Source organism: Eumetopias jubatus, unplaced genomic scaffold, assembly GCF_037043125.1.
Source record: "Eumetopias jubatus isolate StellerSeaLion01/CBP00866 unplaced genomic scaffold, mEumJub1_p1.0 scaffold_6, whole genome shotgun sequence".
Taxonomy (NCBI): Eukaryota; Metazoa; Chordata; class Mammalia; order Carnivora; family Otariidae; genus Eumetopias; species Eumetopias jubatus.
In genome coordinates this window covers 60,286,289-60,358,377 of record NW_028274812.1, presented here as the reverse complement: position 1 = coordinate 60,358,377, position 72,089 = coordinate 60,286,289, and the positions used below count along the sequence as shown (strand labels likewise).

General features: G+C 38.6%; 1 protein-coding gene and 1 pseudogene across 1 annotated transcript; one reads left to right on the top strand and one right to left on the bottom strand.

Annotated features, from left to right (window-relative positions):
* Positions 1-17,675: 17,675 nt before the first annotated feature.
* LOC114210050 (small nucleolar RNA U3) lies at positions 17,676-17,758 on the top strand (annotated as a pseudogene).
* A 2,404-nt stretch (positions 17,759-20,162) lies between these two features.
* Positions 20,163-44,562, bottom strand: MCHR2 (melanin concentrating hormone receptor 2). Its single transcript, XM_028104289.2, has 5 exons — positions 44,381-44,562; positions 36,172-36,381; positions 32,008-32,202; positions 29,382-29,501; positions 20,163-20,478 (listed from the first exon to the last, which is right to left on the bottom strand). The coding sequence occupies exons 1-5, from the start codon at positions 44,560-44,562 to the stop codon at positions 20,163-20,165; spliced, it is 1,023 nt and encodes a 340-aa protein (XP_027960090.2).
* Between the last annotated feature and the right edge of the window lie 27,527 nt (positions 44,563-72,089).

Below are 72,089 nucleotides of genomic sequence, written 5' to 3'. Positions count from 1 at the left end.
AACATTTCATGCTCAACTCCAAACACGTTTAGACTTGGTTTCAGTAGTTTCGGGGCCCACATGTGTCTCAGAGATAATTTAATACCATATTTCATTTAATGTTCACTTATATGGTCTGTTTTTGCCACACTTTGTTCTAAATTGATTCAGAAGAGTTAATCTTCAAACACTCTTATCTTCTTCTGCCGGCTGGTCTCATTGTAGGTTCTTTAGACGATATTGGACTGGTAAAAATATTATTTTGTTGAGTGGCTATTCTATCATCAGAAGATCAAAACAGACTCTAGTCCATTTTCAGACCAATCAGTTAAATCTTCTTGTGTATAAATGGGCAATGTGATAGCTATCTGAGAGTTCTAAAACTCAGGAATAATTTATTTGGTTAAAGTTTCCTTACCTGTAAAAAGTCAAGTATTTATAAGTACCTAGCATATTTATAGCATTTAATTTTATAGTATTTGTAAATTAATAAAATATAAGGAGTAAGTGGAGAAACATGGGCAATGAAGGTAAATATGGTCTCTATTAGTGAGGATTCAGTCAGGAAAATAGAAAGCACTAAATATTTCAAGCAGAGAGGAATCAATGCAGAGAGTTGGTTGATAATTTGTTGAAAGGATGGAGGAGCAAATCAGAAAAGAGTATGTTACCCAGACATCAGCTGCCACCCCTGGTACTGTCACTGCCATGCTGCTGTTGGAGCTGCTTCTTCCAGAAGTTCTTACTCTAATAGGAGGTAAAAAGAGGTGAGATGTTTGCATTGAGCAGCTAGAGATCCAGAGGTGAGATGTGTGTCGAGAGGGCTAGAAGAATACTCTGAAGATGGACTGGGGAATGATGGCTCTGTATTTCTTGTAAATGAGAAGTAATGAAGGAGGTACACTCAAGGATAACTGAGACATAATACATTTTTACATAAAACTGTTGAATCAAGGACATTGTAGCCTACCTCAAGAATTTGGGGAATTAATTTATTTTGATACTATAATCAGGATGGATGTTCTGTTTCACCAGCATTGGGCAGTTATATTTCCTTTAGTTACAAAATGCAAGCTGTCTCACATGCCCAAGGTCTAAACTTTTCTTGGAGTTTCTCTTTGTAATTCAAAGCATAACTTACTGGGTTATGAATTAGTCCTTGTTATTTAACTGCTACAAGTATTCAGGAAAGAAGGAACATTCTTGGAGACCATTACATCCTTGAAGTCCACACACCTAATGGGCAGTTCTGTCTGTTGGGCCCTTCTGCCTTCGGTACTTGTTTTCTGGAAATCCTTCCTTCTCGGACTATTCTTTTTCTGTTTTATCTTATGTATTGGTCCTGAAAAATGGGTGGTTCACAAACATCCCTGTTCTCACTATGGTAGAACTGAACCTAATACACTGACATAGAAATAAATGCTATGAAATTGAATCCTGGTTTTCTTATTTTGGGGGCTGGTGGCTGGGAATGGATCTATGTAGAATGAAGGAATCAACCATTTAAACTAGTTTGATTAATTAGTTATGCCAAATACTTATGCATTTTCACTAAATTGACCAGATGTTTGACAGAACAGAGTGATTAATTAAATAAAAATGGCTATTTTAGCACTTCATTCTACCTCTGTTTGTTATTTGAAATGTATTTTTATTACAACCAGTGAATTACTGAATACTGGTTTGGAAATAATTTGCTTTGTATGACAAGATAACCACTACAGCTTAATATATTTCCAAAGATTCATCCAAGATATAAGGCTTGAAATGCAGTCATCGACATTTATAATTTTCTTTATACCCTTCCCTTAATCAGTCACTTCTTACCAACTCCTCTAAGTCCAATCTTTTCCCAGTATTTGTCCCTCATAATGTCTCTGTCTTTCCCCTACTTTTGCTTGGCTCTACTTTTGCTTCAGTAGGGTGATTGCAGTGCCTATCTGTGAATACCTAGATCTGTTCTGCATCATTTTGTTGGTGGAGGAACAGAATATAGGGCTTACCATTATAGAAAATAAGAAGTATCTTATTCTCATGACTCCCAATTAAGAGCTCTTTCTTTTGTACAGTTAGTGGGGTTGGATGTAACCTTGAAGGTCTATTGCAATTGAAGGAAAAATAGAAGAATGCTGAGTGTGTTTAATTCTGTTCAATAAACATACCACCTTACAGTAAATGATCACAATATTTTCCCCCCAGTAAGTCTCTCAGGAATTGCGAGAGTGTCTGAATGATCTGAGGAAAAATTCCAGCTGCATTTGGACGAGTAAACAAGATGGAGTTTACTATAGCTGATGCATCTCACAGGTTAGTCTGTGAAGTTTGTAATTTACCATGAGATTCCAAATCAAATGCATGGCCATGAGGCACTGGAATTTATTGTTGAGAAATGGTGTGATATAAACAAAGAATATAATCAAGAAAGGGGTTGCAGAGTTTGGCAGAAATCTCCTTACTAGGGATGGACAGGCAGAGGTAGAGTGGGAAGCGGGTTTGGCTAATATCAGAGACTCAATCAGGCGAGTCTGGGATGGTGATCTAGGAGCTTGAATTCCCAGCAGTGCTTTAGGCAAGCATTTGGCACCTTGTGTCTAAGCCAAAGAGGCAAGAGGAACATGCCAATGAGAATATATTGTGCATGCCCTCATTTTATCTGTGAGAGTTTTACATGAATAATTCACACTGTAGATAGTCCATTTCTAGATAACTGGGACTTGGCTGTTGAGAGAAGAAAGTTAAGAAGGCATGCTGTATAGATGAAATTTTATGCTTCCTGAGTCTGTGCTTTGACCTGATCTAAACTGTTGTCATCAGAAATAAATTACAATTGACAGTTCATTCTTAGTCACAATTCAGAAATCTTATTCCATGTTCTTGAAAAATCTTTGGTTTGGCAAATAAAAATTGGCAGCCACTATCTATAGAAATCCATTCCCTTAAGGTGAAGTTGACAGCACCATTTAATTAAATCCATTTTTTTCCACACAGGAGATGAATGAAGTCATTTAAAAACATTTCTTTGATAGCATATGGTAGAAAAAACTTTTAAGAAAAATATTATTATGTCTAGGTTTTGGTGACAGGGACATTTTTTCTTAAATAAATGGGAATCTATCATTTATTGATCTCTATTCTCTAATCTGTAAAAGAATATCTTTCAAATATACTTGATTTTGACCTAGAATATGAAATACATTTTATATCACATATGGTGCATGTATATGGATACACAACACATGCATATATACACAAACTCTATATGTTCTATTAATTAAGTGGGGGGAGAGGAAAAACAGCTGGTTGAGAGCCACTAACCTGGTCTCATGGCTCTCTGGTTGTGATCTGCACCTTGAAAAACACTATTAGTAATATTTTATATAAACAGATAAGCATTGAAAAAGCCATATGCCAAAACCCTTTATAGTAATAATTTAAAGCAGAGCATAAACTCAAAAAAGTGTTTAGAGCAGGATTCTTTTCTTTAGGGATCTAGAGGTAGTGATGAGTCTATAACATGTTACCTTTGAGTTCATCCTAACTGAGCCCTGTCTTTCCCATGGGTTTCTGAACTTTCTTTATTGCTGTGGGTGATGTACAAATTAACAGGCTAATTCCCATATCTAGTCTATATGCTATTTTTGATAAATAATTAGATTATTTAAAAAATAATTAAAGATATTAAAGTTATTTCACAAGTGTTTTTGCATCCATATGCACATTTTTTCCTAGAAAACAACTACATACTCAGTTCTACACCGCCCCTTCCATTGTTATAGGAATCTAGATGGCAGGTTGGAGAGTCCCCAGAGACATTTGCCCATGTTGGCATTGGAACATTTCTCCAAGTCAAAATCAATAATATGTCTGCTCATTTGCTTAGCTTTGTCAAAGTGGCCAGTTTTGTGGAAATACTTTATACTTTAATGATTGTCTACACAGAAACTTTATACTTTAATGTATGACTTTATACTTTATACTTTGACTTTATACTTTATGCTTTAATGATTGTCTACACAGAAATTAACTACCATCTCTGTTTCCCCAGATTAGAAGGTCTAAACACCAGTATAGCTTATACTTTACTATAAGCTTTTTATTTTTATTTTTTTAAGATTTTATTTATTTATTTGACAGAGAGAGACACAGCGAGAGGGGGAACACAAGCAAGGGAAGTGGGAGAGGGAGAAGCAGGCTTCCCACTGAGCAGGGAGCCCAATGCGGGGCTCAATCCCAGGACCCTGGGATCATGACCTGAGCCGAAGGCAGACACTTAACGACTGAGCCACCCAGGTGCCCCTACTATATGCTTTTCAAAACTTAAATTCTGCCTTCATTTTTAAGGAGCACTCTGTATTCAAAATCTCACAATGTTTCAGCAAGAAATCTGTATAGAGCAGTGACATGCTGTTTTGATTATGTCTCAGCTCATCCATTTAAGAAGGCTGGAAAGTTGTTTCAGCAGATTTCCTGCAGGTGTGCCTGATTACCTGGGCTCCACTGTTTCAGAAAGATAAATGGAAAACTTAGATCTTCATGAAATAGGGGCTGGAGGGAGAAATTCTGCAGTGAACTGTCTTAAAAAGCAAAGAGCTTCCTATCCCTAGAAATCTTTAATCATAGATTTGGTGACTGCTGTTGGAGATATTTTGGAGAGGATGGTGATATGGGATTGTAAGGCTCATAGGCTTATATAGTCATATCCAATTGGGAGATTTTATGAGTTTTAAATTATGTGAAAAGATTGACACACTAGGACTTAGGATCTATTGAATTTTCAGTGACAAACACATGGGTTGGTGCCCAGGTAAGGCTGGCACCCAGTGTTCTAAGTTATCACCGCCCAAGTTTGGGTTCAGCATGACAGCATCTTCAGAAAAGCTTATGCTAAATTTATTCTTCGACTTAAAAACATCAGTCACTATTCTTTCAGCCTATTCTTCTTTGTGGGATGTCAAACTCTGGATTTGAAGAAAGGTTGTTAAAGTTTAAAGACTGGGGGATCCAGATAGTGTCAAATGTGAAAAATCCTTGAAGAACTCATGATTCTTAAGAAAATGTATTTCTTATTCTAGGTCAAAATCAAGTATATTTGAAAGACATTCTTTTATAGATTAGAGAATAGATAGAGACCAATAAATGATAGATTCCCATTTATTTAAGAAAAAAATGTAATCTCATAATCTTAACTTGATTTTGGAATCACAGGTCTTTCAGAATCTATCCAGAAAAGTGCACATTGAATTTTATAGGCTCAGAGGACTCACCCCAGATTAAGAATACTTGTAAGGAAAAATATACGTTCTAAAGTCTCATATTTTCACTTCTTAGGGATTGCCAGAACACACCAATTACTCCTCAAGTTATTCTCATGAGGCACTGAGTCCTTTTCTGAAAATTAAATATCTTAACAGAAGTAATAAATACCCTCTCCCACCCAACAGTAACTGTGAGTTATGTTTACACTAAAAGTCATCTCAGAATTGAAGAGGAGTTCATCAAGCCCTAAAAGCAACCTAAGAAATCCAAAGTAAAAAGGCTAATGGACAACTATATAAAATGAAAGACTGTTCATCAAAGAAAACTATAAACAAGATTAAAAGGAAAATGAGAAGTTGGCGGGAAAATAATTATAATAAATATCTAGTATATAAAACGGCTTTTAGAAATCAAAAAGAAAAATGTTAAAAACCAAATGGTCAGAATGTGTAAAAATACGATTCCTTTTTACAGCAGTTATTGAGTGATTACAGTGTGGCAGAAAAACACCCCTATCCTCAAGGGGCTTAATTCACAGTAAATGAAATACAAATGACCAATTAACCTGTGAAAAATGCCTAACTTCACTTCATAATTGAAGAAGTGTGCAAAATTATTAAGAAACAACCTTGGCCTGTCATAATAGCAGAGACAAAAATAATACTGAGTATTATTGAGGAGATGGGAAATAGATGCTCTTATCTTTTTTTTTTAAAGATTTTATTTATTTGACAGAGAGAGACACAGCGAGAGAGGGAACACAAGCAGGGGGAGTGGGAGAGGGAGAAGCAGTCTTCCCGCCCGATGCGGGGCTGGATCCCAGTACCCTGGGATCATGACCTGAGCTGAAGGCAGACACTTAACAACTGAGCCACCCAGGCGCCCCTAGATGCTCTTATCTATTGCAGGTAGGAAGTTCCATAGTGGCAACTTTTTGGAGAGTATCTTTGCAACATGTATTAAGAGTTTTAAAAACTAGGTACTCTTGATCTATTTATTTCTCTTCTATAAATCTGTTCTAAAGAAGTAGTTAAAAACTCAAATACCTACATACAAAGTCCACTGCAGTATTAGTTATAACCTCAAAAAAAAAAAAAAAAAACCTCTGGGAGTAACTTAAATTCTATTTAAAAATATATACCATGGTCCAATATGTGTTAAAACAACATATATACTGAGGAAAAACTAACCTAGAAAACACTGTGATTTTCATTTTATTTTTTGATTTTGTATTTCTAAGTTTTCTATCTATGTTCTTTTTCTTTTTAAAAAATTATTTATTTTAGAGAGAGAGCATGCAGGAGGGTAGGTGGAGGGAAAGGGAGAGAGAGAATCTCAAGCAGACGCCTGGCTAAGCACAGAGCCTGACATGGGACTCGATCTCACAACCCTGAGATCATGACCTGAGCAGAAATCAAGAGTTGGACACTTAACCAGCGGAGCCACCCAGGCGCCCCTCTATATTATTTTTCTAATTAAATATTATTATAATAAAATATTAGCAATAATTATCTTGGGCTGCTGAATTTGGGATGATTTTTATTTTCTTCTAAAGAAAATCACTTATTTGCTTCCCAAATTCCCTATAGTGAGCATTTTTATATCTTTTATAAATTCAGAGAAGAAATAAGCATGTTTAAAAACATATCTTGACAGCAAGAATATATTCAAATGCCCATCAAATTATAATAATTCTGTGGAAGCAAGAAAGAACTTATTCATATAGAGAAAACACTTGGTAGAACCAACCATCTTTAGAACCTGTAGTTATTTGCTTGATAACATTTATGGGATTTTGATTTACTGAAAAAGAAGACAGAATTGAGTATTTTCTGTTTGATACCTGATGTAACTATATAATTTTGAAAAGGTTATTCTTTGAAGTTTCAAATGTTCTTAAATGTACTAGGCATTTTTGAAGTTTAGAAATTGGTTTACAGAGGTCCAAGCTTTAAGTTAAGCACTCGCAACATTTATCAAATATTGTTCTCGTAGATTCACAGTAAGGCATTTGAAACCACATTAAATCCTTTTATCTCATTTACTTATATTTTTTCACATTAAATCTTAAGAAGTACAAATCAGATGCCTTTAGAAAACCCTAGGTAAAACCTAACTAAGGCAAAATGTCTGCAAGCATTTTAATACACAAGTGATATACCAGTGCTTTATTGCTACATTCAAAATAAAAAATGAAACGAAGTTTAAAGAGATTTGTAACATATTTCAATCACAAAAGTCTTTTCATAGTTTATATGAGAAATTTTCCTATATGTTAACATTTAGATATGTATTTTTCCATGCCCACATAATGACTATGGATACACACACACACACACACACACACAACACACACAGACACCCCAACATCTCTTCAGGTATTCTTTGTCTCCTTTCCTGATTTATTTACTCCATCAATTGAGTGTTTCCTGGGCACTTGTTATGTGATAGATACCTAAGTATAACCAGTACCAAGATGAGTTAGATATGTTTTGGTTTGAGGAGTTTACAAATACAGTGGGTAAGACAAGTACATAATGCTATTACTGATTATACTATACATAATAGAGGACACCACAGAGTAGTATGTAAATAACAACAAGGAAATGATTAATTTGGCTTGCTTTGGGAGTGGAAGTGTAAAGAAATAACAATTACATTGGGTCCGAAGAGCAGGAGTTATGTGGAGAGGAAAAGAGTATTCTAGGGAGCAGGAATGGCACATAAAAAAGAATGGATTTGTGAATGTATACTCTATGTATATGACTGACCAAATTGTAGGGTGAGTAGAGGGGAATGGCCCTTAGGGTTCAATTGTGAAGGGCTTTGTAGACCAGGCTATATTTAAGTCTCAGTCACAGTGACCTGGGACATGACCATTATCAAGCTCTTCAAGGCTAAGGGTCATCTTCTCCCCTGCCTGATCTAATATCCCAGAGGGTTCTGTTTGGGAATGCAAATAAGGCTTCCTTGGTGCAGAAAGCAATCCTCCATTCCTGCTGAGGAAGTGCTTTGCCTAAGCCCATTTGTTTCTTCAGGTGTACCTTCTTCAGAGTCAAATAGTAAACAATCCCCAGAGTGCTTTCACAAGACCTTCTCATTTGCAATGACCCAAGAAACCCAGCTTTGTTAATAAGCAGTGAACACCTACTCAGGCTGGCAACTGGGTCAAAATGTTAATTACTCTTCAATAGCCACATTTTTTTTCTCTCTTCATTTGCTTTTTCACCTCCTCAGAGACTTTAATCAAGTTTGAATTTTCCTTACTGCTGAGACTAGTGTAGTGTTAAAAATAAGTTAGCCCTTTGCCTGTCTCCTGGGCACCTATAATCTCAGGCGTCATTAGCTTCTCTCCCTTTCCAAGTTAATTATATTCAGTGTGAGCTTGAATTTTCAAATCCATCTGCTTTCTCTCTCTGGAGATAGTTTATTTATATCTACTATTTTAAATAGAAAAGAGATGGAACAAGAGTTTCCTCATACTTTAAATGTTTTGAGTTTGATGTAATAGCCATTTCTTTTAAAATAAAATCAGTGGGAGAGAATTTATTTCACAGCATCTCTGTGTCTAAGCACTGACAAAAAACTGTCCAGTACAACTAAGGTATGTCTCTGTTATTCTCTCCTCTAGGCACTTACCACAATTTATAATTATATATGTATTTCGTTGTTCATGTTAACTGGACCGTAAGCTCTGTAAGGGCAGGAAAATGTTTTGTTCATCAATTTATATCTGAAGCTTAGTATATTATCTGGAATATGCTAGATGCCCAATAAATCTTCATAGAATGAAGGAAGAAAGGAAGGAATCAAGGTTTATAATAATTGTAATACTTTAGAGACTCACAATTTTTTTTTATCACCAAGGGCCATTTTATTAATTTTTACTTTCATGGATGCTATTTTGGTTACCTATTGCTGTGGGACAAATTGCCCCAAAGCTATGACTTAAACAACAACAGTTTATTATTTTTCATAATTCTGTGGATTCATTGGGTGGTTCCTCTGTGGCTTTCATTTGGGTCACTCCTATGACTGTGAATGCTGGACGGTCAGCTGAACTGTAAGGTCCAAGATGGTCTCACTCACATCTGGGAGCTGGTATTGGCTACCAGCTTGGGTGCCTCAGTTCTCCTTCCCATGGCCTCTGATCCTCCAGTAGGCTAGACTGGCTTTTTATATGGTGTCTCAGCGCAGGATTCTAAGAGGGCACGGATAGTAGCTGCAAGCTCTCTTGAGGCCTACACTTTGGAATTGACACAACATCACTTCTGCCACAATCTATTGGTCAAAGGAAGTCACCAGGTCAGCGTAGCTTCAAGGCATGGGGAAAAAGACTACTTCTCAATAGGAGGCTTTGTAAAATATTGTTCATACATTTTTCAATTTGTCGAGTATTTTGAAGTGATGATGATAATGAAGATGATGAAGGTGATGATGATACTAAAAGTACTAAGTATTTACAATAAGCAGTGTTCTAAGTGCTCTAAGTGTTTACAACGCACAAAAGAAGTATGAATTGGGGGATATCATCATCCTCAATTTATAGACGGGGAACTGAGGGTTAGAACAGTTAAAGAATTTGCTCAAAGCATTACACAAATTTAGGGATGCAAACACAAGATGACTAATTTTATGGCCTATAGTTTTCCCCTCCTTCCCTTTCTCTGTACTCTTTATGAAGTAATTAATCCCTGCTATCTGTGGTATGTCTTTCCACGTCACCATCAATCCTGATTTAAGTAACCAGAGATTATTGTTGTGGCTGGGTTGCTAATAAACAATAGAGTTGAATAAATAAATTGATGATTATGCATTGTTAACTACTACTGATTTTGATAACTTCTAAGAGAGTGGGTTCAGTCCTTTATAGTTATTTTTTTATCTTTATTATTATTATGAATGTTATTTAGCCATTTTAAAAAAAGTAATTTAAGGGGCACCTGGGTGGCTCAGTCAGTTAAGCATCCAACTCTTGATTTTGGCTCAGGTTATGATCTCAGGGTCATAAGAATGAGCCCCGTGTCGGGCTCCACACTCAGTGGGGAGTCTGCTAGAGATTCTTTCCATCTGCCCCTACCCTACTCATGTGCTTTCTGTCTCTCTCAGATAAATAAATAAGTCTTTAAAAAATAGTAATAAAATTGATTTAAGAACAGACAGGCAGAAATTATTTAATGAATACCGATTGCAGCTGGTCCTCCTTTTGGGTTACTATTTCAATTGGTAACTTTCCCATAGGCTAGAAATCTCAAAACAAGTTTCTCTCTCTAGTCTTCTTCAGTCTGCATAACCATCTTTGTTTTTTTGGAAGGTTTCTCCTGTCTGTCTCCTCTTCTGCACTTCCTTTGGACATAACTCCTTGCAGCTCAAAATCTGGTCTATGGACCAGAAATATTGGCATCAACTGGGAACTTGTTTGATATGCAGAATCTCAGACTGCACCTAGAACTGCTAAATCAGAACCTGCATTTAAAAAGAAAGAGAGAAGACAAATAAAATTAGAAATGAAAGAGGAAACATTACAACTGATACCACAAAAATACAAAGAATCATAAGAACAATGAAGATGAACAGTCATATGCCAACAAATTATATAACCTAAAAGAAAGAGATAAATTCCTAGAAACATACAACCTTTCAAGATTGAGTCAAGAAGAAATAGAAAGCCTGAACAGGCTAATAATGAGTAAAGAGACTGAGTCAGTAAAACAACAACAACAACAAACTCCTAACAAAGAAAAGCCCAGAACCGAATGGTTTTACTGGTGAATTCCACCAGTAAACTCTTCCAAAAACTTTCTTAAACTCTTCCAAAAACATAAGAGGAGAGAACACTTCCAAACTATTTAATGAGCCTAGTATCCCCATATACCAAAGATACAGCAAGAAAACTACAGGCAGAGATGCCTGGGTGGCTCATTCCATTAAGTGTCTGTCATCAGCTGAGGTCATGATCCCAGGGTCCCGGGATTGAGCCCCACATCAGGCTCCCAGCTCAGCCGCTTCTCTTGCTTGTTCTCCCCCACCCCGCTCTGTCAAATAAATAAATAAAATCTTAAAAAAATATAGGCCAATATTTCTAATAAATTTAGATGCAAAAGTCTTCAATAAAATGCTAACAAACAATTCAACAGTACATTAAGAGGGTTGGACACCACAATTCAGTGGGATTTATCCCTGGGATGCAAGGATGGTTCAACATACACAAACTGCTACATTAACAGAACGAAAGATAAAAACCACATGATCATCTCAATAGATATAGAAAAAGCATTTGACAATATTCAACATCCACTCGAAATAAAAATTTTCAACAAAATAGGTTTAGAAGGATCTTACCACAACACAATGAAATCCATATATGAAAGGCTGGCAGCTAACTTCATACTTAATGGTGAATAACTAAAAGCTTTTCCTTTAAGATTTAGTAAGAGGCAAGGATGCCCACTCTTGCCACCTCTATTCAACACAGTACTTAAAGTCCTAGCCAGAGCAATTAGGCAAGAAAAAGAAATAAAAAACACCAAATTGGAAAAAAAGAGGTCAAATTATCACTATTTGCAGATGACATGATCATATATGTAGAAAATCCTGAAGACTCCGCAAAAACTGTTAGAACTAATAAGTAAATTTAATAAAGTTGCAAGATACAAAATCAACATACAGAAATCAGTGGCATTGCTATACACTAACGACAAACTATCTGAAAAGAAAATTAAGAAAATGATCTCATTTACAATACCAACTAAAAGAATAAAATAGGAATAAACTTAACCAAAGAGGTGGAGAGCTTATCTACTGAAAATATCAAATATTGATGAAGGATATTAAAGAAAACACAGATAAATAGAAATACATCCTTTGTACATGGATTGGAAATAATATTGCCAAAATGTCCATACTACCCAGACTGATCTATACATTCAGTGCAATCCCTATCAAAATCCCAATGGCATTCTTTTCAGAAATAGAAAAAACAATTCTAAAATTCATATGGAAATACAAATGCCCCCAAATAGCCAAGGCAATGTTGAGCAAGAAGAACAAAGCTGGAGGGCATCATACTTCCTGATTTCAAAATATATTTTAAAAACTACAGTAATTAAAATAGTATGGTACTTGTATAAAGATGGACATGTAAACCAATGAAATAGGATAGAAAACCCAGAAACAAATCCATGCATTTATGGCCAACTGATCTCTGACAAGGGTGCCATAAACACACAATGGAGAAAGAATAGTCTCTTTAATATAGTGTTGAGAAAACTGGATATCCACATGCAGAAGGAAATTGGACTCATACCATGTAGAAATGTGAGATAATTGATACAAAATCAACTCAATATGGATTAAAGACTTAAATGTAAGACCTGCAATATAAAACTACAAGAGGAAAACATAGGGAAAAATCTTTTGACATTGGTCTTGGCATTGATTTCATGCATATGACACCAAATGCATAGGTAACTAAAGCAAAAATAAACAGGGCGCCTGGGTGGCTCAGTCTTTAAGCGTCTGCCTTTGGCTCAGGTCATGATCCCAGGGCCCTGGGATCGAGTCCCACATCAGGCTCCCTGCTCTGAGGGAAGCTTGCTTCTCCCTCTCCCACTGCCCCCTGCTTGTGTTGCCTGTCTGTGTCTCTCTCTGTCAAATAAATAAATAAAATCTTTAAAAAAAAAAAGGAAAAATAAACAAATAGTATTGTATCAAAGTAAAATGCAGCTGCTCAGCAAAGGAAACAATAAACAGAGTGAAGAAACAACTTATAGAATGGGAGAAAATATTTTCAAACCATAAATCTTGTAAGGGGTTAAAATCCAAAAAATATAGGGAACTCAAACAGCTCAATAGGAAGAAAACAACCCAATTAAAAAGTGGGCAAAGGATCTAAATAGATTTCTCCAGAGAAGACATACAAATGTCCAACAGATAGAGGAAAAGTTGCTCAACTTCACTAGTCATCAGGGAAATGCAAATTGAAACCACATTGAGATATCACCTCACACCTGTTAGAATAGCTATTATCCCAAAGACGAAAGATAAGTGTTGGCAAGGATGTGGAGAAAAAAGGGAAACCTTTGTACACTGTTAGTGGGAATGTAAGTTGGTACAGCCATTATGGAAAATGGTATAGTGGTTCTTCAAAAAATTAAAAACAGAGCAGCCATGTGATTTAACAATCCCACTTCTGAGTATATATCCAAAATAAATGAAATCTGGAAGAGATATCTGCACTTCCATGTTTTTGCAGCATTATTCCCAATAGTCAAGATATGGAAACAACCTAAAGGTCCATCAGTAGATGTATGGATAAAGAAAATATGATACACACAGATGACACACACACACACACACACACACATATACACATACACACAGGAATATTATTCAGCTTTTAAAAAGAAGGAAACCCTGGGCACCTGGGTGGTTCAGTTGGTTAAGCAACTGCCTTCGGCTCAGGTCATGATCCTGGAGTCCCAGGATCTAGTCCCGCATTGGTCTCCCTGCTCAGCAGGGAGTCTGCTTCTCCCTCTGACCCTCCCCCCTCTCATGTGCTCTCTCTTTCTCATTCTCTCTCTCAAATAAATAAATTTTATTTTTAAAAAAGAAGGAAATCCTGCCATTTGTGACTGCATGGATGAACTTGGAGGACATTATGGCAACTGAAGCAAGCAAGACACAGAAGGATAAATACTGCATGATCTCACTTATGTGGAATCTAAAATAGTCAAATGCATAGAAGCAATGAGTGACATTGTGGTTGCCAAGGGCCAGGAGGTGGGGTGCATGGGGGAGATGTTGATCAGACTACAAAATTTCAGTTCTACAACATGAGTAAATTCTGGAGATCTAATGTACAGTATGCTGGTTATAGTTAACAATACTGTATTGTATACTTGAAGTTTGCTAAGTGGGTAGATCTTAAATGATGGGTATGGATGTTAATTAACTTGATTGTGGTAATCATTTCACAATCGATACATATATCAAAACATCAAGTTGTATACCTTAAAAATAGTATACCTATTTGTCAATTACACTTTAATATATCTGGAAAAAATCCTCTGTTAAAACTTGGGGAAAAAAAGGAATCTGTATTTTAACAGTATCCCCAAGTGATATGTGTGCATTGTAAATTTTGAGAAGCAATGGCATAGTGAATGGATAAGAGCATCAGATCTGGGTTTGAATTCTGAGTGCCCCTTGCTAACTATGTAATCTGAGGCTAGCTACCTCAAGGTCTGAGTTCCTCATCTATAAAACGGTGACAATAACACAATAACAGGATGTAGCTTTGAGGGTTGGTGTGAGGATTATATAAGATTATGCTCAATATCTGGCACATCTAGTGTACTCAACAAATGTTAGTTAAGCATACACAACTATTGTCATTGTCTAGTTGGCAGCATTTTTTTTTTTCTCCCAATGGACCATTGTGGTAATTTCCTGCCTGCTTTTCTAGTTTTAGGCTCTTCCCATTCATTCTATCCTATACTCCAGTGCCAGTTATTTCCACCAGCAAAGATTTGATTGTGATACTGCTCTCCTCAAAAAACTTCAGGGCCTCCCACTGCATTTATTAGCATTTTACTGCATTTGTGAGCCAAACTTCTTTGCATGAAATTTACCGCCTCCTACTGTCGGAGTGCAGCCCAGAGAGTATACACTGGAAACAGGGAAGGTGCTTCAAAATTTTGCCCTTGTTTTAACAAGTAAAAGCTGTTTGACTTTGTCTACCCCTCTTTGGGCTCCAATTTTTCTAATTCATACAATTAAGTAGTTTGGTTAATAATTTTTACCAAAGGTCTTTTATATCTAGTGACTGATGAGGCTGGAACTGAAACCAACTCTACTGCACATTAGGAATTCCAGAGCTTTTGCACAACACTGAAAACTGAGGAGAAGGACCCCATTCCTTATTTCTTATTCCTGGAAATAAGTTTGTCAGCTGTTTGAAAATGTTAAAAAGAAAACCACATGTCCAAAAGAGTGTCACTTAGACCAGGTTCCCAAACCACGGCTTATTACCTAACCTCATTACAGTTTCAACCTTCCCCAGAAACATCGTCTTAACTAGTTGGTCAGAAATGTTTTGATCAGTGCCAACACGTCTGTTGCATGGGCCCTCTCCATCCCCCAAAGGAAGATGAGGTCATCTGCCTGGTAAGACCTCTTGCCTTTACCCCTAAGAGAAAGCGGTCTTGCCTGGAATAAACCCTTTCTTTCGTTAGTAACTTTCTTGCCCCACGCTCCTTCTGTAAGGACCTTCCATTTTGTACAACTCCTTGAGAGCCCTTCTGTTTGCTAGATGGGATACTACCTGGTTCATGAATCCTTTAATAAAGTCAATTAAATCTTTAAAATTTACTCGCTTGAATTTTTGTTACTTAACAGGAACAAATCTACATATGATATTTTAGAAAACTGTTATTTTTTAAAAAGATTTTATTCATTTATTTGTCAGAGGGAGAGGTAGAGAGAGGGAGAGCACAAGCTGGGGGAGCGGCGGGCAGAGGGAGAAGCAGGCTCCCCGCTGAGCAAGAAGCCTGATGCGGTGCTGGATCCCAGGACCCTGTGATCATGTGATCATGACTGGTGCTGAAGGCAGATGCTTAACCAACTGAGCCACCCAGGAATCCCTAGAGAGCTGTTATTAAAAAGTGCCTACTATTACTTAAATCTTTTAGTGAAAGAGATACTTGTCTTGAATTTTTTTTTCAGAGAAATAGCAAGTGTATTATATTAAATTAAGAAGAACAACACATTTTATTATATGTGTTAGAGAAACAACTGTATTCTCAGTAAAAATCATGCATTTTAGAAATGTTTTTTGCTTTTGATTAGGACACGACTTCATACTTCTGAATAGGTTTCTTTCTTTTTTTTTTAAAGATTTTATTTATTTGACAGAGAGAGAGAGACAGCGAGAGAGGGAACACAAGCAGGGAGAGTGTGAGAGGGAGAAGCAGGCTCCCCGATGTGGGGCTTGATCCCAGGACCCTGGGATCATGACCTGAGTGGAAGGCAGACGCTTAACGACTGAGCCACCCAGGCGCCCCCGAGTAGGTTTCTGATATAAGAGTATACCTTTGAGGCAGTCTCCCAGAATTACATTCCCAGTAAGGAGTAATGGAGCCCAAGTTAAGTTTTTATTCTCAAGAAACTTCAAGTTTTATTTTCAGGGTGCCATGTTAAGTTTTTCAGTGGTTAAGGTAGCAAGTACTTGTGGCTTTGTTGCTATAGAAATAAAATTTATTTCAAAATTATTTACATTTCTTTCTCAATCCTGTGCCTGAAAAAAAGTAAAACATTTTGTGAGGTGTTTAATTAATTAAGATTCTTTTATATGATTCTTTTATGTATTTGGGTTTAGGTATCATTAGTAGGGAGGAAATCAGTTGGTAGAGAATTGTTTCATTGAATGATAGAGAAGAGTACATTTAATCTTAGAAGAAAATGCAACGATGAATTGTCAATATATTTTTTTTCTCAATTCAGTGATGTGCACTTTACCCACATGCTAGTGTTTTTGAAATTAGGGTATGTCTTACTATTAATGTGAATGTTTAATGTTGTATTTTTATTTCCCAAAGGCAGTTATTAAATTAATGGTGCATTTTACACATGAATTGTATTTTAGAATTGAGAAATCACTGGAGATGTTTTCTGCATCACCCAAGTACGTAGAATTGATCTATAGGAAACAGGAGACACTGGATTTTTAATTCTTGAGATTGTGTAATGTTTTAGGCCTTAATTCCCCCCCCCCCCCGTGGAGCCCAGCATAGTGTCCTGGAGGCAAATTGTTATGTAGATACCTGTTGAATAATGAATATACAAACACCAAAAATCAGGATACAAATTTAGCATAATCTTTTGGATGGACATTGCTGTATCTGAGCTAATGGCTGAAAGGGCAAATAAAATAATTTAATACTATCCTTCCTAGGGTGAAGTCATAAAGGAGTCATAGCAGTAGGGCTGTTCCTAGCCTTAGGCAAGGGAGGAGGCTACCTGTAGAACGAACTAACTTTTTGGTATAGAGAGGTGTCAACAAAGAAACTGGGGATGGTAAAAGAAAATATTGTTACTTTTTATATTTTGCTTTGGGCTCATTCTATACAACTCTGTGAAATAAATGGAAAATTAATCTCTGCCATCCTGACAGGAAGCCCAAGCAAATTATGAAGAATCAGTTTTTTTTTCTAATTATACAACTTTTAATACATACTTACACAATCTTGATTTACTCACTGAACTCTCAGGAATTTGTTACAGTCATTAAGTGTTAACTTTAATGTTCTTGTTAGTTGTTTCTCACTGTCCCAAAAGGGACAGGAAAGTTTGGTGGAAAGAACTCAGGGCTGGTTTCTAGGTGCCCATTAGGGGTGGGTCTCTGGACACACACTAGACTGCGTTAAAAATAACTCTATCTTAAAACTATACTTTCAGGGATCATTTCTATAGTTTGTCACTAGAGAAGTTTCTCTGAATGTGCAAAAATAACGATCTTTCTGGGTATTATTTTTCTCATCTGTAGCATCTGATAATCTCTAAAGTATCTTTCAAGTCCAAGATTCCATGACCCCTGTGATACCATAACCCATGAAAAGCAGTAATTTCTAGGACTTCAGGTATAATACAAGTGCCTGAGAATCTGGTGTGATACTGTCATTTGACTATTAGCTATATTTAGGACACATTTTACTAATTCTGAACTCTTTATGCTTTGCTAAGGAGAAACTATGTTAAGGAAATATGAAATCCTTTATATAAGAAAGCCTTAAGAATACAAGCTACAAGCCAGAAGTAAATAAATATACAAGCATTATTCACTGATTTATATTAATTGGTCAACATTTAAATGAGGTACCTAAAATTGAATAAGCATATAGTTATGATTGTAAGTAATGACAAATAGCCAAGTATTAATTAGATATGGGAAACTGATCATCAACTTGTCTTGAAAGTAAACATGTACACATATCATGGGCAAAAATGCAAAACAGAGAATCTCTATCAGACCACTTCAGCAAATTTGCATCTGTGTGTGTGTGTGTATACACTTATGTATAGAAAAACTGTATAAAGGCACAGAAATGAATTTAATAGCCACCCTTTTTATTTTGTACTTTGATTAAATGCTAAAGTTCTTTACAACTCTTAATACATATAAATTAAAACAAATCACTGACCAATTTACATATTGGAATTATTTGAGGCCTTTTGGTAATGCTATTAGAAAAATGTCTGTGGGTTTAAAATCATTTATATCTTTAAATTCATAATATTTTCTGTATTAAAAAAGACAATGGAGGTAAACTCTTCAACTGTTTTTCAATTACCAAGTGACAACATCTGTGTATGACCCATCCTGTTGGGTCTTCAGATGTCAGGGTTACTCACTGAACCCTGACTATTGCACCTTAGGGAAGTGAGAAGGAATGTCGCTGGACTGTAGCCATGACGCAGCTTCTTCTGACATTGTAAAGGAGCACCTAAGCTCTGGGGTAGCTCTGTAGAACTCAGTTACAGAACTAAAATATCTCAGATGTGACCTACATCAGTCTCATGTTGTTTACATGACCTTTAACCCCAATATGTGTTTATATATTACCTTGTTTCAAAATGGTCTTTAGAAGATCTAGAACCAAATACATTGGGTTAAAAGTCATGTGTCTTGACAATTGAGATATAAAAAAAAATGGACATTAGGTTGTTAAAAAAGCTGGTCTCTGTGACTCTTTTCTGTAAAGGGTAGATTAAAAATCAGTTTAAGACATCCATGGAGCAAGTGATTTTATGATTTATATGAAGGAAGTGGGTTTATAGATTTCATCCACAAACAAAATAACAGTGTTTACCTTTGTTGAAAATACAGGCTTTAGAAGGATTTCTTTCTTGTCTTTCTATACAAAGTGCATGTTTTATATAAACCCAAAGAGGAAGAGATAGATATAATGAACATCTACCAATTTAAGGGGTATTACTTTTGTACCCTGGAACAAACACATACTGTACCTAAAGAGAATGTATCTGAGTGTATGCTTAACATCCTGAAGAATACTATTATTAAAATGCAGATGCTGGTTTCTACAATTGATAAGCATGAGAACAAAGCTAATGCAAAATATTTTTAAACCATCAACTAATTTCTTACAGATAATAGTTATTTCCTTATGGGGCTGTAGAAGAAAGCAAAGCCCCCCACATTGTTGACTCTCTCCAGAATGATAGTTACAGGTTGCCAAGGTGGTGCTTTCAAAGGACAGAAACAGGCAGACCTGGATATTAGCCCAGCTCTTATGTAGCTGTGCAGCATCAAGCCATCACTTAACCTTTCTGAGGCTAAGTAAATTAAGGTAATATGTACCTCATAGGTTTGTTACATGTGATCTTACATATTGCATATGTTCAATACATGGTAACTGTTATGTTAACAGGTGGAGCTGATCATTGAAGGCATTAGATTGGACCATATGAAATTTTATAGATAAAAAATGGACAAATTTCAGACCTCATTGTAAGGTGTTCCCCTCCTAGGAACCTTAAGAGCACTGTTGCAGTGAGCAAAGTATGGATGGCAAGGCCAGATTCCTTGGTGCGTTTTCAGTTAATAGTCATGGATGGCCTTTTTATCAGAGACTCGTTTATAATATGCTGAAATAACATCCACAACCATGGAGCTCAGTTATCTTAGACTATTCAGTTCCTTACTTCCAATGCAGACAAATATTTTACATCTTACTAAAGTTACCATATTAAACTCATTGCATTTGAATGGTTACACTTCCGTTCCATGCTACTAAGAGTCACAAGTACACAGGAAGGATGGACACAGACATGCTGTTTAACCTGCGCTTTCTAATAATACCAATAACATAGACAAGCCTATCTAGACTTTTGGTGATTCATGTACTCTCCTAAAAGCTTGATTTCAAGGTATTTTCTATATTGTTGATTTCCCTGTCAGTCACTCTCCTTTGCACTTGAGGCAGGCGTTTCCGGAAATTCCCACTCAGCACAATATAGAGAAAAGGGTTAATGCTGCTGCTGGCATAGCTGAAGCAGATGGAGAGATAATAGCCTACATGGAAGGCCAGCGTGGGCTGCTCCATCTGTAAGTTCACCAGTTGTATCACGTGATAGGGGGCAGCACTTAGGATAAAGACCGCCACCAGTACAAGCACCATCTTCGTCAGCTTCATCACTCTCTCTTTTGGAACACTGGGGTTGTAACTACAAAGGAAACATTAGGATAGACAGAACATAAATAACCATAGAAATTTTGGGCAATGATTTCCTAGAACTTTCATCAACAGAGATGTAATGCAGTTACCTTGTGCCCCCTGATATGTTGTGATGAGAAGAACTGATTTTCCTCCAAAACACGTAACTACAGTCTAATTGTGATACAATATCAGACAAATCCAGATTGGGAACATTCTATAGGATACCTGACCAGTACTCCTTAATACCCTTGAGGTCATGAAAAATAAGGAAAGAATGGGAAACTGTCATAGACCAGAGGAGACTGGGGAGACATGACAACTAAATACAATATGATATTCTGCATTGAATCCTAGACCAGAAAGGGGGGTTTAATGGAAAAACTGGAGAAATCCAATAAGGAATAGAGTTTAGTTAGTAGTAATGTACTAATGCCATTTTCTTTGCTTTGACAAATGCATCATGGTAAGGTAGGATATTAATGGAGAAACAATGTGAGGAGTATATAGGAACTCTCCCTACTGTTTCTGCAACTTTTCTATTAATTTAAAATTATTCCAAAATAAAATATATTTTAAAATCCCCAAGTTTTATCATGTTATATTATATTTAGACATTTAATAGAAATGTCCCAGGGACATAGTTGAAGCAGATGAATAAGCCTGAGGAATAATATAAAAAAAGCATGGCAACTGAAAGTCATTGTAAGGTAAAGATTCCTCTGCAGTTTATCTGCAGTAGGCACCATCATTCTTCTAACTTCTTCCATTTTGAGGGATAACTGGCAGTATGAGTTCTGTTTCATAAGATGCTCTTTGCATGTCTGAGAAAAGTGCTGGGAACAAAGTGATCTTCTTTGGAGAACTGTCTTAAAAGGGCTCAAGCATCCTCTCCAGCTGTCAGTGTCTTAATATTCCATGTGATTCCATTTCAACTGTCTCACTAGCTCAGCTGCCTGTGACACATTTATTTTAGAGGCTAAGTTATTTTTCTATAACTGTGGCTGCTTCCCTTTCCCATTCTAAACAGACCACCCTTTAAGAATGCAGTATTGCCAAAGAATTTCAAGAAGCTAAGTAAGAAAAAATGTAATGGGTCAATAGAACACCTAAAATTTTGGTACCAGAGTTTGCCATGAATTTTGACTCATAGTCAAATTGATCACCCATTTGACTTCTAGGGAAGATGGTGGGTTATAAACTCACCGTGTCCCATGGATACACCTACATAACACCCACATCAGTGTAAATAGCCTAGAAAATGACCCAAAGCCTGGCAGAACAGACTCTCCATGGTTAATCGTAGAGAAGAGTGTATATCAAAAATGGTTGGAAGGACAAAGAAGAACCAAACTGACATGTGAGACTGTCTTCAGGAGGGCAGAAAGCTGCATGCATGAATAAGGCAGAGGAGCAGACCCTACACCAGGTACCCCAGGCAGGGGGGACTTGAACTCAGAAGATGATTCTCCACATTTGGCTTTAAACCAGAGGGGCTTAACTTTACAAATTTTTATAATCAGTGAGGCTTAACACCTGGAACTTAAAAATTAACAAGCTCAGCTCTGGGAGAGCCAAAAGGTGGTAGGAACTGAGTTCCCACGCTTAAGGAGACAGGCAAACAACAGTTTCTTGGAGATATAGAATAGAAGCAGCAGTTTGAAAAATGCATGGGGCTTACTGGAAGATTTATTTACTAATCTCAGAACATTTGCTGGAGGAGCAGAGATCATTAAGAGACTTCTCCAAGAATAAAAGAGCTGGTGGTGCCATTTCCCTCTCCTGCCCTCCAGCCTAGATAAATGGACACCTAGGGAACCAACATGAACACTCTCTACCTGGTATGCTAACAGCGTGCTCCACCCCCTGCTCTCCTCAGAACTGACCTCTCCAACCAGCCCTTGGCAGTCCTCAAAAGTGGCTACAGGTCCTCTCCCAGAGCAGAACTATGCAAATTTTGCTAACCCTGCGTGCCCCAACCCCACATTCTGCGGATCTGCCTTCTCCAATATGCTTTTCGCTGGAGCCCATTCAAAACACTGCCACAAGCTTGGCAGTGTGCAAACAGTCCTGACAGTGGCCAGCAGCACTCCAAAGTGACTCCTGCCCTGGGAAGAGGGGAAGATAACCACATACACAAGTTCCACTGTGGCCCCAGCAGTGGGCTAGGGGCAGACATCTGCTCTGACTGCAGGCCCACCCACCAATGAAAGCTTCTCAGGGGACAACACAGGGAGAGTGCCCTCCAGTTCAATGTGACTGCAACTCTGGCAGATGCCTGGTTTGACCCAACTCAAGCCCAGGGCAGCCACATACTGATCCATTAACAACACAGGAACCAAATCCTGCCCACAGCAGGCAGAGAGAGCCATTGCAGATGACTGGACTGAAAGCAAATGCAGTTCAGCCATAATAGTAAGGCACATGCAACACATATAGGAGACACCCCCGGAAGTGCCAGGTTCTGGTGAATAGGGAACATTGCATTGCAGAGCACTATAGGACCTCTTTTTCATAAGGCCACTATTTTCAAGAGCAGAAGTTGTAGCTAACTTTCCTAACACATAGAAACAGACACAGAGTTAGATAAGATGAGGATCAGAGGAATGGGCCCCACATGAAAGAACAGGACAAAATCACAGCAAGAGAGCCAATGAAATGGAGATAAGCAATATGCCTGATAGAGAATTTAAAGTAATGGTCATAAAGATACTCACTGGACTTGAGAAATTACTGAAAGTAAAAATACACTAGGGGGAATTAATAGTAGAATAGAGGTATGTGTGCTGGCAAAGTGAACACAAAGTAGTAAAATAGAGGAAGCAGAAGGATGGATCAGCGACCTAGAAGACAGAATAATGGAAAGCAATCAAGCTGAACAGGAGAGAAAAAAAAAATTTAAAAATGAGAAAAGATTAAAAGTACTCAGCAACGCAATCAAGCATAATAATATTTGCATCACAGGGATTCCAGAAGGAGAAGAGAGAGAAAAGGGGGCAGAAAATTTATTTGAAGAAATAATAGCTGAAAACTTCCCTAATTGGAGAAAGGCAAAAGACTTCCAGATCCAGGAGGCACAGAGAGCTTCTAATAAAACCAGCCCAAGGAGATACACAGCAAGACACATAATAATTAGAATGGCAAAAAACAGTGATAAAGAGAGAATTTTAAAAGCAGCAAGAGAAAAGAAAACCTTTACATATAAGGGAAACCCCATAAGGCTTTGAGTTGATTTTGCAGGCAAGAAGGGAGTGTCACGATATAGTCAAAATGCTGAAAGAAAAAAAAAAAACCAACCCTGCAACCAAGAATGCTCTATTAAGCAAGACTATCATTCAGAATAGAAGGAGAGATAAAGAGTTCCTTAGACAAATAAAAGTTAAAGAAATTCATCACCTCTAAACCAACCTCACAAGAAATATTAAAGGGGATTCTCTGAGTGGAAAGGAAAGACCATAAGCAGGAGTAAGAAAAGTAGAAAGCACAAAAGAAGCAAAAATAAGTATATCTATAAAAATCAGCCCGGGGATTCACAAAATAAAAGGATGTAAAGGTTAACACCATGTACCTAAAATATTGGGGGTAGGGAAGTAAAAATTTAGTGCTTTTAGATCTAGGGTTCAAACTTAAGAGATCATCAACTTAATACAGACTGCTGTATGCATAAAATGTTATATATAACATAATGATAACCACAAATCAAAAACCAGTAATAGATATGCAAAATATAAAGAGAAAGGAATCCAGGTATATCACCAAAGAAAGCCATCAAACCATGAGAGAAGAGGGTAAGAGAAGAAAGGAACAAAGAAGAACTATAAAAACAACCATAAAATAATTTAAAAAATGACAGTAAGTACATACCTATCAATTATTACTTTTAATGTAAATGGACTAAATGCTCCAAAGATAGGGTGACTGAATGGATAAACAAGTAAGACCCATCTATATGTTGCATACCAGAGACTCATTTCATTCCTAAAGACACATGCAATTTGAAAGTGAAGGGATAGAAAACATTTATCATGCAAATGGAAGTAAAGAAAAAGCTGGAGTAGCATTACTTATATTGGACAAAACAGACTTAAAAAAAGAGACCATACAAGAGACAAAGGATACTACATAGTCATAAAGGGAACAATCCAACAAGAACATATTACAATTGTAAATATTTATGGAACCAGTATGGGAACACCCCAATATATAAAACCACTATAAACAAAAATGAAGGAAGTAATTGATGGTAATACACTAATAGTAGGGGACTTTAACACTCCACTTATATCAATGGATAGATCAGATAGAAAATCAACATGGAAACAGTAGCTTTGAATGATACATTGGACCAGATAGACCCAACAGATATATTCAGAACATTCCATTTCAAAAGAGTGGAATACACATTCTTTCAAGTGCTCATGGAACATTCTCCAGAATAGATCACATGTTAGGCCACAAAACAAGTCTTAACAGATTAAAGAAAATCAAAGTCATATCATGCATGCTTTTCTGACCATATGCAATGAAACTAGAAATCAACCACAAGAAAAAAATCTAGAAAGCACACAAATACATGGACGTTAAATAACATACTACTAAATAATGAGTGAGTCAATCAAGAAATCAAGGAGGAAATAAAAAAATATGGACACAAATAAAAATGATAACATAATGGTCCCAAATCCTTGTGATGCAGTAAAAGCTGTTCTCTGAGGGAAGTTTATAGCAATGCAGGCTTACCTCAATAAGCAAAAAAAAAAAAAAAAATCTCAAATAAACATCCTACTTTTATACATGAAGAGCTAAAACAAGAACAAACAAAACCCAAAATCAATAGAAGGAAAGAAATAGTAAATATTAGAGCAGAATAAATGAAACAGAAACAAAAAACCACAATAGAACAGATCAATGAAACCAGGACAGTTCCTCGTTTCATTGGAGATCAACAAAATTGATAAAATGTTAGCTAGATTCATTTTTTAAAAAAAGGACTCAAATAAAATCAGAAAGAGAAGAAATAACAACCAACACTACAGAAATGGAAAAGATCATAAGAAAATATTATGAAAAATTATATGCCAACAAATTAGACAATCTAGAAGAAATGAATAAATTCCTAGAAACATATAATTTCTCAAAACTTAATCAGGAAGAAATAGAAAATTTGAATGGACTGATTACCAGCAATGAAATTGAATTAGTATCAAAAAACTCCCAACAAACAAAAGTCCAGACCAGATGGCTTCACAGGTGAATTGTGCCAAACATTTAAAGAAGAGTTAATACCTATTCTCAACCTATTCCAAAAGATAGAAGAGGAATGAAAGCTTCCAGATTCATTCTCTGAGGTCATCATTACCCTGATACCAAAACCAGATAAAGACACTACAAAAAAAAGAGAACTATAGGTCAATATCTCTGATTAACATAGATGTGAAAATCCTCAACAAAAATTAGCAAACTGACTCCGACAATACATTAAAATCATTCACCACAACTAAGTGGGATTATTCCTGGGATGCAAGGTGGTTCAATATTCACAAACCAATCAATATGATACATCATATTAACAAGAGAAAGGATAAAAACCATATGACTATTTCAGAAGATGCAGGAAAAGCATTTTGCAAAGTACAACACCCATTCATGATAAAAACCCTCAACCAAATAGGTTTAGAGGGAGGGTCCCTCAACATCATAAAGGCCATATATGAAAAACCCAAAGCTAACATGATACTCAGTGAGGAAAGAAAACTGAGAACTTCCCCACTAAGATCAGGAACATGGCAAGGATGTTCTCTTTCACTACTTTTATTCAACATAGTACGGGAATTCTTAGCCACAGCAATCAGACAGCAAAGAGAAATAAAAGACATCTAAATTGAAAAGAAGCAAAACTTTCACTATTATGCAGATTCATGATACTATATTTAGAAAACCCTGAAGACTCCACTAAAAATATCTACTAGAACTGATAAGTGAATTTAGTAAGTTCGTGGGATACAAATAAATATACAGAAATCTGTTGTGTCGGTATACGCTAGTAATAAGTAGCTAGAAAGAGAAATTAAGGTACCAATCCCATTTACAACTGCAGCAAAATTAACAAAATGCCTAGGAATAAACTTAACCAAGGAGGTAAAAGACCTGTACTCTGAAAACAGTAAAACACTGATGAAAGAAATTGAAAATACAACAAACAGATGGAAAGATATTTCATGCTCATGGAATGGGAGAACAAATATTGTTAAAATGTCCATACTACCAAAGCAATCTACAGATTTAATGCAGTCCCTATCAAGATACCAACAGTATTTTTTTTCACAAAACTAGGACAAATAATCCTAAAATTTTATGGAAACACAAAAGGCCCTGAATAGCCAAAGCAATCTTAGAAAAAGGAGAACAACCCTGGAGCTATGACAATTCCAGATTTCAAGACATACTACAGAGATGTAGTAATCCAAACAGTCTGGTACTGGCACAAAAAATAGACACATACATCAATGGAACAGAATAGAGCGCCCAAAAATAAACCCACAATTATATATATGGTCAATTAATCTTTGACAAAAGAGGCAAGAATGTGCAATGGGAAAAAGACATTCTCTTCAACAAATGGTGTTGGGAAACTGGACAACTACATGCAAAAGAATGAATCTGGGCCACTCTCTCACACCATGAACAAAAATAAACTCAGAATGGATGAAGGACCTAAATGTGAGACCTGAAACCATAAAAATCCCAGAAGAGAGTACAGGCAGTAATTTCTCTGACATCAGCCATGGCAACATTTTTCTAGACAGGTCTTCTGAGGCAGGGGAAACAAAAGCAAAAATAAACCATTGGGACTACATCAAAATAAAAAGCTTCTTCACAACAAAGGAAACTATCAACAAAACAAAAAGACAACCTATTAAATGGGAGAAGGTATTTGCAAATGACATACTTGATAAAGGGTTAGTACCCAAAATATATAAAGAACTTACACAACTCACCACCAAAAAACCAAATACTCCAGTTCAAAAATGGGCAGAAGATAGGCACAGATATTTCTCCCCAGAAGACATACAGATGGTCAACAGACATGAAAAGATCCTCAACATCACTCATCATCAGGGAAGTGTATTCTTCCCTGATGTATTCTCATACATATCAGAATGGCTAAAATTAAAAAAAAGAAAAAAACAGGTGTTGGTGAGGATGTGAAGAAACAGGAACACTCTTGCACTGTTGGAGGGAATGCAAACTGGTGCAGCCACTGTGGAAAGAGTATGGAGGTTCCTTAAAAAATTAAAAATAGAATTACCATATGATCTAATATTGCACCACTGGGTATTTACCCCCCAAAATACAAAAACACTTATTTGAAAAAGCTATATGTAACCGTGTGTTTATTGCAGCATTATTTACAATAGCCAAGATATGGAAGCAACTGCAGTGTCCATTGATAGACAACGATAAAGAATGTGTGATATATACATATGATGGAATATTACTCAGCCATAAAAAAGAATAAAATCTTGCCATTTGCAACAACATGGATTGAGCCAGAGAGTATAACGCTGAGGGAATTAAGTTAGTCAGAGAAAGACAAGTACCATATGATTTCACGTATATGTGGAAGAAACAAAACAAATGAAGAAAGCAAAAAAAAAAAAAGAGAGACAAATAAAAAAAATAGACTCTTAAAAATAGAGAAGAAACTAGTGGTTGGCAGAGGGGATGTGGGTGGGGGGATGGCTGAACCAGGTGAAGGGGGTTAATTAAGAGGGGGTTGTGTGTGGGAAATCTAGTGATCTTGTCTGTCCAAAACAAATACAGTAATCTATTCTAAGGACAAATTTTAATAATATTTTTAAAATCCAACATATGTATTCACTGACTCACTCACTTGAACAACTTGGCATAGATAATTTCAAGTAGAAAATAATTTTTTTATTTTTTATTTTTAAAGATTTTATTTATTTGACAGAGAGACACAGCGAGAGAGGGAACTCAAGCAGGGGGAGTGGCAGAGGGAGAAGCAGGCTTCCCGCTGAGCAGGAGCCTGATGCGGGGCTCGATCCCAGGACCCTGGGATCATGACCTGAGCCGAAGGCAGAGGCTTAACCACTCAGCCACCCAGGCGCCCCTAGAAAATAATTTTTTAAAAAGATTTATTTATGTGTAGAGAGAAAGAGGACGCGCGCACAGGAGGGAGGGACAGAGGGAGAGGGAGGGAATCCGCAGCAGACCCTTCCCAACCCCCCACCCCTCAACTGAGTGTGGAGCATAGGCGGGGTTCCATCTCAGGACCCTGAGACCATGAGCTGAGCCAACGTCAAGAGTCGGATGCTTAACCGATTTAGCCACCAAGGCCCCCCCTAGAAAATAATTTAGATTTATTCATAGAGTTTTAGAGACAAATATCTTTAAAGGTTCTTCCCAAGTCTATTGTCTTAGGGTAAGTCTCTGGTTTTATTTAGTCCTAATTAATCTTGTCCTAATTATTCAAATATTAATGAGATCCCTATCCTCCAAATTAACAATTCAAAACACAAAAATTAGAAAGTTATACATGGCATCTAAGATATTTACATATGTACACAACTCTGCAAAGTGTACCAAAAAAACATTTAAATAACATTATTGATGACAAATACAAAAGTATTCTTTAAATAGTATCTTGAGTTCTGTTTACATTTTTATGAAACCATTACATCAGCGATTGCAACATTTATCACTGAGAGATCCTCAAATAGCTGCTTCAGAACATGTCCTGTTTTCAGAAATTGCTCATGTAGACATTAATGCCCATATGTCTAAATGTGGTATGTTTCAAGTGATTGTTGTTTAAAATTCTGTTGTAGATGTCTTAGGATCTCTGAATTGTTCTTTCAACAAATAAAGCAAAATAGGGTAAACACTTACCATCTGGCATCCTTATTCTGTTGATACATCTCCCACGTATAGCATAAAATTAAAATATAGCACACCAAAATCAAAGGCAAAGGGAAAAAAAAAGTTGTTATTGTCAAATAAAGTGTGTACCTGTAAAATGAGAGAGAGAGAGAGAGAAGACATGACTATCATATTCACAATGCCAGGAACTTTTACAGTTTAGGAGGCATGATTCTCTAATTTTTCAGGGCCCAGGATAAAAGTCCTTGGGGGAAAAGTTAAGGATCTTTGCTGCTTTGACATAGAGAAAAATAAAATAAGATAAAAACAGAGAGGGGGGCAAACCATAAGAGACTCTTAACTATAGGGAACAAACTGAGGGTTGCTGGAGGGGAGGTGGGTGGAGGGAGGGAGTAACTGGGTGATGGGCATTAAGGAGGGCACTTGATATAATGAACACTGGGTGTTATTATGCAAGTAATGAATCACTAAATTCTAGCCCTGAAACTAATACTACACTATATGTTAACTAACTTAAATTTAAATAAAATCTTGAAGGAAAAAATAAAAGAAACTGCAAAAAAAAAGTCTTTCTCTTCATTGTTTGCTAGCAACAGTGCTTATCTCTTCTCTAGCCAAGCCTAAGGCTACTGAGTACGAACAGGTGAGATATGTATTACCATTATCTTTTAGTGTTATTAACAACAATACAGAGTAGCAGGTAGCATTTATTATATAATAAGCACTGATCTGAGTACTTTACATACTTCAGTCCACTGAATCTCTGTAATCCCATGAGTACAATTGCCATTAATATTCTCATGTTACAGAAGAACAAACTAAGGCACAGTGGGGTTAAGTGGCTTGCCCAAGGTTATCCAGCTAGTAATGGGCAGAAGTGGGATTTGAACCCAGACAGACAGTTTAGCTGCACAACGCACACTTGTAATCGATGCTCCAGATGGCCTTTCAAAGGGCTTGTTGTGAAATGAGCCTGTCTTTTCCTTGGTGCTCCCCCAGGGGAAATGCTCAGGTAAGCCAGCTCCATTTCTGCACAGATGCCAGGTGTCTTCCTTCCTGGAAGAACCTTGGCGTTGGTGGAAGACGGCAGCCCACGTTGCATGGGTGTGGACAGGGTGGCAGGAAGAGAGAGCACCTGGGACTAGAGGGGCTCCGAAAGCCACACAGTGGTTCCAGTCTCAGTTCCCCATGAGAACTTAATTCTGGGAAGATCAACAGAGGCTAGAACCTCAGAATATCCTTTATGATAACCAACCAAAAATAGCAGAAGCAGATGCTGGTGCAAAACAGTGAAGCCTTGTTATTTCTTTGACACAGGCTGAAGTCCTACAGTCATCTCAGGTTGTGCTCCTCTTTAAGATACACTGCGGTCCATATTAATGTATGGGCCACCAGTGATTAAATATCATTTCACCTTTAGATTGGCAGATGGTTTTTATCTGTGAGTGCAGCCAGTGCTGGTGGGAGAAATAATGAATAAACAATTAATCCTACTGATGTTGCGGTCCTCTGGAGCTTTTCATTACTGGATTTGTAGCCTTGCAAGGGCCTCTATCTCCATCCCTCTTGGGCTGTGACTACATGATGCAGGAATGACTCATCTATTTAACAAGTGGTGGATGGGAAAAAGGGATCTTCCAGATTGACTTGAGATAATGTATGCAAAAAGCACCTAGCACAATACATGGCCCTTAGTAGGCCATCAAAAAATTTTAGTCATAGACTCCAATGCTGTGTTCAAAATTTCAAATAAAATTTTTGACTTAATTTTTCCTTTCAAATTAAAATGTCAGAAATCCCTGTGTTGGCTTCTGTATTAGTTACTGAGAGCTGCTGTAACAAAATACCACAAACCGGATGGCTTGAAACAACAGAAATTTATTGTGTCCATTCTGGTGATAGAAGGCTGAAAATAAGATGCTGGCAGGGTTGGCTCCTTTTGGATGCTCTGAGGGAGAATCTGCTCCGTGCCTTTCTCCTCGCCTCTGCTGGTTTCTGGCAAAACCTTGCTGTTATTTCGCTTGTAGATGCATCACCCCAGTCCCTCCCTCTGTCTTCGCAGGCTTTCTCCCTGTGTCTCCCTTCAAATCTTACTCTCCTCATGAGGACACCAATCCCTGGATTGGGGGCTGGCTCTAATCCAGCATGACCTTGTTTAACTTGATGATGTCTGCAAAGACCCTATTTCTAAATAAGGTCACATTCACAGGTACTGAGAATTAGGACTTGAATATTTTTTTTGGGGGGGGGGGAACACCATTCAACCACACTCCAGTGGCATACCAATAAGGTCTGAGTCTCAGTAACTCCTAGACCATTTTGGAAATTTTGGCCCTCCCTTGATTTTTGCATTCCTGCTGTGTCTGGTTGCCATGGATCTTTAAAATCCATATTTAAATAAATATATGTGTGTCCATTGAAGCTACATAATTAAACTCCAAATCTTTTTCTAAAGGTTACCCTCCCCTTAAATCAAGCTACCAACCTGATTGTGGAAAGCAGAAAAGTAAGTGGGGAGACTGCCCCTTAGGGCATCCCCAAGGACACTCTACGCAGTTGCTCACGTGTTGACAAGGAGGATGAAGCACTTCACAACTTAATTCAACTCTATTTTTCTTAAGTTTTAACAACCTACCAGAGTACATCGTCGGGGGATGTTAAATCAAAAGCACAACTCTCCACGCCGTCTTTAAATTTGATGACCTTCGAGTAGACCCAGACAGGCAACGCCAGAATGAAGGAAGCTGCCCAAAGGCCCAAATTGATGCGGACAGTCTTGTACCTCGTTCTCCAACTTGTAAGTCGAAATGGTTGGACGAGAGCCAAGTACCTGCAAAGCCAGTTAAGAAGGGTTTGGGAACAATCAATAAAAGCACTGAGCTCCAAGGATGAAAGGTTCATGACAAGAGTAAATTATTAGTATTATTATCCTCCCTGAAGCACACCTCCATCAAGTTACATTTTTAAAGAGCTGGCTGGTACCCGCAGAGAAAACAACTCTTGACCCTGCAAGTCTGAATAAACCACTCACTGAAATAACTGTCATTTCCACGAACACACTGATAATGGTGAAATTCAGCCCTGTGCAAACTCTCTCTTTACAAAGGTGCTTCCTATATAGGCTAGGCTCTGGAAAACTTGGTCTCTGAGTCGGGGTTTCCTCCAGGAGGGAGAGGCTCTCTTTCCAGTAGGATTTCCTGCCATGGAGGCAGGAAGGAGGCAAGTGCTCTGGCTGGTAGGAGATCCTGCCGGCAGGATGAGGCTCTGGCCCGCCGGGACAGACATTTTGCCCAGATGGCTTTCCAGTGGGGCCCCGAGGCTCCTGGAGGTTCAGTTCACAGAAATCACAGACAGTGAGGATACACAAACGTGACTAGTACAGACAATGCAAATTCCTCAGGGAACTCAGGCTGGAGGCCAGAGAGGGGAAATGGGCTAATTTCATAGGGAAAGGGGTTTTCTTCTCTTTTTTTCTATTTCTGATTCAGAAAAAAAGGATAATCATTAACTAAACTTGAAGTTCTGACATATCAAGTATATTTGGTTCTCTAGAAAATCCAAGAAGAATTTCTCAGAGCCAACTGAAAGCCAAAGAGCCTAGACCCAGAAGGAAGAGTATTTGTGAAAGCACACTTTTGCTGGAGGTGCGGGTGTTGGAAGGCAGCGTTTGTAGACATTAAATTAATGTAAAATATGTTTTGATGGTCATTTAATTTTTGTAGAGCTACTTAAGGAAAATTTATAAAAATAAAAAATTTCCTATCCCTTGTTCTTTCAATTTTGCATAAGAGGCAGGACTTTCTAAGGGAAAACTTAGTTAAGGGACCCTTTGGGATGCAGGGAGATTCTTGTGGCCCAGGGTACCCCAGCTGCTGCTCCTCCTCCTGCATACCGCACCTTCATCACCTGTGGCTAAGGAGAGAAGGACCCCTCCCCACCCCTCCTGCCCCTGCTGGGGAAGGGGATGGGGTAGTGATTGTACCGCAGCCCAGCCATCATTCTGTCTGGGATTAAAGGATGATGGAGTCATGGCATCAACAGATTAGCAAATCCTCTCTGATTATATCCTCACCCCAACATCCTCCTTCCGCCAGCTGAAAGCCCCTCACTGGTTTTCCGTCGCCTTTCAGATAAAATTCAAAATTCTTACCATTGCTTGCAAAGTCTTTCTCCACCTGGCCCTGCCTGTCACTTAGGCTGTAGCTTGTGTCCGTCTTTCTCTGGCCTTCCTTCAAGCTCTTTTCCCTTTGGGGGCCAGGTGCATGCTGTCCTACCTGCCTGGCAGAATCTCCCTCTAATTCCTCTTGCTCTTCCTTTGAGTTTCTATTTAACAGTCTGTGTCTCAGGGAAGCTTCCCCTGACCACTCACTCTATACAACGGGCTCATGACTATACATGCAGATCGTAGGGGAACTCTCTTTTCCTTCCTAATATGTATCATTGTGTGGAAATACACATTCACCTGTGTGACTTTTCACTTAATGTGTGTCTACATCTCAGGAGTGAAAACCCCACAAAGGCAGGAACCTTGACTATTAGTTTAATGTTCTTTTATCTCCTGTCTCCAGCATAGTTCCTGGCCTATGGTCATACTCAAATATTTGTTGAATGAATGAATGGGGAATTTGGCTTCTACTTACTGACTTTTGATGTTCTAGAGAATTTATTTACAAAAGTAGTCTAGGCAGCTTTCATCTGGAGGTATATGTTTTTAATATTTTGGATGTTTACATAACTTTTTGGTGTTGATTTGGAGGTAGTACCCACTACTGAAATATTACACATACTTGTAGTTATTACTAATCAGAGAAAGAAGGATGAAAATTATCAGAAACACTTAAAATTTATGCTCTATTGAATTGGCAATTGAAATGACTTAATGTATAAGTACTAAGGCTTACTGATAGCACTGACATGACCAATATCATGTTTATGGCCCTGCAAAGAAAACGCCATTTCTTTTTACAAAATTGCAGATATTGTTGAAGTTTTATGCATTTAGTACAGTTGGAATGTCAAGAAATGCTGAAGAGGAAAAAGTTCAGTTTTATAGAAATGATTTCCCTTCTTTAAAGAAAAAGCCGATGCTCTCCTGCCTTCAGGGTACAAGGTATGAAGAAGCTTTTCTTATCTCTGAGAATGGGATTACGATTGGTTAGGACCTGTACTTTAGGTTGCTTTCTTGCAGTGGGCCTGCCCTGTGTCAGCATTAGCTGGCTTCAGCTGAACTAACCAGGCCTACATAGTACATTGATTTTAAAATGTGGTGTTAATTATAAATTGAGAAGCACACTCTATATTTCGAGAATTCTTTTACAGGAAGGCAACATGTTATAAAAAATGCATTAAACATCACCATCATTATTCATGTCTGAATAATAATGATTCCATGAATGATTTCTTTGAACCTTGCTATTCCTTTGTTTATTCATTTGAAAAACTGCTCATCACTCCCCACCCCAAAGGCACATGTGGAAGGCTAAAAGAGGCAGAGCTCAGGAAGGAGTCCCGGATGGACCCAGGAAAATTTAACATAGACCTCAAGACTGACAGTCATTCATTCATCAATATTTTTTGAGCTCCCCTGTGCCAGGCAGTGTCACGCAGATACTTGGGATATATTAGTGATCAAAGATCCTGCCTTTGTGGAATTTACATTTGAGGGGCAGGGGAAGCTGAACAATAAACAGTACACGCATACAGCCACACACAAAGTAAATTAAACTATGTGATATATTGGCAGCAAGGGAGAAAGATAAAGTAGATCAGAGCAAGGGGGAAGTCAAGTGTGCTAACTTGGGGTAGGGATGGGAAGATGGATGGAGATTTTAAGTGGGTTGTTCTCTGAGGCAATTCCTGTTATGCCTATTACCGTGTCTTTAGGGCTTGTTTCTCTTTGGGGAATGCTGCTAAGACCTAGTCTGGAGGTCCTAGCATCTGGATGATGCAGGGACATCCTAGCTTGCCTGTTTCCTACAGAGGCCAGATAAGGAGGTAGTTATGAGCAACCTGCCCTCTCTAGAGACAGCCTGGGTCTGAACTGGGCTCCACCACTCACTCGCTCCACAAGTACCCACCATCACTGTCATCTCCTCTAATAACAGTTTACATTGTTGGTGAATATGGTTAAGGCACATTCCAGGTCACAGTCGAAAGCACTTCTAATGATGTAAAATGGCAGCATTTACATTAACCAGTCATAACAAGGGGTGTAAAAGATGTAAATATGGTCTTCCTGGTACTGGAACATCTCTTCATAACTACTCAGGAGCCCAAATCTATTCCCCAGATTCCTTCAAGCTGCTAGGTGATAACAGGAGTCTGTGAGACATTGAACATACCAGTGAGACATTGAACATACCAGAAATAGCCCTGGACAGAGTGAGGAGACCTACTTCAGTTCTCAGCTCTGCCAATGACTCACCATGCCCCTTCAGAAAAGCCCCTCACTTCTTGTGTGAGGGGCTCAGCTTCCTTATTGCAAGAAGGATGCACTCATTCTGGTTTGCAACATTTCATGATTTCAAGATATTTTTATCTTGCAGTGAATTATAAATAAAACTGAAGTTAAAAAGAATGATTTGCAAGAAGGAGATTTTAGTGTGTTAAGTTTTCCATTAAAAATATATATTTCTATGAAAGTTGGAAAAAAGATTTTTGAGTCCTACAATGAAACAAGCAAAGGAAGAGGAACGTGGCTGTTACAAACTAGCACCGATTTTGTTTAAATTGGGATGACGGTGGGGAAGCACAGGCGCTTCTGAATTATGTTAAGCTATTTCAAAGTTTCTTCACTTACCTGTCCACACTCATCACAGTCATGATGGCACTACAGGCGAGCTGGTTGCAGGTATCCAGGGACGTGATAATGGTGCAGAGGGGCCCCCCAAACACCCATTCTCCTCCCCGGGCCCACTGATGAATAAGAAAAGGCATTCCAACGATGTGAACCAGATCAGCCACAGCCAGGTTGCAGATATAAATGTCAGGAACAGTTTTTTTCCTGGACCTGAAAGAAAAGCACGGAAACTGAGGATTGATATTGAAAGTGTGCACCTTCTTCAGTTTATGCCACCTGTTACAAATTGTTAATTATCAAAATGAATTTTAAAAGAAGTTAAAGGAAAACCTACACAAATGCACATACGAATGCCTAGTCTTGTGCATATTTAAACATTCTGGACTATATATCTGACAACTAACTGTGGGGGCTTAAAAATATGGCCACAAATTCTCCAATACAGCTTTCAAAAGATGGAATCTGGTTCCCTCCCTTTGAGGGTGGTTGAGCTTAGTAACCCACTTTTCACAAATGGAATATGGTGGAAATGACAATGCATGACATAAGAACATAAAGGCATTACAGGGTTCCTCCCTGCTCCTCTCTTGGATCACTTTCTCTGGGGTAGCCTGCTGCCATCTTGGGAGGATACTTAAGCAACTCTGTGGAGAGGTCCACATGGAGAGGAGATGAGGCCCCCCGCCAACAGCCAGCACCAGTCTTCCAGGTGTGTGAATGAGCTACTTTGGAAGTAGATGCTCCCGCTCCTGCCGAGATGACTGTTGCCTTGGAGGACGGTTTAACTGCAACTTGGTGAGAGACTCCGAGCCAGGACCACCCAGCTAAGCTCTTCCCGGATTCTCTCCCCTTGAAATGGTGTGAGATAATAAATGTTTATTGTTTTAAGCCACTAAGTTTTGGGGGTAATTTCTACATAGTAACAAATTATACCAACTCTACGCTCACTCAAGCTAAAGGCTTAGTCCTTGCTTATGCCTAGCACCAAAAACAGCTGAACAGGGAAAACAAATGGCTTCCATTGTATAATGCATTTTTTTTTCTCCACTCAAGTGGAAGTCAATCCTGATAGGTCATTGTTAAAGAAATTTCAACCTTTACTTAGAAATATTCCAACAAAATCTAACCGAATAGCGAAGACTATAAATTAAGACCCTGAAATCCGGATAGTGTGGAGATGAAATCTGAAGAGTAAACTGGTAGAGGGCTCAGAGAATGATCTCGTGGCTCCTGCCGGGGAGAGTGAATTCAATGCTATCTAGATATGACACTCTGTAGGCAAAAGAATTTTTCTAGGAGCAGAAATTTAAATTTAAAATTCAGGTGGTCCCTATGTTCAAGGAGTTGGAACGTTCAATAATAAACAGGTAACATCTTTATCTGGGAGATAATATTCATTAATTCAACAAATATTTTATTGAACACCAATTATATGTCAAGCATTATATTGTGTTCTGAGGCTGCAAAGCTAAGTAATCTATAAATTGTAACATCGAGGAGTTTGTAGTCTAGATATGTTTAAATAAATGAGCACTGCAGTGTGATGAGAGAAAGCTAGAGCAAGCACAAGGAGTACACAAAAGGGGCCTCTGCCCCTTCCCCTGGGGACAGTCAAAGCAGATTTCTTGACAGAAGTGGCATCCGAACTGAGGACAAATAAGACTTTAAGGAGCACATAAAAATTAGCCCTAAAATATGCCACAACTGCTAGCTCAGGGCTTTGCTCTGTGGATTGGAGGCTAATGTGTGACTTTATTATTCATTGGCTGAAAATTCTACAGCCTGTGACCTTTATTTCTAAGCCAGAGAATCCTTCTGTGAGACTAGTCGGCGAGGATATTTTACCCAGGCCCTGGCAAGTACATGTTGTGTGGGAAGTTGCTGCCATTGATAACCTAACTCAGCAACCGCACTTTGGGCCTTGTTGATGCCACTATAAAGAATGTTGGTTCCTTGTCCCCAGCAGGTGGTGACTCATATCAGAAAGACCCAAAATGAGAAGAGATTTGAAGAAAAGATCTTGTCAACCAAAAGAGCAGCCAAGTGACTGTCCTTGGTCTCTCATCCTCTGTCTTCTCCAGGCCTTTGGCAGGGGAGGGGTGGAGGAGAATAGACCCTAGAGGTCAGGTAGAAAGAGTTCCACATTAAAAAAACAAAAAACAAAGCAAAAACACCACAAAAAACCCCCATAAATCTTAGCCTCTAAACAGATGTTATTTCCATTTGAATTGGGATATAAACCATAAGTGGTTGCTTAGGGTCTAATTGCAGCAATTAGATTCACGGCCCTTGCTCTTCTCTAGACAGGCACCCATCATTTACTGATAATGAATTATGGTAATTCTATTGTTGAGGACAGTACAGGCTATTAACTGGCAATTAAAAAGAATTAAATTAAGTGTTTCTAGATGATATTCTGTATAGAAAAAGAGAATTCTGAAGCAAACGATGATCTGGGCATAAGATAGTAGGGCAATAAAAATAATACATTATGTTTATCATTGCTTTCTTTACTAAAAGGGACAACATAGGAATTAAAACAAAAATAAAGAGAAATTGTAAAGTCTCTACCTATACAACTTACATTCTTTTTTTTAGATCTAATTTATCTCCAGATTTTCTGTTGACAGACTTCATTAGATTTCTCTCTCTCATGACTCAAACATTTAAAATAAAAAATGTAGGCTAGTGATCATTTTAGCTAACATGTTTTCCATATGGTTAACATAGCCATATGTAATGCTCACTAATTTGAAGAATGATAAAATAAATTATGGTATTCCACAGTATCCTACAATAAATTACATAGTTGTTACAAATCATAGTTTGCAAGAATATTTAATCAAAGGGAAACCTACTGATGAAGTAAAAAAGTCCCAATTATGTATGTAGCATAAATTTATGTAACATTTAAATAATTTATTTCAACATGTGTTTAAAAATATGCTGGAATCGTGTATCAATTTATTACAATGATTACTTATTAGGTAATAGTAGTAGGACTGATTTGACTTTAAAATTTTTCTATTAAAAATGTGTTTACATGTTGTAGTTGGAAATAACAATATATGCTATGGATTAAAGAAAACTGCTAAAACATATAACACCACACATGCAGGAGGTTGCTTTGCTGATCAGCTTGCTCTCAAATCCATTTCCCACCCTTCTCCAGCTGTGTTCCTAGGTATTTTTGTCAACTGGCTTTTGGTTGGTTTTGGCCATGGGAAGCACTTTTGGAGGGGAACCTGGAAGATGGAGGAGAGGAGAGACCAGCACATATCCTTGTTCCTTCTGCTGTTGGCATCTCTGGGCAGTGGCTGCATTCCATCCATGGCTCCACCTTCATCCTGTAGCCCCTATTCCATGGTCCCAGATCCCATTATGGCTATAGGTCCCACCAGGCAGCCCAGACTCCCGCGGTCTGTAAAACCACCTGCCTCCTTTTCTCCATCCAGCTCAGGGCCAGGAGAAGGGTGGTGGTGTGGGGTGGGAGATGGTGGTAGAACACAGTAGTAGCTTCCTGCTTTTGTGTATCTCTGGGTTGCCTTACCAGCCCCTGTTGGGCATTTAACTCCAGTTGAATTAAATTCCTATTGTGAGCCAACCCCAGTGGGTTAGTAGTGATTTTGTGGAGCACTGTGCTAAGAAGAATTCTGAGTCTTCACACACACAGGCACTAGTTACAGGACAAACCTGCACACAGATTAGAGATGATTGGCATGGATGGGAGAGTTTAGGGTCGAGTGACATATTTGCCAACCTTGCTCTAGATACATAGTACAATACAGTTGAAAGAGAACCTGACTGGGAATTCCATTTTCATTTCTACACCCTTGTGTCCTTGGGCAAGGCATTCAACCCATTTAGATTCCAGAGTTGTCTTGGTGCCCTGGACCATCGCAAGGAGGCTCTCTCAACAACTTTCCAGTTCAGGGGAATAGATGTAGCTGAAAGGTTCTGCAGTATCTGAAACATAGTGTATGTGTGCAGCAAGAGTATGGTCAACCCCAGCGAGAGCTTACATATGGCTGACACTCTGAGAATGGCTGAGGGCTCGGTCAGAGGGAGCCAGTAGTTATGATTTAAACGGGGTGGGAGAAAGGAAGAGGCCTTGTTCTAAGTGTTTCCCCTCCCCATTTGTCTTAGCAACTGGTCTTCCACCATTAGATCGTTCGTGTTCCTTCAGGTTAATGCACTGACCCTCTTGTAATCTCTGTATAAAATGTAGATACCATTGGGAGGGTTTAAAGTAAGGTGTTTCAGTAATTCATGATTTAGTGTGAACTTGTTGACAGGGAGTTGAGGTCAGGGAATGACAGAACGAGGAGGACTTTTTATTTATCAGGAAGAAGGCCATCCCTTAGAGTTTTTGCCCACATGAAGCTGTCTGTCAGGTGAAAGATGTGTTCAGGAGATGGGGGTGATGGACTGATGGAGAAGGACATCCTCCCCTTTGTGGAAGTAGCGCCCAGGGCCCACTGTGACTGTGGAACTAATTGTGTAATGGAGTTCACCAATCTCTCTCTGAAGAATAAAAGGGAGAAATGATGATGTTATAATTGGCCCAATTTCCCTCCTACATTTTCTAATCTGGCTTCCTTTTGACTAGCTGTGAATTTAACGCATGACAGACTAGTAATCATCTGGCCTCACTACTTTATAGTCACCTCCTAATGCACAAATTACTTCTTACTTTTAAAAATAGCCACATAGAGGGCGCCTGGGTGGCTCAGTCATTAAGCGTCTGCCTTCGGCTCAGGTCATGGTCCCAGGGTCCTGGGATCGAGTCCCACATCGGTCTCCCTGCTCCGCGGGAAGCCTGCTTCTCCCTCTCCCACTCCCCCTGCTTGTGTTCCCTCTCTCGCTGTGTCTCTGTCAAATAAATAAATAAAATCTTTAAAAAAAAAAATAGCCACATAGAACCTCTTATTCTGGAAACTCCATCTTCCTTCAACCTTTTTTTTCATACACGTTTCTAGTCTTCCTTTGCAAAGTCAGGAGTTAGTTCATTGATTGCTTTCCAGCATTGCTAATGATCTTACTCACTTTTGGTTCTATTCTTCCTCTTCTGAGACAAATATTCATCATAAATGGGAAAGTCCCTAAATCTTTAAATGTATCTATTTCTCCTTATTTTTAGTGTAGTCTTAGGATTTTAATTAAGCCACCCATCTGGTAAGAAGGTAACAAATAAAAGGTCATGGCAAGGCATGATGAAAATATTAATACAAATTGCCTTAAAATTTTTGGAGAGCAATTAAAAAAAAAAGGTTAGATAAATTCCAAGCCAAAAAAAAAAATGAAATTAATTTGCTTTCACATGACTTTTGAAAGACTAATACATTTTTGGAGAGCAATTTGCCAAGAAAAATATTAAAATCCTAGTAATAAAAATTAAAATTAAGTTGCTCCCAAATGTTTTTTGAGAGACTAAAAGATTCATCTTAAATGCCCCACTAACATATATCTTCTCACGTATTATCTATAAAGTGGTACTGATACAGAGAAAAGACAGGTTTTTCACAATCATTGCAAATAAATTAGTCAGGATGATGGCTCAGGTTTTCTTTTCTCCAGTTAAATGATTATTTGCTTTATGTTGAGAATCTGGTTCCAGGAATTATACCTCAGTATTGACTTCTAGAAGAGTTCATTTTCCACATTTCTTCTTTTTTCCAACTTTGTCTCCAGATGAGTAGATAGGATCAGGCCATTATTTATTGGTGTAATTTGAGGGGAACCAAAATTTTCTCTGGCCCCAAATACCTCTTCAACAGCTTGTCACATGGTCTGAAATCTAACATTGAAGAGTCTTTGCATATAAAAGTTGCCTGTAAAAAATGCAGCCATTTCTGCAGGGCCAACACATTATAAGAACTTGATTTCTCCTCAATGGGGCCAAGGCTTTATGGGTGTGAGGCGTGAGGCATGCTACATATATCTCTAAGAAAGGACAGTAAAAATACTAAGGAGTATGAGGGGAAGATGGAGAAGTGGACAGGAGCAACCGGCAAACAGGAGCGAGCTAGAAACATTCTCGTGTTTCTATTAACTTTCTACTTGGCACTATTCCCTCCTTGAGGCTTCCTGAGAATATCTGATTACTTTTATTACCCTTCCCAGAACTCATTATGTGAGCCATCCTTTTTTTTTTTTTCACTTGATTGTTTATAATGTCTTGTATTGTTTTTCAAATTTATATGTTTAAATCTTATCTTTTCCACTGGTCTATGAACTTTTTAGAATCAGATGCTGCCACATTTCTTTGGTAGTTTCATAACCCTTGGTGCTGGGTTTGCAGTAGGCATTAGTAATACGTATTGCATTGAACAACTTCTAGCGCTTAAAAGAATTAATGTAAAATGCTTGATATTCCAGAAACCGATATTGCACTGTATGTTAACTACCTAAAATTTAAATTAAAAAAAATAAAATGTTTGATATTCACAAATGGCTTTACAGGACACAATAAAAAATGCCTGAATTCATTGAGAGTAAAATTCTAATATACTAAATAAATTTTCAATTATGGATGGTGTAAAAATACCATTCATAATGGTACATTTAATGGCAGAGATAATGACAATAAAAATTTGAAAGTGGGCTTGCTGGTGAGAAGCCCCCTGGAGAAAGTGACCAGTTATGAGCTTTCTCAGGGATGGTGGCTGTCATCTCCATCACCATCCTGAAGGCTGCTCTTACTCTTAATTGGTTCTGTGAGGATTCTTTTATACACATGGTAAATCCAACCATCTTTCTAGTTTTGATGATTTTTTAAAAAAAATATTTATTTATTTAATTTATTTACTTAAGAAAGAGAACAGGGAGGAGCAGAGGCAGAGGGAGAAGCAGGCTCCTTGCTGAGCAAGGAGCCCGATGTGGGACTCTGTCCCAGGACCCTGGGATCATGACCCGAGTGGAAGACAGATACTTAACCAACCGAGCCACCCAGGTGCCTTGATTTGTTTGTTTTTATCAGTGTGGAGAAAATAGCCTGGTATTTGCAATCATGGGATCTGAGTTCAATGCCAGGACAGTCTGGCTGTGTGATGATGGACAAGTTACTTTCTCTCCTAGGCCTCGTTCCCTAAATGGGTATAATAATAGTACTGCTCTTCTGAGGATTAAATGAGATTGCAACTGTGCTTTGTAAGTATAATATGCTACACAAAAGATTGTTGTAGTTATGTGTTAATATAATGCTGAAAACACCTACTAGGAAGTACTTTTGAATGTGTTTTCTTATAGAGAAGCATGGATGAAATTTTCTTTAATGATGGTTATAAGCATGAATAGAGACTAGGGCAATAACATTTAACATCTTATGTTGATTAAAACAAGTGAAACTTAAATGTGAAAATAATCAGGATAGCAAAGATATCAAGCAGTGATGGGGCACACTGACTCTGTACAGTAACTCTGAACCATGGGAAACAAGTAAATCTATTCTTATTTTCCGTGTTGAGCTCTATGCCCTGGGGTTGAGAGGAAGGAGGAAATTACCTGAATGAAGTGGGAGATGTGAAGCAAAGGTAGGAGGTGTTGGGAGCTGATGTCTCTCAGTTTGACCTATATGGGGCTGGTCTACACCGAGGGGAACAGCCCACACTCTGTGATGGACTGAATCTTTGGGCAATCAGGTGGAGTCTCTCTCTCTCTTGCCCAAATGAGTACAAAATAGTCTCTTTCACAGCCTGAGGAGGACAGGTTGTTGTTGTTGTTGTTGTTGTTGTTGTTGTTTTTTAAATAAATATAGAAACTCCATCTTTATTCGCTGTACAAACATCTCTGGGCTGTACACAGGATAACTCTTATTGTTGAAAGTTGAAAATAAAATGGTTGCATTGCAGTTTTACTCCATGCCTGGGCTCCAGCTCTAGAGATTCTGAATCAATTAGTCTAGGATGAAACTATGTATTAGAATTTTTGAAAGCTCCCCAGGTGATCCTATATGGGGCTAAGATTGAAAATCACTGCTCTAAAAATTCATTAACCCAGCAGTAAGCATTGGCTTAGGTCTTTTCATTTTGAGTTTTGCAACTCAGATGTTACTTAATACATGATGCAAATATCTGTAGAATCTTCTTTAATGATCTTAACCAAATATTTCCAAAACCAATTTCATTAAGAACAATCCTATAGAGGGAAAAGGAGTCATTTAGTGAGTATAGAATGTGCCTAAATTATGGAAAACAGTAGAAGCTCTTACCTTATTATAGTGAATACGATGAGGATGTTGCCAACCAGTCCCATTGAACAGATAATCCCAATCATAGAAGGGAGGATGATTGTATCTACAATGCTGAGGGTTTGATAAGCAAACTCTTTATTGCAGGATTTGTTCAAAAGTTCAGCAGAGGTGTTCCAACAGGATGAGGGCAGTGAATTCATTGTTCATGAACTTCCAGTGGTTCAAGCTGTGAAGGGATAAGAAGTGGTTTATTTAATGAATTTTTGAGGCAGTTCCATGAACATAATATTTCTTTAACGTAATTGAAAAAACTATTTATTGCGGCCTTCTTTGCACCAAGAATCCATGCAACATAAGATTCCAGGTGATGAATATGACTACTCCCTGTCCATAATGTCCTCACAGATTATCGAAGGGGATATGTAAACAGCAAATTAGAGAACAGTGTACTGTGATAAATATACATTTATCATCACACCTTATTGTAGTACATTCTTTGAACATGCTGATATTTACTCAGTATATGCTGGTACTGGTTGTTTACAGCTGATATCTGTTCTTATTGTTTCTGTGTGTCTACCTGTACTGACTAGTACCCCTGCAATACTTAGGTTGTTAAATATATCCTCTCTGCAACAAAGTGCATGGGGACACCAACTCTGATTATTTGAGAATAGAATGCAATAAGACTTCCTGATATGATTCCTGGACTATCTTAAAGGATGAATAAGAGTTAGCTCAGTAGGGGTGCCTGGGTAGCTCAGTTGGTTGAATGTCTGACTCTGGATTTCGGCTCAGGTCATGAGATTGAGCCCTGTGTTGGACCCTGTGCTGGGCGTGGAACCTGCTTAAGATTTTCTCTCTTCCTCTCCCTTGTGCCCACCCCCTCTCAAAAAAAAAAAAAGAAAGAAATGGATACATTTTTTAAAAAAGAGCTAAGTAAAGGACAAGGCAGGAAGGAAAAGTGTTATAGCTAGGGGGGTACCACATACAAAGTATAATTATGGCACAGGAAAAAATGTGCTAAAAAACAAGTAAACAAACAAAACCAAATAGATCTGAAAAATTATTTGCTTGACAAAGACACTTAAAAGTGCCATCTAAGTCTTGTTTCTGGAAATGGTAAATTGGGTAACCCAGATTAACCCTCCCACTGAAAACAATAAAATTTGCTGGACAAAAGTTCATATGTATATGTTTGAATATGTGCATGTTTGTGTATACAGCAGTTCAAAAATATTCAAGATCTGAAAAGTTACTGGGACCTCCCTGACCAGTGTTTGGATGAGATCTTGTAACTGGGAGGTAAGCAGAACATTAAAGCACCAAGGCTATCTTTATCCAGAAGGCACTTATTGCTGCCACAGCCATTTGAGCTCTGGGTCCAGGTCTGTAATCATGTCCAGAGAGAAGTCAAGGCCCACAGCCTACTAAAGTGGAAAATTTTGCAGGAGAACCCTTCCTCTGAGCTGGAGCCCCAGATGTTACATCCTCAGGTATGGATGAATTGGATTTAGATTTTTCTCTCCTACCTCTGCAGCCATTGGGAACTGCTCAGATGGCTGCCTTGCTATCCTTGGAATGGAGAAGAAAATGGATCTCTGGGGTTGTGGCTTCCAGAGACCTTTCCTTAGGAGGGTCCAGAAGAATCCTCTCTCAGATTTCACCCTGAGTAGGCAAAGCCTAATTAGACCAGGGACACTCAAGACTTGAATTTAGCCTGATATGGTTCAGGAGTGTGAAGCCTCTAGGTACCAGGCAGATACAAATGTAAAACCTTTTTGAAGGGGAAAGCAGTTATCCCAAGGCCCCAGGGAACTCTCAAAATATTTTTTGAGGTTAATGGCCAGCAAGCAGTCAAAGATATAAGCATTGTTTGTATACTGCTTGAAATGTATTAGACTTAAAAGTAAGACCCTAAATTGTAAAACCACAAGAAGAAAATGTAGGGAAAAAGCTCCTCAACACTGGCCTTGACAACAGGTTTTTGGAAATGTTTCCAGAAGTGCAAGGAACAAGAGCAAAAATAAGTAAGTGAGACTACATCAAACTAACAAGCTTCTGAGCAGCAAAAGAAACAATCAGCAAAATGAAAGGGCACCGTATGGAATGATAGAAACTATTTGCAACATTCCATCTGATAAGTGGTTTTTATCAAAAATATATAAGGAACTCATACAACCGAATAGTAAAATACAAAGAGTACAATTAAAAAATGGACAAAGGATTTGAATAGACATCTTTCCAAAGAAGACATACAAATGGCCAACAAGCACATGAAAAGATACTCAACATCACTAATCATCAGGGAAATGCAAATTAAAACCACAATGAGATCACCTCATACCTGTTAAAATGGCTAAAATAAAAAAGACAAGAAATAACAAGTGTAGGCGAGGATGTGGAGGAAAGGGAATTTTTTTGCACTATCGGAAAAATATAAATTAGTATAGCAACTATGGGAAACAATATGGAGTTTCCTCAATGCATGAGAAAAAGAATTACCATAAGATCCCGCCATCACAATCCTGGGTATATATCTGAAGGAAAGGACATCAGTATCTCAAAGAGATATCTGTATTCTCATGTTCATGGTAGGATTATTTACAATTGCCAAGACATGGAAACAGCCTAATGGATGAATGAATAAAGAAAACATCACACGCACACACACGCCACACACACACAGAGGAATATTATTCAGCCATGAAAAAGAAGGAAATCCTGCCTTTTGGGACAACATGGATAGAATTTGAGAGTATTATGCTAAGTGAAATAAGTCAGACAGAGGAAGACAAATACTGTCTGTTCTCATTTTATATATGGAATCTGAAAAAGCTAAAGTCATAGAAATAGAGAGAATGGAGGCCAAAGGTAGTAGAAAGGGGAAATGGGGAGTTGCTGTTCAACGGGTATAAAGTTTAATTGTGAAAGATGAAAAAGTTCTAGAGATCTGCTGTATAACATTATGCTTATCATTCAACACTAGTTCACTTAAAAATTTGTTAAGAGGATTGATAACTCAATAATAAAAAAGGTATGTGAAAGGACAAAATGGATGTTTGAGAAATGGGGCAGAGTGACTAGTTCATGCTCTAGATGGAATATTTCAGTCCGTAGCCTATTGGTAAAATATGTTCACAAAAAATAAAAGGTAACATGGAAAGTAGAAAAAAAGATATTATTAAGATAGCAAAAAGGCAAGCCTCACAGGATATTTCTAAGACATATAGCCGAGAAAAGGCTCTTGTTCATAATATATAAAATATATATATAAACCAATAAGAAAAATATAGACAGCTCAACAGAAAAATGCCCATAGACTTCAATAGGCATCTACAAAACAGCTTTCCAATGGTCAATAAACATTTTGTAAGGTATTCAATATCATTGGTGATAAGGAAAAGGCAAATCAAAACCACAATGGGATATCTATACATACCTATCAGGTTGGTAAAAACTTTCAAGTCTGAGAATTCCAAGCGTTGGTGAGGATATGCAGCCACAGAAACAACCCCCACTGGTAGGAATATAAATTGATAAACCGCTGTGGCAAACAAGGAGGCATTATTTATTATAGTTGAATATAGACATATTATTCCATGACTCAGAGATTTCCCTTGAGATGGGATATACCTAGAGACACGTTTATAGGTACCAGGATGAGTGCTCCCGCGTGTTCATAGAAATATTTGGTTTAAATATCTTAAACTGAAAATAGTTAAAATGCCCATTAACAGTGGGATGGATAAATCAGTTGTGATATACTCACACAATGAAATGCTTCACAGTACTAGAGGGAACGGACTACAAGTACACACAATAGCATGGATGACTCTATTGACTTAAGGTTAGGCAAAAGCAACAATTCATATAGCATGATTCCATTTACACAGAATTTAAAAACACAGGCAAAACCAATCTATATACTTAGGGATAGATATAATAATGGTAAAGATATAAAGAAAAGCAAAGGAGTGATAATTGGAAAAGTCAGATTAACGGGAAGGTTTTACGTACGTCTCTGCAGGTTATATTAACAGTAAAAATAGCTTCTAAAATGCAGTCTAATATCTAACCATATGGCTTCAAGGCAATAATCTGAATCTCTGTTCTTTCTTCTTTATTAACACTTACCTTATGCTTAATTTTCCTGCTTTACCTCTGTGCTCTTTTATTTTTCTATCTTGTTATTTCAACCATTAAAAATCAGCTAATATAAATGTTAACTTTGATTACGTTTCTGTTATGCTGAAATTTGATGTCAAAACAAAAGAAATTTTGCAAAAGAGCCATTTTCAAGTGAAACAGTTTTATATGACTGACTGACTGAACTCATTGAATAATCTCACACAGAGAAACATATTCACAGTCAGGCACCTCATGTTGTTTTAAAAGCAACAAATGTGGCTATTTGTAAAAGCCAAGATAACTAATTTATTTCAGTTTTCATTCTGTTATTTAGATCATGAAAAACCAATGCTTAAGAAAGATTTTGGGGGGCACACAAAAATCTAGTGTTTAACAGGTGAAAATGAACTTTTACAACAATTGTTTTGTTGTAAAAAAAGTTCAATAAAGGAAATGTGGTTTACATATTCAAAATAATAGGTTTGGGGAACATATATGCATTTTTGGAAATGATTTAAACTTAAGACGTGGGTAAACATTTTCCAATGAATTATGTATAGCAATATCTATTATCTCCCAAATCATTTATGTATTTAATTATCTCTTCTCCAAATATAATCTACAGGCATATGACTCCCCAAGTTTTAGCCAACAGTCATGCTAATAAGTATGTTTCTAAGACTAAGGGCCTCATGTCTAAGATTTGGGAGTATAATTGATATGGCTATGTGTTATTTTTTTTAACATTTAATAAAAAAAAATTGCAGTCAGAAGGCTCACCTGTGATCGACAACTCCTGGGCTATTAAAAATCTCAGCCCAAATCCCTTCAGCCTCACCTTTCCATCTCTCTGTACCTCTTCCTTTATTTATCCCGGTTCTCAAGTTCTCTGAGGAAGATAGGAATGTCAGAGAGTGAGAAAAGAAGTTATCTGTAAAAGAATACTATGTGTGGAAAGAACCCTGAAAGTAAACTGTAACCTTTAATCTAAAACCTTTGCTCATGTCACTAAAAACCTGACAAGGTGAAGAGCCCTGTTACTTTGGCGGTTAGTGTTTTTCTTTCGATGTCAACCAAAACCTTTGTGTAGCATCTTCTGTAAATGTTGGAATTCAAATTGCTGAATCTGTAAAAATTCTATACAATTAAAATTTTATGAATCCTTCTATCATATTTATAAGGGATTTCTTGCTTTACCAATTCACCTAATTTCAAATTTGAGAAATGCATCAATTGAATAATAAGCCCCTGTCAAGGAAAATGACCTTCTTGTCCTTTACCTTGTTAGCGGTGGCAGGCAGTGGCCTGCTTTCCCTCTAGGTATATGAACATGAGAAAACTAAACATGAAAAGCTACTGACTGACAATATTTGGTGCTTCATCAGGCTCAGCAAGTACCATATTCTCGTCTTTTCTTATCCCTATCTCTCATCCTTATGCCATATTCTTATCGAATCCTGAATAGAAAACTGTTTATTAGTTAAATATACAAAAATGAAATATTAATTCACTGATGGTTGGTAAATATTAGCTGTTGAAAGAGTTTTAAGCATTATTTATTTAAATTATGTTCATATTTTAAATATTGTTAATATGGACTCAGAAGCTTTTTTTTTTTTTTTGGAATCTTTTAGACAGAGAATCTCTCAATTCTTAAGTAAGATTTCATTATATCTAAGGGCTATTTTCATCCAGGACAAGTCCCTCTAATTTTATCATGAAAGCCAGTGCTTTCTCTGACTGACTTAGTTTGCTTAGTGTTAAAACTCTAGCTCTATCCACATTGTTGCAAATGGCAAAATTTCATTCTTTTTTATGGCTGAGTAATATTTCTTTGTATATATATGTATACATATATATACACACACCACATCTTCTTTATCCATTCATCAGTTGATGGACATTTGGGCTCTTTCCATAATTTGGCTGTTGTAGGTAATGTTGTTATAAACATCAGGGTGCATTTCACTCATCTGTGGAATTTAAGAAACAAAGCAAATGATCATAGGGGGAAGAAAAGAGAGGCAAAGCAAGAAACAGACTCTTTACTCTAGAGGACGAACTGATGGTTACCAGAGGGGAGGGGGAGGGAGGATCAATAAAGTAGGTGATGGGGATGAAGAAGAGCACTTGTGATGAGCAGCAGTGTTGTACCTAAGTATTGAATCACTAAAATGTACACCTGAATGTAACATTACATTATATGTTAACCAACTGGAATTTAAATAAAAATTTAAAAAAATGAAAAAGGGAACCCAGTACTTAAATAACATTAACTTCAGGACACCTGGGTGGCTCAGTTGGTTAAGCGTCTGACTCTTGATGTTGGCTCAGGTCATGATTTCAGGGTCCTGAGATTGAGCCTCTGCATCGGGCTCTGCGCTGGCATGGAGCCTGCTTAAGATTCTCTCTCCCTCTCCTTCTGCCTCCCCCACCCCCGCCACGTGCTTGCATTCTCTCTCTCTCAAAAGAAATAACAATAAAATTTTTAAAAAGATTAACTTAATAAATACTCCTTTGCAGAAAACTATCTGTATTGTCTCTATCTGTTCTCATATGGTACCTCGAGGGTAAATCCATCCTCCCAGGTATTAAATGAAAGTAATTTCCCCTTGAAACATCTAGGTGTAAAACTCTTTCTCATTTATTAAATTGCAAGTTGTGACATTTATGTGAAATATAACTCCAGAAATCTGGGCCTAAATAGTTGAAGACATCTTTTGTAGGAAGATTTTCTTCTTAAAAAAAAAGGGGGGGTGAAATTTATGCTTGTGAGGTTGGTGTTGAGAGAAGACTGACAGTGTCAGTTTAATATATTCTGATTCACATTGTTCGTCTATGTACACTGACATCTTCATACATACACAATTTATTCATGATGACTAGGACAAGCAAAAGGAGGAATGGATATGAAGGAAATTAGATTTTTTTTTTTTAAGAAAAAGAGAGAGTGTTAAGAAGTCTGAAAAGTGATAGGAAAACGTACATGGCAAAGAAGAGCATGATGTAGAGAATAAATCAAAAGAACAGATGATGAGTTTACGTACATTGCAGTGATATTTCACATAATTTTGATTATTTTAAAAAATGAATCCTAAAATAATAATCCTCAACTATATTTCAATGAACATAATCATGTTGATGGGATTAAGTGAATCTGATGGGCCAGCTTTATGGCTGTTTGTCTTGTTACTCCTTTCAGGTTAAATATCAGAAAAAAAATTATATGGGAAAAAGTTCTGCTGCTAATAACTAGCAAAATCAATAAGGATGTTTTAATAGCCATAAAGCACAAAATATAACACTTACATTTACCTATTATACCCCTGCCCTTCCCCCCACACACCTACAGGTCCAAGGTGTATAGATTTGCTTTCTAAGTTATGGCCCAACTCATCGGGGTTCTTTATTTTTCACCTAATTCACCTATCTCCTTCCATTCTATTAAAACCTCTCTTTGGAGAATCTCTATTTTATTTTAATTTTTTTGAAGATTTATTTATTTATTTTAGAGAGAGAGAGAAAAAGAGTGTGAATGGGATAGGGACAGAGGGCGAGGGAGAGAGAATTCTCAAGCAGACTCCCTGCTGAGCAAGGAGGGTATTGCAGGGCTCAGTTCCAGGGCCCTGAGATCATGACCTGAACAGAAATCAAGAGCTTAACTGACTGAGCCACCCGGGTGTCCCGGGGAATCTCTATTTTAATTAACTCCAGGCATGCTCTATGTCATGTCACTTATCCATTCATCAAACTTTATGATGTCTATAGCAGAGAACAAGATCAATAAGATTTCCACCTCCTGGAATTATTCTAATATATAAGGGTTTATGCTTTATAAAAATGTACTGAATTCTGCCACTTGCTATCTGTAACTTTGGTTAAGTAATTTCTTTAAGTCTAAGTCCACCCCCGGTAAGACAGTAGTAATAACAGTACCTATCACAAAGTATGGTTGTGATGGTTAATGTGATCATATGAAAAAGTGCTGAGCACAATGTGTTCTAGTTAAGTGTTCAATTAAACTAGTCATCATCATCATCATCAAATGTAATAGAGCCTCCCCATGAGGATCCCTGAGGATGGGGACAGAGTGACAAGAGTTGTAGGAGGGGGAGCTGTGAACCAAGGCAGCGCTGAGGTTAAGGCTCTACTTTTTTTTTTGAAGAGAGAGAGAGAGAGAGCAAGATAATGACAGTGGGGTGGGGAGAGAGAGAGAGAGAGAATCTTAAGCAGGCTCCACACCCAGTGCAGAGCCCAAACCAGGGCTCAATTTCAGACCCCGAGATCATGACCTGAACCGAAATCAAGAGTTGGACGCTTAACTGACTGAGCCACCCAGGTGCCCCAAGGCTCCACTATTTGTTTATTTATTTATTTATTTATTTATTTATTTATTTATTTATTTATTTATTTAAAAGATTTTATTTCTTTATTTGACAGAGAGAGAGCACAAGCAGGGGGAGCGGCAGAGGGAGAGGGAGAAGCAGACTCCCCACTGAGCAGAGAGCCCAATGTGGGGCTTGATCCCAGGACCCTGGGATTATGATCTGAGTCGAGGGCAGCCCCTTAACTGACTGAGCCAACCAGGTGCTCCTCCACTTTTTAAACTTTAATCTACAGTGAGTGGCTTTAGAAACTGTTAAAAGGTATAAACTGAGGCACATTAAAATGTTTTTCAAGAGTTTATTTGAGCAGACATCGATTGGAATCAAGTAACATCAAACTGAAAGTGGTTAAAAGAGCCCCACCGACAGGGGCAAGGGGAAAGGTTTTTATAGAGAAGATGCAGAAGCAACGCAAGAAAGTTATTTGATTGGCTGTAGCTTATGGTTGTCTCACTTGGGAAAGCCGCATTGGCTGTTTATGACTGGTTGTTCTGAAGTGTCATTTTCTTGGATTCAAGTGCATTGACTTCAGCTTAGGGTTTGCTTTTATTACATAAGCTACGAAGGCGTTAGGACCACCTCAGTCGAATGGCCTCCTTACTTAATCACTTTAACAAAACATAGTATCAGTTTTTTTTTACATTTTTTTATTTTATTATGTTATGTTAATCACATAGTATCAGTTTTTAGCTCAAAACACTTCAGACAGTAAAGAGAACCAGAAGAAAAGGGATCACTCCCATGACCCTGTCTCTATCTATTGATTGTCTAGACAGCAGCTACAATGACCTGATCTAAGCATGGGAAATCAGGCTTTGGTCACCTCTCACAGCTAGAAAGAAAACCTTCTAGGGGTTACTCTCACTTCTCAGCTTCCCATATATCTCTAAGTGACAAGGAGAATCTGGAGAGAAGGGACTAACAGAGTTTATCCTAATGAAGATTATACCATGAGTTGGTGATGATGATGAACAAATATGGCCAGATTGGCTGGGAGTGTGTTTTGAACATACACACCACTTCCTTTCTACCTGTCACCTGTCTCCTTTGAGTAAGTAGTAGCTTAACACTGTAATCAATGCAGCCTAACCCATCGAACTTTATGGTCCCCCTTGATTGATACAAAGGCATTTCACTTTTTACCTCAAACATTCACACCACCCTTCATTTGGATTCTTTTCCCAACTAACCAGAAAGAAGGTTCTCTTCACTGGAATGATGAAGGAATTGGATCTCACATCTAGTGGTGGGTATGCAGACGGTTAGGAACAGATGCAGATTTGTGGGTCCTTTAGCTTATTCAATGGGGAGGGGTGCTGTTTAAGTAAACACAAAGTTACAAATACACATTTCAGTGCAGATGTTTCTTTAGAATGAGAAAAGACAGGACACACTACAAATTTTAAAAAGCTAAAAATACTCTAAACACAAAATCCAGGAAAGTATCATAATATTTTTATTAATTGCCTAACAAATACCTTTCTCCTACATGTTTTGGTTGCATAATCTTTAATTATCTCTACAAATGACAATGATTGTAAAATATCATCTCCGTCACAGTTTGGAATCTATAGCCTTAGGAAACTGTGATTTTACACAAGTCTCAACTTTTTTTTTTCTTTTTTTAAGATTTTATTTATTTGAGAGAGAGAGTGGGGGGACGAGTAAAGGGAGAGGGATAAGCAGACTCTGCGTAGAGCGTAGAGCCTGATGCGGGGCTCGAACCCACCACCCTGAGATCGTGACCTGAGCCGAAATCAGGAGTCGGACACTTAACCAACTGAGCCACCCAGGGGCTTCAGCTAACTGTGTGATTTTGCACAAGTCTCAACCTTTTAATGTCTGAGTTTTTTTTTTAGCCTAAGTAAAAACCACTTATAGTCTGGTGGACACCAATTCTGCATGGGTTTGGGGCAACTGTGGTTGGCACCATTGCTCTAGGAGCTGAAGCCACTGGTGGGGATGAATGGTGTGAAGGAGCCTGGTTGCTGTAGGCACTGCTTGTGTAGCCAGGCTCCTCCACAGCTCAGTCCTTCAAACCCCCAGCTGCCCATGCTATTGTTCCGAAATGCTGCTTGGTCAGGCTGCTGCGGGCTGGCCAAGCTGCCATCTTTCATGAAGCTTCACCTGTAGCTTTTTGACACCTTTCCCCAGATATCTCATGTTTATTGATGAACCTAGGGTCTTTGAGCCCCTGGGTCCTGCTCCAGCTCACTTTCTGGTAGCTGCTTCTGTATGAGCACCTTTCAGCCTCTGCGTCTGGACTGCTCAGGCCTTGCTAAGGTGAGGAGCGCTGGCTGGAAGCCAAAGCCTGCTGCTCACATTTGTTTTAGTTTAAGGGATTTGCCTCCTTCACTAGAGTTCTTGCCTCATACACTTGCTGGCCCCTTGCCACACACATTTCTTTGTCAGCTACTCACACATTCCACATCAAAAGTGATCTTAGGCTTAGAGAGACCATGATGCTAATACCTACCTGACTTACTGATTTTGTTTTAAGTTTAATTTCACTTTTATTATGAAGTTATATTAGTAAATTTGGTTTGATATAAGTAAATGCTTAACTTTTGGTAAGTGATTAAGGTCTGGGATATAGTCTGACGTGTTATCCCACTCATTCATGAATCACTCTCAAAATGTGTGAATAAAAATGAGTCTTCCTCTGCCCAAGCATTATCTAACATTTTAATTAGCACGTTCAAAATCTCCTTTGACCTTGAACTGTATTAGCTGGAAGGGAATGTTCTTTGCAGATTACCAAACTGGTTAGAGTCCAGACTCTCACATTCTAGGCCTCCTTTTTCTAAACTCTTCAGATTCTTTGGAAAACACCAGCTTATCATTTTGCGAGAGAAGGTTTTTTTTTTTTTTTTAACAATAGTTGGAAATAAAGTTTGAAGGAAATATACTCTTTGCTTAGGAAGAACAGAGTATCCATGAGATTTTTCACAGGAGTTGTGGTATCAGCCAGAGTAGGGCTGTGTCAATACTTTCATTGATCCTAGATAGTTTTGCTTTCATAAGCCCCTTCCTCCATAAAAACTTAAACATTGTATCTTATAATTGCATTGGTATAAATACAGATATGATCCAGGTTGGATTCTATTTATTTTTCCCTTTTGAATTTAGAAAAAATGAAAACATTTTTATTGGCCTCTACAAATTTTGTGGGCCCTAGGGCTTTGTGGCTTCTGTGCCTAATGGGTAAATCAATTTTGCTTATCTTATGTTAAAAAAATACAACAAAGTGTCGACTTAGAAACTCAAAAGGTCATGCTGTTCCCTCAGCTTTGAGTGAAGATGACTCACTTACTTAGAAACAAGGCTATTATTACCAGTCAGTGGAACCACGGTGAAGTTTTCTAGATGATGAGGGTACTTTATCATGCTAACATTCAGTCTTGGGCCATATTATGTTTATTTCTGGAAATAAATATAAACTGAATGTAAGTGCTTCTAATGTGTGGTAAACTCAATAATTATACCCACAAATTGAGTAGGCAAGAAAAAAAACACTCTAAGAATCAGCTTCAGCGGAGAGTCTAGTGTTAGGTGGCAAAGGCATGGAGGAATGTGAAGGAAGAAAGTACAACGGAACAGCCCGTCGGGGGGTGGGGGCACACCCAAAGACAGCCTTTCAGCAGCCCGAGGAAGATGCCCCTCCACTAATGCTTGATGATGCTTGAAACTAATTTAACTGAGAATGTCCACTTTCGTATCTATAGTGCAAATATTGCTTATAATGTGTACACCCCTGAGAAAATGAAGTATTGTACTAAATGCATGATACAGAATTAAGGATTGCCATCTGAACTTTCTCAGAAAACAGGCTGCATTAAGGGGGAATGTCCCGGTTTTGCCTAGCTTTTGGAATCTGGAAGAGGCGATGGGAATTCAAGACAGTTCTTTAGAAGTATAGGTCATCCGTTGGCCTACAGCATGTTGGGGGTGGGGTGGGGGGGTACAGATAAAGGAGGTCAGGTACCCTTCTTAATAACTTGTACTATAATCAGAGTGAGAGGGCCGTGGACTTTCTGAAGCAGTGCTAGGGAGTCCTGTTCTTCTGGTGTTGGCTGGAGTGTGGGCAGGGAGGGAATGGGGAGAGGAGAAGGTGCCATGGCTAGAGTTGGGCCACGAGAACCAACAGTGCTCCTGCTACAATTCTGCAGGTCGTGCACTGCTCAAGGGTGCCACCTCTAAGGGAGGGTGGTTTATTTACTTTGTAGACATCATAGGTTTATATATTTATTAAAACAGTTTCCTGGCTGATGGTAGTAGAGTACTTTGTTTTAATAAAATTGGCATATTTTGTCCATTTTCTGACAGATGGAAATCAAGTGTCTTGGGAAGGAGGGGGTCTCTAAATTGCAGAAAGGCACATTTAGGCTCGTAGCCCTGTACCCCTTCATGAAGTTCCTCAGCCTGAAAGAATTCCTGCATTTTGCCCTTATTGAGGGCAGGACTCATGTTTTTTTCCATCATTTTCTCCTATCACATAATATAGCACAGTTTACCTATGAAATTGTACTTTCCCCAAAACCAAGGTAGCCACTGGCCACATGTGACTCCTGAGCGCTTGAAATATGGCTTGTTTGAACTGAGATGTGCTATTGTCAAATACACTGAATTTTTAAGACAAAGTGTGAAAAAATAGAAAATAGCTCCTCAATAACTAGTTCATAGCGATTATATATGGAAATGATAATTTTTTATACAATGGGTTAACTAAAGTATATTATTGTAAAATATTTTATTAAAATTAATTTCACCTGTTTCTTTTTACTTTTTAAATGTGGCTACTAGAAAACTTAAAGTTACAGATGTGGCTTGCATTGGTGGCTCCTATTTCTGCTAAACAGAGCTCGGCCTTAGAAAGCCGACTAGAAAAAAATCCTTGACAATAATTTATACAATAATCATTTATATTATCACCAGTTTAATACCCTTTAGTCAATATAATTCTGATCTACTTCATATTATCTCTAAGAATGATATGAGGCATAATCTTAAATAGGGTTAAAGAAAATTTCTGAAAAATGTATGTTTCTTCATGGTGAAGACATTAAGTTGAAAAGAAAAAATAATTTTTTTATGGCTTGGCCCTTTGCCCAGATGATCTGCAAGTTTTTATTTGGAGAAGAATGCTGTTTGTTCCTGAAAATCGCTAGCATTATTTAAGTAGCCTCATATGAACATAGTGACTCATGTTTGGGACAGATTTTTGTTAAATTTGATCATTTCAATTTATTACTGTTTATGGTTTTACAGTTTTATTATTTTGTAATAGTTTATTGCTTTATAGTTTATCTATAAAGTAATGAGAAAGTAAGCATTCTAAAAGCACACTAGCAAGCTTTACTCAAACAACTAGGGACCTTTGTTAAATACAATTTCTAGATATATGACTTTTCCTCAGCACCACAGACTCTCCTTTGGGCATGAGTGAGATGGACCAAAGGAAGGGCAATATACTCTATTGAATCTGGACTGTTCTCATGCTTACCTGGGAGCATCTGGTTGCCCGGTCAGGTCAGGGCAGGCTGAGATTGAAGCTGCTTTTGTATGGGTGTGTGTGTGTGTGTGTGTGTGTGTGTGTGTGTGATAGAGAGAGAGAGAGAGAGAGAGAGAGAGAGAGATTAAGAGAGAGGAAGAGAAAGAGAACTTTCTGATATAATCTTTCTAAGGACTAGACATTACTGCCAATAAAACACCATCTATATTGGGATTTTCGGGGTTGAATCAAACCCTGGTTGTCCTAAAAAGTGAGAGTGAGATATATAACAGCAATGACAGTATGGAAGAATCCTGTATTCTGTCAATATCCAGTGGTCCACCTACAGGTACGGCTCACATAAAACTAATTTCCAAAACATCAAAGAGAAGATATATTCATTCAGATGGTACAATCCCAGAAGGGATGCATGAACTATTTAGTACTCATTTCTGCTGCAGGTTTTATGATAAAAAGTTATTATGTATTTGAGTAGATGTCAAGATGGTGCTGTGAATTTAACAAAAGAAACCCTTAGATAATTTACACTTCTTTCAAATAGGTCAAATGCTCATAAAATAAGAGACATTTTTAGTTTGACAATCAGAAATCTACTACAGTAAAAAAAACAAGGGTCTTCCTAACTGCTAATCCTTAACTTGGTCATCAAAGGTAATGATTCATCTGCTTGTTTATTTTTATTATTATTATTATTGTAAAGATTTTATTTATTTATTTGACAGACAGAGACACAGCAAGAGAGGAAACACAAGCAGGGGAGTGGGAGAGGGAGAAGCAGGCTTCCCTGCGGAGCAGGGAGCCCACTGCGAGGCTCAATCCCAGAACCCTGGGATCATGACCTGAGCTGAAGGCAGATGCTTGACTACTGAGCTACCCAGGCGCCCCTATTGTTATTATTTTTAATTCAAAAGTACAGACTGTTCTAAGCTGTGGTCCAAATAAAATGTTACCAATTCATATATCTATCACTTACTATTCTATACTGAAGACAAAAAACAAAGATGTTTTATTTAATAGTGAAGAAATAACTGGGGCGCCTGGGTGGCTCAGTCAGTTGAGTGTCTGACTCTTGATTTCGGCCTAGATCACGGTCTCAGGATAGTGGGATCGAGCCCTGTGTTGAGCTCCGCGCTCAGCGGGGAGTCTCCTTGAGATTCTTTCCCTCTGCCCTTCTCCCCCCCACCCCCGCCTTGTGCTCTCTCGCTTTCAAATAAATAAATAAATAAATAAAATATTAAAAAAATAATCATGGGCACCTAACCTCCCCATTTCAGGCACCTGGGCCTGTATCCTGGGAAAAAAAAGTTGCTGAAAATCTGCTAGCTTTATTTAAGTAGTCTCGTGTGAACATAGCACCTTTTTAAAAATTTTTTTTTGGGTCGACACATTTGATTTTCATCCCAGGCTTTTTAGGACATGACCCTCTCTCTCTTGAGTGAATTGAATGGTGCCCCATGATAAGGAGTTCTTATGGGAAAGAATGCTTAGTATGAACCCAGCCATAGCCTAGCAAACATTCCTGAAGCCACTGAAATATTAAAATAATGTCACAAAAGACAAGAGGACTTAGAGGCTTGTCTCACGATTAAGAATGTAAGCTCTGGAGCCTGAGTGCCTGAGATTGAATCCCGGCTCTGACGCTGTCTGTGACCTTGGGCAGGTCATTTTACTTTTTTATGCCTTAGAATTTTCATCTGTAAATTGGAGAATAATAATAGTACCTACCTCCTAAGGTTGTTTTGAGAATTGAATGAAATAATGCATTTAAAGCCCTATGCCAGATGTAGAGTAAGTATTCATAAATATTAGTTAATAATTTAATTCTCCTCATGGTTCTATGCCCATAGCCTTTAAAGTATTGGTGCAGAAAATGAAATTGATAACTATTAGTTTATTTAATACATTTCCTAAGCGTCTTAGCTCACTGAATTTCCAATGATAGAAATATATCTGTTGATATAAATGGCCCACTCTTTTCCCCAAACTTTGTGCTTTTGCCTTCCTTTTATGGCACTTCTCTGCCTCCTCTCTCACTCAAACTTACCACCCCCCCCCCCCATGAGTACCCTGTGTTGCTTTAAGATCTCAGAGGGCCGGGTGCTTGGTAGGCACAGTCCATTAAGTGTCTCACTTTTGGTTTTGGCTCAGGTCATGATCTCAGGGTCATCGGATCAAGCCCTGTGTCAGGTTCCACACTCAGCGTGGAGCCTGCTTGAGGTTCTCTCTCCCTCTCCCTTGTGTTCTTTCTCTCTCTCTCTAAAATAAATAAATCTTAAAAGAAAGATTTCAGAGGGCAAAAAAAGGACTTGTCAATTAAATAAGTGTTTGTAGATGGAAAGGGGCACTTCTCCTACCCCATCTCCATATTCTATAATTCCTTCTCCTATGTATCTGGGAGATTGCTGTGGAAAGAAGGGACCTGTAAAGGAGGTTTTGTAGATGTTCTATTTACTAGAGTTGAGATAAAAATGATTGGTATTTTTCTGCTAAACACTTCCCTGCAGAGGTAAGAGTTTCAAGAACAAAGAAGAGGGTGGCCATAAAGAAAAGACATTCTAATCCTGGGCATCAGCTTGTGACCAGAGCTGTTTTCCTCAAAAGTGGGGTCTGGCCTCTGGGAAAATCCTCATCCTCAAAGGGGACCTGGCCAAAGAAGTGTGGGTATAAGACTGGGGACGCTGGGGCTGCATCCAGATTCTACCTTGCCAGGACTGAGAAGTGGGCAAATTACTCAACCTCTTGTAACTTCAGTTTCCTACCCATTTAATGAGAATAATAGAGCCCATCTCCTAAGGCTGTTTTGAGGAAATGAGATGGTATAGGGGGAGTACCTGGCACACAGTAAGTGTAAAATAAGTGCTGGTGATTGCTGTAGTTACTGTTAATTTTCTATCTACACTTTTGCTCATGTTCTCTCTGCATGAAAGTACCTGTCCCTCCTTGATGATGTGGAGAACACCTCTTTTTAGGAATGCCTCACCTTCTTGGAGAAGTAGCCTCCATTTTTTTTTCCAGGATCGTGAGTCTCGCTTGCCTCTATGTTCTCAGGTTTTGTATGGATTTCATGATTTTTAGTGCTGTGTTCCCATTCCTCTTCCCCCAAACTGTAAGTTACTGTAAGCACGTGACATATGTTCAACATCTGCTTTTTGACTGAATAAACAGTTTCTCTCTCCAACCCTTGATCCCCCTGAGAACTTCCCATATACCTTGCATCTGATTCCACATTCTGGACTGTAATTTCGTGGCCCCTGAGGCAACTTGCTCCCCACCTGTCTTTGTGTTCCATTCAGATGGGTCTTCTTTGGGTTCTCCTTCTCATGGCCCCACTGCTTCCTTCGGTTAGGGCAGCTTCCTCTCCCACCACGACAGAATTCCTCTTCAGTCTTTCATAGTCCACCTCAAAGCTGCCTCCTAAGTTAAGCCTTAGTTAATGACTCACATCAGCTCAGCTCTTCCCAACTCTACTCAGGGTGACTGCTCAGAAATGTAAGTACCAAGGCATGTTATAAATGTAACATCTCAAAAGGTACTTTGTGGTGAGAGTGGTCTTCCTCAAGGTGTATGTAGCTGGTGCCAGCCATGACGTTAGTGACCCCCCCCCCCCCCGGAAAAGGACTTTTTTTGCTCCTGGGTTCTCATGCTTAGATGTTTGTTCATAGAGGATGTCATGAGTAGAGAATTACGTCTCAAAGCGCCAGCCAAGCCAGCAGAATATGCGTGACAACCGTCCTTCCTGTAACTAGGACCCTCTCCTCTTTTATTATCCTTCTGTCAACTACTCTAAACTTTCAGAAGCAAGCCTGCTCTTAACTGTTTCAAAAAGAGAATTTTTTGTTATTTTTAAAAAAGGTTTTATTTACTTATTTGACAGAGAGAGAGAGAGCACAAGCAGGGCGAGTGGCAGGCAGAGGGAGAGGAAGAAGCAGGCTTCCGGCTGAGTGGGGAGCCCGATGTGGGACTCGATCCCAGGACACTGAGATCACGACCTGAGCCGAAGGCCGACCCTTAACTGACCACTGGCTACCCAGATGCCCCCCAAAAAGAGAATTTGAGATCATCACAGTCTCGCTTTTGTCTCATCACTCCAATGAAACTGTTCTCGTCAAGCTTATATACTCTGATGTTTGACTACATACAGCGAATTCTTATTTTAGTTTATTTCCTGGCAACGGCTAACATCATTGCATAATGCCTCCTTAAAACACTCTTTTCTGTTGACTTCCTTAACATCCCACTTGCTTAGTTTTCTTGTTACTGTCTGGATGTTCTGCTCAGTCTCCCTTGCTGGTTTCTCTTCCCTTGCCAGTCCTTAAAGTGGTGACACTCCTTAGTGTTTGGTCCTAAGCCGCTACCTCTTACGTCTTCTCTGTCCTCCTCCTCTGCAAGGTCTTATGTATCCCTGATTCCAACGGTTCTGTGTGTGTGTGCGCGTGTGTGCATGTGGGTGTGCGCATGTGCGCGCGTGTGTGCGTATATTGCTGCTAAAATGATAATCATGGTGTTGATGAAGATGATAGGGGCTGAGCTCTTATTACATGCCAGGCTCTTTAAGAATTTCATTCGTATTAAGTGGTTTAATCATCACAGTGAACCTATGAGGTAGAACTATTATTAATGCTATTTTACAGATAAGGGCACAGTCAGGAACTGACCAAACAGTCTGGCCTTGGATCGTGCACTGTTAGCACGCTGCAGTGCCTCTTTCCATCCTGGAATTCTGTCTTTATTCCTGAATATCACCCTTGGATCTCCCACAGGCACCTCAACTAATTATACATTAAGAACTAAACTTACCATCCTCCATAGTTCCCAGTTTGCAAGGATGGCACCACTTCTGCCCAGTTGGCCGAGCCGCACACCGGCATTGTCTCTGCCTTCATTCTCAACTGCTATTTAATTAGGTAGCAGATTCTCTCCATTCTGTTCCTTCCCCAGATCCAACTACGTTTCTCTAGCCTCATTGCTACTACCCTGATTTTTGACACTCTAAGTACCCTTTTGTCTCTGTTACTATAATAACTTCATAACTGGCTTCCCTGCTTCTTGTCTTGCTCCCTCTGAAGCCAGTACTAACAGATGATACAATTTGTCTGCTTACATACCCTTCAATGCCTCCACATTGCCCCCAGGCTTGAGGCACACCGCCTCAGTGAGGCTAGATGACAGAATTGGCTTCTCTCTCCTGCCTCAGCTTTTGCACCTGCTCCTCACACTGTTGGTTCAGCTCTTGGAACCTGCCACAAACTGCTCCATCTTTGCATCTTCCCACTTGCTCTTCCCTTTGCCTTTAAGTATCTGGCCTCTCCTCTTTACTCCATTTTGGGTCAACATATTATACTTTTAGTTTTTAGCTTTGTACATTTTAGTGTTTTTATATTTTAAATGCTTGTTTTGTCAGCTTGGGGACATTATCCTTTGACTCACATGTATCACACAAGAAACCTCCCATCTTCTTTCCCTCCTCCTCTTCCAATTTTGATAGGTATGTAATTACAAATGTTCAGGGCCTCTAGCATGCCATCCGAATCCTTGCACTCAGTTTGGGGTTGGTTCCACAGTTAAATACATTCTGTGTCCCCTGCCATTCCTTTTCTGTAGGTGAGGAATTTGCCAAAGCCCCACAAAAAGATGGCAGAGCCAGTATTTAAACCAAAGTTTGACAGAAAATTTTGTGTTTTTTCCACTACATCATGCTTCTTTTGAAAGTAGAAATACATACATATTTAAAAGATAAACTATACTGAAAGCAAAAGAGATCAAAACAGTACACAGGAAAAATAAACAAAAATATAAAAAGAGATAAAAAGGAAAGATGATAAAATCTAAATAAATAAATATATGAAAGAGACTGGCATAAAACATGTAAAAATAAAAATTATTTTAAAAATTCTATGTGAATACAAAAGATTATATGTATTTTTTATAAGATATTTGCAAGCCAATAATAAAGTCAAATAAAAGGAAACGAGATTAAAGCCTAGGGAGGGATAATCTTTTTTTTAAAGGCATTAAAATAAGGTTAAAAATCATTAGGGATAATATGCATTCTTTGAACAAAGACAGTTATAGATGTTAGCAGAATATTTAACCTATTCACTCTCCCAAGGAATAGCTTCTTGCAAGACATTTCTGGTTTGGTTTTCCTTGGCTGGTTTGTAAATCATTTGGGATGCCTTCAACTTCAAATTTGAGAAGAACCAACCCTAAATAGCTTAAACATAGCAGACAAGTCCAGATTCACGGTGGTGGATCTAAGATGGTTTATTTCGATGACCTAATGGTGACATCAGGTTCTAAGTCCTTTCCATCTTTCTCCACTGCAGCCCCCTCATCAGGTAAGCTTTTTTCCAAGGCTGGTCCCCTCAGGGATACAAGAAGGAGGCAGCAGCTCCAAACACCACATCTTCACATAACCACAAAAACCAGAAAAGAAACCACCCCTTTTTTGTGGACAGCGTTGGAAAACATACACTCCTTTCCAAGCAGCCTCTCCTGCAGACTTCCCCACAAGTACCAATGGCTGGAACTGTGCCACTTGCTCATTGCTAAACTAATAAGTAGTAAGTGGAGCACAGTTACAGTGATTAGTCTAAAATAATCTAGATTTCCTCCCTGGCCACCCCAGGGCTAGGGATGGACATAGACTCACCTGATGCACACAGCCACACAAACCCAATGCAAGGAGAAGAAAATAATCAACCAACAGCATTTGTCATAGGTGGAGACAGAACAGAAAGATTTTACCCTTCACGCTTGACCAGTCTGTCTCTCACTTTTGACTCTTTTTTTTAAAAAGATTTTATTTATTTATTTGAGAGAGAGAGAGAATGAGAGACAGAGAACACAAGAGGGAAGAGGGTCAGAGGGAGAAGCAGACTCCCTGCTGAGCAGGGAGCCCGACGTGGGACTCTATCCCGGGACTCCAGGGTCATGACCTGAGCCGAAGGCAGTTGCTTAACCAACTGAGCCACCCAGGCGCCCTCACTTTTGACTCTTAAGTACCAGTGAGGGTCAGGATAGGCTGGGTGAAGACCACAACTCCATTTTATTTTATTTTATTTTATCTTATTTTATTTTATTTTATTATTTTATTTTATTTTGCTTATAACAGCTGATTGTTTGGGGCACAAGTTGCTATCATTAGGTCTATAACTTTTTTTTAATATAATGAATGACACACTGGGTTTCTCTCCAAGAATAGCCATAATAAATATTTACCCATGACTAATTTTAAAGTCTCAAGGTATTTATCAGTCAGTGAAGAGACCAGGCTTCATGTCTCCAAGAGCTAGATGGATATTAACACATACACGCATGTGCAGTCATACCCACAAACACACCTGTGACTCCAGTGAGAAAAATAAACATAAAGTACTTGTTAAAAATAAGCATTTACAATGGTCGAAGAGGGTCCAAGATCATATGTACAGAAATACACCCCAAATTTAAAATTACTGCCTAGATTTGCATGAAAAAGGGGAAGACATGAAAACCAACGCAGAGAAGTGTCAATTATAATAATAAGCAAATTTATAGAATATGTGTAATGTGTCAGATATTGTACTCAGCTCCTTATGTATATTATCTCAATTCTTACAGTCACATTCATAGCAGATACTACCACTATCTTCATTTTGCAGATGGGGACACGGAGGCTTAAGAGGTCAAGGGCGTTGCTCAGTTCACCCTGGTAATGAGTGGTAGGGCCAAACACTGAACCTATTTCTGCCTGCCTCCAAGGCTGTGTGGTCAGTCTTTGACCTCTGCCGAAAAGATGGGCGAAGCAATAGACACAGTTCCCTTGAAATGTTCCCTTCCCTTTAGGCATCCAAACTATTCCAAAGAGCCTGTGGGACATTGGGTTAATGGATTATCCTTGTCATTGCTGTTTGAAAAGTACCAAGAAACACTTTGAGAAAATTACTCTTACCTCATATAGAAGCTCTTTATAAAGAACAAACTGCATAAATTCCCTTCTAGATTTTGAAAACATAAAGTATTTTAGGTAGAATTTACACAATGAAATGCTTTAATAGTTAATTTTATGATATTTCTATTTGAAAAGATGTTTTCATATGTGTTTAATGAAATGATCTCCACCAAAGAGAGTAGTGTCTCTTTTAAATTTCTGAATAATTTTGTTGGAGGAAAACACTCACCTAGACTTTTATTTATTTATTTATTTATTTATTTATTTACTTATTTATTTTAAAGATTTTATTTATTTATTTGACAGAGAGAGACAGACAGACAGCAAGAGAGGGAACGCAAGCAGGGGGGGTGGGAGAGGGAGAAGCCGGCTTACTGCTGAGCAGGGAGCCTGATTCGGGACTTGATCCCAGGACCCTGGGATCATGACCTGAGCCAAAGGCAGACACTTAACGACTGAGCCACCCAAGCCTCCCTCACCTACGGTTTTAAAAAAGATTGGCAATACATGATATTTTTATACATTTTCAAGAGCAAAAAGCATTTTTTAATGCAAGTTTATTTGCAAGTTCATAGGCTTAAAAAAACCCAGAACGAAGTTCCATCTTAATGAACTTGAGTGATCAGACCATTGTAAAATGAGTAGCTCAGTTTTTTAGAAAGGTTTGGGACACTGGATATATTTAGAACAAGGTGGGAACCAGTTGATGAGACTTCATGTTTTTGATGACTTTACAACCCAATAGTACTTAACTTACACACTTCAAAATTGTGGCAATGAGCTGCTAAATGTATGAGACTAGAGTTCATTGTGGCAAAAGTTTTGCCCGTGTTTTAGATGCTTAATATAAATCCCTAAGGATAAAACTTCTTCTTATGAAGCATGGTTCCCATCTAGTTTTCTCAGAATGTTAGAGTCACAAAATAAACACACTATCATGTGTGTGTGCATGTGTGTGTTTATTACAATGGATGATCATGCTAGATACTTGGATTCATGAGCAATTCTATTAGATATCAGTATATAGACCAACAGCATTTTCCACAGAACTAGAACAAAGAATCTTAAAATTTGTAAGGAATCACAAAAGACCCCGAATAGCCAAAGAAATCTTGAAAAAGAAAAGCAAAGCCAGAGGCATCACAATACCAGACAGACTTCAAATTATATTACAAAGCTGTAGTGATCAAAACAGTATGGTACTGGCAAAAAATAGACACATGGATCCATGAAGCAGAATAGAAAGCACAGAGATGAACCCAAAACTACATGGTCAATTAATCTTCAACAAACCAAGAAGGAATATCCAGTGGGAAAAAGACAGTCTCTTCAACAAATGATGTTGGGAAAACTGGACAGCAAAATGCAAAAGAATAAAACTGGACCACTTTCTTACCCATACACAAAAATAAATTCAAAACGGATTAAAGACCTAAATGTGAGACCTGAAACCATAACAAATCCTAGAAGAGAGCACAGGCAGTAACTTTTTTGACATTGACTGCAGCAATTTCTTCCTAGATGTGTCTCCTGAGGCAAGGAAAACAGAAGTAAAAATAAACTGTTGGGACAACATCAAAACAAAAAGCAAAGGAAACAATCACAGCAAAGGAAGCAATAAACAAAACTAAAGGAAATCCATGGAATGGGAGAAGATATTGCAAATGACAAATCTGGTAAAGGGTTAGTATCCAAAATCTATAAAGAACTTATAAGACTCAACACCCCCCAAAATGAATAATCCAATTAAAAAATGGGAAGAAGATGCAAATAGACATTTTTCCAAAGAAGACATACGGATATATGAAAAGTTGCGCAACATCACTCATCTTCAGGGAAATGCAAATCAAAACTACAATGAGCTATCACCTCACACCTGTCAGATGGCTAAAATCAAACAACAGGTGTTGGTGAGGATGTGGAGAAAGGGGAGCCCTCTTGCACTGTTGGTGGGAATGCAAACTGGTGCAGCCACTCTGGAAATCAGTATGGAGGTTCCTCAAAAAGTTAAAAAGAGAACTACCTTATCCTCCAGCAATTGTGCTACTAGCTATTTACCTAAAGAATACAAAAGTACTAATTCAAAGGGATACGTGCACCCTGATGTTTATAGCAGCATTATCTACAACAGCCAAATTATGGAAATAGCCCAAGTGTCCATCGATAGATGAATGGCTACAGAAGAAGTGAGCTATATATATGGGGGGGGGGAAGAGAGAGAGAGAGAGATAAACCAAGAAACAGACTCTTCACTATAGAGAACAAACTGATGGTTACCAGAAGGGAGGTGGCTGGCGGATGGATGGAATAGGTGATGGGGATTCAGGAGGGCACTTGTGATGAGCACCAGGTGTTGAATGGAAGTGTTGAATCCCTATATTGTACACCTAAAACTAATATTACACTGTATGTTAACTAACTGGAATTTAAATAAAAAAAAATAAGGGCGCCTGGGTGGCTCAGTCATTAGGCGGCTGCCTTGGGCTCAGGTCCTGATCCCAGGGTCCTGGGATCGAGTCCCACATCGAGCTCCCTGCTCGGCGGGAAGCCCGCTTTTCCCTCTCCCACTCCCCCTGCTTGTGGTCCCTCTCTCGCTGTGTCTGTCTCTGTAGAATAAATAAATAAAATCTTAAAAAAAAACATTTAAAAAAGACTTGAGTACATAGAGTTAAGAATTTTATTTTTTATTTTAATTAAATAAAATGTATCAAAGTTACTCTGATGTGTATTTAATGAAATAACACAGTTGTTACTGTGCTGCATGGTAATTAGCTGCAAGCCATAGGAAACTGTAAAAGGACTGTCATTTTGCCAGCAGTAATTTTTTGTTGGCACTAATTTTACAGTCAAATCTAATTTCTAAACACTTCTCTATAGTCATACAGTTTTGCCTAGATAAGAATCATTCTCTTCCTCTCTGTCTCCTTTTGCTTTTCCTCCTGCTCTTTCCCCAAAATCTGGCTCAGCATTCCCATTCATCACCCCCTCCCCCTCCCCACCCTCATCAGGGGATCCAGCTGCTTGGAAATGGCAGGCCCTGGATTCGGCAGACTTTGAAGCCATGCCTCATTTGGGTCCTTAAATGTAAATTTCCTGCTTTATTTGTAGAGATCTTTATAACATCCCCAATATTTTGGTGTGGGACGGAAAGATGGTTTCTCCATTGGTGAATAGGAGTGGCACTCTCCACCTTACATATTTCTTGAGAAGATTTAATGAAATGAAGCATCCAGACATTGCTTAACACAGAGTAGGCGCTTGACAAAAGTTCTTTCTTTTCTTTTCTCCTCCCCTGAAGCACAAAGAAAGCTCCCCCTGCCCCAGCCTGATCTTTCCCCATCTCCAGCTTTCCTCAATTTTCCCCATCTATATTTATTTCATTCCACTTCTGAGGATTGGAATGTTAAAGATAAATGTATAAAGTTTTGGGGGTGAACAAGTATGAGACAGAAGAGAAGTGACAGCTTTTGGTCCTTCCTGGTAGATTACAGAAGGCAGTGTCATAGTTCTGGAGAGGGTGTCATGGAGAAAGGCAATGTCTTCAAGGCACAGGAGGATTTTCCATCTTTTGTCCTTTGTGGCGTAGGAGATGTGACTATCCTTCCCAAGACACCTAGGGCCTCCGGCCAGGCACTGCCCCACCCATCAGATCTAATGGGCTTCCAAAGGTCCTGTTGAGAGAAAGCCCCGTATCCTACTCTGGGACTAACCTAGTAAGCTGAGAAGTTTGGGGTGTCCGAAGGGATAACCGCTGCACCTTATACATTTAGCTCATCACTGGTGTTAAGTGCTACAGGCTCACTTCTTGATTGATACTGGACTTAGCACTATACTGCAATAGATCTCTCCCCAAAATCGATTTCTGGTGTTTGGGAAAAGCTAAGCTGATGCTAAAAATGAAATTGGTTCTCTCACAGCATCTTGGACCCACAGGACTATTCCTGGCTCCTTTATAAAGTGCCTGCTGGTTTTCTTTCCCAATTTGATCTCTGTTTAACAATCTATATTAATATTTCAGAAACATTAGGTGGCCTGTGTATTGACGGAACTTTATTCCCTAGGCTCGAAAAACTCTTTTCTTGGAATTGGATTGCTTTGGGCAGTTTAACAACCAGTGCTAGGCTAAGAGTCAAACAATATTGCTCTTGTAATTATCTTGTCATGGCACGAGACGATAGATGAGGGCATGTCTGCTCTGCAAAAGGCCAATTCAATGGTGACATTAAACAGATGTCATGATCCAAATGAAATACAAATAATGGGTTACCAACCCAACCCAGTCATAGCCAGCCAGTCAGCACCCCTGCCCCACATCTCTACCCACTATATTATACTAACAAATATATTTAAGTAGAAAATGCAATATTAAAAAGTTAGAAAACATTCACCGAAAACACCCCACCCCCAAATCTGCACTGAGCTAAATTCCGTGAAATTTCTGTGCATACCTCAAGTGGAAACAATTCCATGTTTCTGCCTGATTCTTTAGTAGTAGCTTCGGGGCATTTTAATAAGAAGAGTCTACTACAAATGAAGATACCAGACTTTGGGGCAAAACCTTATTAAGAAGCATAAGAAAGCACATTGCTCTCTCATTGCTAAAGAAAGAACTTTAGGAAAGCATTTCTCAAAGGCTCTAAGAAGCCCCAGACTGATGTGTAAAAGCCTAGGCTCCCTCCTTCCCTCTCACCCCAGTTCCCTGATACCTGGGAGGCCATCAGAGTTCAGATGTCCCTGCATGCCTCCTGTGATCTGTGAGTAATATAAAGTTAGCCAACTGGGGAGGAGGCGTCACAGAGGTTGTCCCAACGGGTGAGCGAACATGGACACAGGCAGAGGCAGAGAGGGAGATCTACCAAGGGTGTGGAACTGTACTTGGCTTTTCTAGTTTAGAAAAGGCATCCTGAACTGCGGGTTAGGAAAACAACCCAGTGATCAATGCCTCCCGTTGCCACTCTATTCCACCCGTTTTACTCCCAGAGACGAGCTCCGTGCGCTCCATCTTTCTGAGCTGAGGCTGCTACCTCCCTGAAAGCCATACTGCCTTTATTTTCCCACTTTTGTTTCCATTTTCTTCACCGAGTATGAAACTAGTCGCCCCCCGCCCCGCTCCTCCCCGAAGGCGCCTCCACAGAAGCACACTCTGTACCTTCCGGGGCTGGAGAGAAGATGCTCACAGAGATCGGACCCCTGTAGTGAACCCTCCCTTTGGGAGGAGCAGCGGGTGGAGCCGGCGGGGACAGCCCCGCAACGCGGGCCGCAGTACCCCGGGCGCGCCCACTCTAGGCGCCTGTGGCTTCGAGCTCCGAGCTCCGGCCAGCTGAAACGTCACCTGAGGGCTCACTGTCTTCCCCCTGGAATGACACGGCGGCAAGCGGCCCGAACGTCCTTCTGTGCGGGACCGGACACCTAGCAGACGGGTCCTTGATGCAAAGCCGCGGGCAGCGGTCCATCCGGGGGAAGCTGGGGAGGAGTGGGAGGGTCTGGATCGGGAGCGCGGTCTAAGACAGGTCTGGAGCCAAACCCTACCTACCTCCGCTTTCAAAAGTAGTGTCAGGAGAAAGAAACGGCTGCAACCCCAAACAGGAGGCTTACTCTTACCACTGAAAGCCACTTCATTCAATCAGCACCTTTATTGAGCACCTTCTGTGTGCCCTGAGATCTTCTAGGAGCTTGGGAAACCCTACAGAATACAATGTTAAAACGTCTTTGCTCTTCAAGGAGCTATTTTTCTAGTGACTGATAAATCAATCATGTTCCTGTGAA

Coding starts and splice junctions, on each gene's coding strand:
- MCHR2 (XM_028104289.2), bottom strand. CDS start 44,562: ATGAATTCACTGCCCTCATCCTGTTGGAACACCTCTGCTGAACTTTTG. Junction 36,382..44,380: donor ATCGTATTCACTATAATAAG/GTAAGAGCTTCT, acceptor CTTTTCTTTCAG/GTCCAGGAAAAAAACTGTTC. Junction 20,479..29,381: donor CAGAATAAGGATGCCAGATG/GTAAGTGTTTAC, acceptor TTTCCTTTGTAG/TTACAACCCCAGTGTTCCAA.